Genomic DNA, 70,842 nt, shown 5'->3' with positions numbered 1-70,842 from the left:
TATCCCAACTTCTGCCTTCCACAAAACATTGATGAATCTGACTACCTCAAAATGAAGCATCTCTGTCCAAAGAAAGACATCATAAACAAAATAGATGAAAGATTGGGAGAAGTTATCTGTAATCTCTAAAACTGACAGAGGGCAATATCTGGAATATAAAAGGAACTCCTGAAAATCAAACCCAGATTTTTCTAAATTAAGACAGGAAATCCAATTTAAAAATAGGAAAAGAGGGCTTCCCTGGTGGTGCAGTGGTTGAGAGTCCGCCTGCCGATGCAGGGGACGCGGGTTCATGCCCCGGTCCGGGAGGATCCCACATGCCACGGAGCGTCTGGGCCCGTGAGCCATGGCCGCTGAGCCTGCGCGTCTGGAGCCTGTGCTCCGCAACAGGAGAGGCCACAACAGTGAGAGGCCCGCGTACCGCAAAAAAACAAGGAAAACAATATGACTAGGCAATTCACAAAAAGAGAAGCTCAAATAGCTAACAAGCATATAAGAGATATTCAAACTTACTAGTCATCAGAGAAATGCAAAATAAAACAAAACAACGAGATGGCGCTTTAAACTTATCAGAATGGAAAAAAATTAGAAAGGTGGACAATGTTAGTATTGGTAACGACATGGGGAGACAGAAACTCTAGTGCACTCTTGGTGGAAATGAGCCCTAGCTCAGCTGCTCTGGAAAATATTATGGCATATCATAGAAAATCAACATGTTAACTCAGGGATCCCAATCGTCCACCCTGTATAGCCCAGAGTTATTCTTACACGGGGTCCCAAGAGAGAATGTACAAGGATGTTCTCCAGAGCTTCATGTGTAGTCAGGAGGAGTTACAGACAAGCCAGGGGTTTATTCCCAGGGGGAGTGGATATATACAATGTGATGGATGCACAACTCATAATGCAGTGAAGGACTAGACACATACAAGGAGCAGGGCTAGATGTATAAAATATAGTGCTAAGTCAATAAAGCAATTCACTTGATTAAATTTATAGTTCACTATCATTTATGTAAATTTACATATGCACACAAAACAACCTTACATATTTTATAAGGATCCATGCATATTTCAAGACATATATAAAATATATTAGAGTGGGTACTGATGGGAGAAGGCAACAATTGCCTTGGGATTGGGGATAAAGGAAGGAAATTTTTTTAAATAAAACAAGAAAGGAGCCTTTCATAGATAGATGATCATAAAGTGTCATGATCTGAGGGTAGGTTAATTCCATGTCATGCTCAATGAAAAAAGCAGAAAGCAAAAAACACCCAGCAGTGCCTTCCACATGACCAGGAAAACTATCCTTGTTACATTTTCCTCTTTCCGTGTTTCTTGGAACAAAATGTCACAAGAGATGTGAGTCCCAGTGGTCCTCAAACACAGGGAATTTCCATCTTGCTAGAGTTAAAAGGCCTCGGGGCAAATCTTGTCCCCTGGATGGATGTCTTAGTGAATATGAAGCCCTAGCAATCACCTCGCCCAGCCTGAGTTCAGTGATGCTGCCCCGGGGTAGGTGGGTGGGTGGGAAGGGAGGAGGCTGCAGCAGATACCTGATGGGCGGTGGATGGGAACTGTTCGTGTCCTCCCTTTCAACTTCTCAGGATCTGCCACTTGGAGGGTAAGAATGGATAAGGGCCAGGAAGCTGAGTGAGTTCACCCTCCTTCATCCACTACCCCTGCGTCCTGAAGCATAGCCAAGCACGCTGTCTGCAAAGGTAGTGAGATTCACATCCCTGGCATGCCAAGCCAGCCTGGCCACTGGGCAGGATCTCCCATTGGATGGGGCTTACACTGGTGACCTACTCTAAAATCTCTGGATCCTTTTTGTTTTGTTGATTAAATAAGGCCAAGTTCAGCATTACATAGACAAGGTGGGTATTATTATCTCCACTTTACAGGCAAGGAAGTCAGGCCCAGCAAGAAGGAATGAGATGTAGAGGCAGGACCAAGGCTGGAAGACTAGTTTCCTGACTCTCAGGCCAAAGTTCAAGAAACATATCAAACGTATCAGGACGTGTTCCTTTCAGCTATGAATCTGCCATGGCTCAGCCCTTCTAGGACTGCACAAATGACAAAGGCCAGGAGAGCAGGGCAACACAGGTCCCCGGGGGGAGGGATGCCATCCTTGAAGGGGCAGTTTTCACGCTAGGAACATTTTATTTTATTTTTTCATTTTTATTTTATATTGGAGTAAAGTTGATTAACAATGTTGTGTTAGTTTCAGGTGTACAGCAAAGTGATTCAGTTATACATGTATCTATTCTTTTTCAAGTTCTTTTCCCATTTAGGTTATTATAGAATATTGAGCACAGCTCCTTGTGCTATACAGTAGGTCCTTGTTGGTCATAGATTGAAAATAAATCATTAAACTTTCACCTCCTTTTTGTTGCCAAGTACTGTGCCGGAAATCCCATGCACCATCACCAAGCCTCACCCAGTCTCTGAGCCTCTCTCCACCTTTGACTCCTACCCCTGACATGGTGATGGAGGAGTGATGAGGGCAGGAGGTGGTAAGACTCAGGCTGGGGTGGGGAGTTAGGCAGCAACCCGCAGACAAACCTCCCGGGGCCTGAGTCGACTCTACCACACTTGCTCATCTCAGAAAGGGTTATCAATCACTCTGCACAAAATGCCTAGGCAATCTCTGATAATTCGCTTGTATCTCAAATGGTCTATTTCAAAGTTTCTGCTTTCTCCCAAGTTGCAACTGTCACACCTGCTTACTTTCAATCAATAAATAGATGTAGCTACTTAATAATGGACCTTATTCTATTGCCTATTTGAAAACCAAGAAGATGGACACATAATTTTTTGGGTTTCTGGATTATAATTGCACTTGAGTATAAATGAGACATGGGCAGGGAGGAAGGCTATTTGTGCCACAATATGAGCCCTTATTTTCTGCTCCAGACCACGTGGGAGATTCTCAAATAAGTTTCTAAGAGTTATCTTGGTGCTGTCAGTGATTTAACTACACAGACATTATTTTTAGCATCACAAGAGTGTCTTATAACGATGATTTTTCAAGGGCAGAATTGACATCTCCTTAGAGCTCAATTCAGTTTAAAATTTTCCAACAATAAGAAACAAATAGGTAGAAAGTGAAAGGCAGTTTCCAGTGGGGAAACTCCTCAAGAGAGGGGACCACAGAGGTGAACCCCTACACTACCCAGAACTTTGCTTTCTGTGGGTACAGCCACCCCGCTAGCTCCAGGGTGGGCACAGTGCCCTTCTCTGATGTTGGGCTTGACAAGGGCTGCACTGGGGCTCCTGCCTTGTGCCTGGCATACTTCTCTGCTAGGGTTCATGGTGGTGGCCACACAGGACTTCCAATTTCTCCCTGAAGACCCCTAGTAGCAGAGAGTGGAGCCATCAGCATTTTAGAATCGACACCAGTGTGGAACCAAGGGCTGATGGGGACTTTCTATCTGCTAGAAATTTCACAGTTCAGGCAAATGAGGAACTGAGGAGTTCTGGGGAGGAAGATGAAGATGCTACAATAAGGTGAAGCAGGTTAGGTTGTTTCTGGTACCCTCCTTAATTTCCCATTTCCTCACAGTGCCCACTCAATTGGTTATATAATCCCACTACATCTCCCGTATCCCCTCCCAATTAACCCAACCTAAGCCACCCCAATACATCCTAACTCATCCCCATCTCACCCCATCCCACCACAACTCATTCACTCCACTCTACCATATCCCGATCGTCCCACTCTACCCCAACTCAACTCCACCCATCCCATCTTATCCCACCCCATCCCATCCCATCCCAATCCATTCTGACCCAATCCTATCCCACTTCACTCCGTCCTATCCCAGTCAATCCCCCGAACACTCTATATCTCCCAATTCCACCTCAAACCATCATATTTTACTCAATCCTATTCCATTTCATTCCACCACCCATCTCAGTCTGTCCCAATTCATTCTATCTGTTCCATCCCAATATACATCCCAACCCATGCTTGACCCTACCCCAACTCACTCCTTCCTACTTCACCTCAGTCCATCTCAAATTATCCTGTTTCTCCAATCCCACCCCATCATATTCCATTCCATCCACTCCCATCCCATCTCCTGCCTGCTCCCCTCCCGTCTCCTGCTTGGCCAAAGTTCTTTTTTAATGTATACAGGGCATGACCATTCTTCATGTCATGCGAAACTATATGAGAAAGCCAAAGGACCCCAGAGATCTAAGAGTTAAGTGTGTGTTGGGGTGGAAGAGGAAGGAAAAAAAGATACAGAATCTCATCTTTATTTTTTTTCAAACAACTTCCAAAATGCTTAATCTATTGATAGGGAATCAAAAGCATGCTCTAAAAAGAGTATGTAATTCTTATTATGTCTTGAATTTGTACAGGCCCCCCCAAAAAAGAATCTCATCTTTAAAGGTGGGGTATGAAAAGATAGCCCAGGGGGTTGAGCTCCCACATCCAGAAAGAAAATAAATATGAGTTTCATGTTTCTCTTAACTTACAAGAACCAGGAAAGAGCTCTAAGAACCACACCACTATTTTCAAGTTGAGAAACCCACATTGCATAGCCTACCCTTTGCTTTCTGTGGGCCCAACGGGAAGCCGAATTCTATTCAAAGCCGCTGAATCCTGAGACAGTGTCTCTGTGAGGTGGAAAACTCTGAGGTAACCCTCCATTTTCAGGTTCACCCAGATGTTCCCCTGTTGTCGTGGAAAATCTCTGTAGCAGATGGAGAGGAGGGATTGGGAGGCCATATCCCACTCAGAATGAAACCCAAGGAAGGCAGTGTCAGTGACATTCTCCAACCTCTAGGGGGAGCTAGAGGGTCTGCCCTCTTCACCCCTCCAGGAAGAGGTGTACTAACCAGGCCTGACAGGTGGGTGAGTGCGCCAGGTTCTGAGCGTGCTTTCCGTGGGAGGAGCAGAGGAAAGCCTTGCTGACGCATCTGGTGGCATCTTAGAGCGGTACAGGATGAGAACTGTTTCTCTTATAATTCCAAGAGGCTGGTGCAGAACGCATGTGGACAACAGTAGCAGCAGTAGAGGTAGTGGCAGCATTTAACATACACTGAATGCTAACAACAGGTCCGGCACTGTGTCAGATGCTTTCCATGAATTAAAAGGATGGGCCCTAGAGTCAGGAAGCCCTGAGGTTCAATCCTGACTCCTCTCCTATCTGCTCTATAATCTTGGCCAAATTGTTGAATTTCTGAGTCTCAGTCTCTTCAAATGTGATATTATAGTACCTGAATTGTTGTGAGAATTGAATAGGAATGTCTGTAAAGCACTAAGCCAGTACTCAGTAAAGGAGAGCTATTGTTGGTAATATGTAGAAGGACATAGGGCCGCCTCCCACCTGGGGATGCCCCTTCATCACATCCCACTCCTCCAAGCCCCTTGCCTTGGGAATGTCCAAAAGGACAGTCATAGAGAAAGGGAACCCTGGGCTCCAGAGAACCTGCCTCTGATCCTTTCACCAGGTGTTTATTGAGTGTCTGCTATGTGCTGTGATCTGGGCTACACTGCTCGCCTGAGTTCATGGAACCTTAGGGAAAGGCAGACGTTGTCTCATTAAACAAGAAATCCCGATATGTCCTGATGAGTTTTACAATACGAGGAGTTTTACAACCTCGGTTGTGAGAGTTCACAGCAGAGTTCAGTCGAGACTAGTGCCTGGGACTAGAAGCAAATCAAGGACGGCTTTGTAGTCACCCTCCAGGAGCTGTGGTGGAGATGGATGGACCACGGCTGCTTGAGGAGTTGGAAGGTTGAGATCCAGGCTCAAGTGCTAAAAGCATCACAGCATAACTGATGGGCACAGCCCAGCGGGAAAAGCAGGACAGAGATAGGCAGCCTGTGTGGAAGGATTCCAGGGGTAGCACCAGCTGGGTCTCCTTAGAAATCAGATAACAGGGTGGGTACCAGTAAAGGATTTGGAGTCAGGCAGGCCTGGGTTCAATCTCTGGCTGACTAGTGGTGTGGTTAAGTTATGTGTCCTCTCTGAACCTATTTCTTTGTGGATAAAATGGGGAGAATAATATTACTGGTCTCACTGGGTTGCTGTGAGGGTCGAATTAATACATGCAAGTGCTTGGGTTGCCATCAGCACATGGTGAGGACTCAACAGACCTCAGCTGTTAGTGTCACTCCCCTGGGTACAGCTTTCTGCGCAGTGGAGGAGGATATTGGGAGGGTGCACAGACTTCCTGGCCGAGTCCTCTGTCCTCAGTGTTCCTGTTCCAACCCCATCTTGCATTCAATGGGCACAATCAATATGTATGTGCTGGGCCTGTTGCATCTCTGATTTCTAATCCCTTCCAAAACACAGAGATGCCTTGTCCCTTTTGCAGGCAGGCAGCCTGAGCCTTGGGGAGGTCTGAAGATCAGCTAGTTCTCCAACAACGAACATCTGGCTCTGCTGAGCCATCAGAGTCCCTAAATCCTGCTGGCATGACAATGATGATGAAACAGAGGCAGATGAGACACATGAGGCAAGTTGGTGTCGCTGAAGCCACCTGCTGGACTCTTCTGGACACACCCAAACCTCGCAGTGTCCGAGCCCTGGCAATCTGGTTCTCCAGTGCCTTTCCACATCATTCTAGCCTCACCTTCAACAGAGCTACACTGTCACCAGTCCAGGATATGGTCAACACTCTCTGCTGTGGTCAGTTTCTTTTTTAAAACCATAAACGCACAGCTCAATTGCAAATGGAAGTTCAAATCCATACATTGATGCCTTTCCTGGGGGGGTGGGGGGGTGGGTAATGCTTAGGGCTTGTTCTTGCATTGGTTCTAGAACTTAAGGAGCTATCTTACCAATCTGTGACATTTGGTTCTGGAGGGAAAGCAACTGGGGATCAGGTGGCTTTGTTGTCGCATTACCTCTGCAAACCAACTGGCTTCTTTGATCCCTAAAACTCTTATTTTAGGCTTATCAGCCCCTAGTAAACTGTCCAAGAAAAAGATATTTTAAAAAATCTTCTGCTGATTTAACAACCATCTATCAGCCACCAATTCTATGCCAGGTCCTGAGCTGGGTGCTGGGGATGCCAAGAGAAATAAAGCACTGTCCCTGCCCTCAGGAAGCTCACAGTTCAATACGTGAGGCAGATAAATAACTACTTTGAATACAATTCAGTTAGTAGTGTCATCAAACACTGGGTATGGTCAGTGCTCCAGTTTTTTAGAGGCCTCTGAAAACAAGCAAAGCAGGGAGAATTTTTTTTAAAATAATTTGATATTTGATTTCTTTTAAAGCAATGAAGTGGTTAGCATGGGAAAAATCAGAACTTTAAACTGTAAGTATAAAAACCCTTACACTTACAGTTTAATATTGCCTTTATTTTAAATTACTTATTAAGGAAATGGGAAGCATAACAGTCTTTTCAATGCTCAGAGCTGCTTAATTCGGAGAAAAGTGGCCAGGTTTGAGAACATTTGAGAGCATGAAACTGACAGAACTTGATGGCCACCTGATAAGGAAGGAGTTGAGGATGATCCTAAGGTTCCCGGCTAGGTAACTGGGAAGCTGCCAGTACCACCAGCCTGCATGGAGGATACTGGAGGTTAGGTGCAGAGCTAATGAGTTTGCTTTGGAAGGGAAACATCTATGTGAAGATGTCCAAGAGTCAGCCGGTTCTACGGGCTGTCTAGATCCAGAGCTTCCGTGGGCTAGGAAGCCAATAGACATATATCGGGAGAAGCATCTTGGCAGGAGAGATCTGTCTGGAAGCGTCAGAGTGTGGTAGTGGAAGAAATGGGCCTGGATGAGCTCGCCCAGGGAGGAGTGAAAGGAAATGAGGAAAAGCATAAGGAATGGAACACTGCAGGAAGCCAGACTTTCAAGAGGGGAATAAGTGCTACTATTAGAAACTGGGAAGGAACAGCCAAGAGGTAGGAGAAAAAATCAGCCGAGCACAGTGTGCCGGAAGCCCAAGGAAGAGAAATTTTAAAAGAAGTAATCCAAAGTGTTCACAGTTTCAGAGAGGTAAAGAAAGAGAAAGCAGATGGGTTTGGCGATTAAGGGGGTCACCAGTGATCTTTCCTAGAGAGTTCCAGTCCTGGGGACAGAAGCCAGTCAGCAGGGATTGAATGGTCGCAGAGAAAGTGAGTTCAGGACTCGTCTGAAGAGAGTAAGCTTGTAAACGAGAAGGAAAGATGGGATGGGAGCTACAAGGTCAATGGGGCCAAGAAGTCTGGTTGGCTTGTTTTATGTTAGACATTAAGTTGTTTAGGGAAAACAAAAGACAGGAGAGTGATTGATCTATCATCCAGGGGGAGGAGGTAACTGCTGGAAGGTCTCTAGGGAGGCTGGGGGTAAGGGAAGTGTGAGGGCACAGATGGAAGGGGTGAGTGTCCAAGTTGAAGGCAGGTTCAAATCCTACATTCATTTTATCCAGTCATCACCAGGCCAAGGAAGGGAGACGGCGCAGTCCTGAGCATCTTTTAAAGTCAACGGCATGAAGAGAACACAAAATAAATGTGCTTCCCCCTCTAATGTGCCAAATCCTGCCATCATCTGTCACCAAGTCCACTTCCAAATCTCTGCTGCTGGCAAGGTCAAACACCACATGTAAATGCGGGATGGGAAGGCAGAGCGCGCCCACCAGAGAGCAAGCACTCCCTCCCCCAAGCCGTTCAGCGCTCCCACCCCCAACTTCTCTGCCAACCAAAGAGCTGCAAGCCAACCGATCTCTCCAAGGCAGGATTCCAACACAGCCCAGCAGTGTGCAAGCTCCGGTAGTCGGCCTTCTTCTTTCCCTGGGGGCATTACATGCCCAAGGGGCAGGGACAAATCGAGCCAGAAACCCAGCTGGATCATATTAGGGGTAATCTCAGGTCCGCTAAGCCAGAGCAGGGGCCGCTCCTGGACACACGTCTGAGAGGCCTGACAGCCGGTACCAGCGGTACCCCCACCTCTCATGTGGCAAGTCTGGTGACCAGCGGCGTCGTTGTGAACTGTGCAGCCACCCAGTGGGTGTGGGTGTGCGCGAGGCCTGAGCTCCTAGGCGCGCGCACCGCGGGCGCCCCTCTCTGGGTGTCGGCCGCTATGACTCTTAGGGGAACCTGAGAAAGTCCGGTCAAGTAGGGATGGGAGAGCTAGGGCTGGCTCGGGGCGCCCTTCCCCGACCAGCAGCCCTAACATTCCCGGCTAAGGAGCTGGCGACACGGTCTGCGGGCACTGGCTCACAAGATGCTGGAGCCCAGAGTGGACAGAAGAGCTCGCCAGGTAAGTGTCGCAGTTTCCAAAAAGGGACCACCTAGAGGCTTGGATGGCTGAGGCCAAGCCTTCAAAGGTTCAATCGGTGGTTTAAAAAAAACAAAATAAATAAGTAAATAAAAAACCCAACACAGCTCCAGGCCGGAGGTGCTCTCAGTCAAAGCCTGGGCAGCAGGTGTTACGGGTTTTCTCCCCCCGTGGGTGTCAGCTTCCAGGCTAAATAAAAATGCGGCCCCAGGCATCGCCCGTCGGACCCGTCCCCACCCGGGGACACAGAACTTTCTAGGCTGTGGCTAGAGCTGAGCCTCGGAGGGGTGCAGGGGGTAAAGCGGAAGGGCAGCAGTCGAGGCCAGTGGTTCCCAGTGGGGACTGGGTTCTCTCCAAGGTCCGAGTGCCTTCCCGGTCCGCAAGCTGCGGCCACACATCGGCGAAGTTCCGGGACTCGCCACACCCGCCAGGTCTTTCCGCCTCCCCGACTCGGTCGCCGGGAGCAGGTCCCGCCGCCCGCGCCGCCGCTGCCGCAGACCCGGCGCTCGGCTGCAGCAGGGCGCGGGAAAGGGCACTTTGGCGCGGAGTGGAAACCGAAGGCAATGTGGCGACGCGGAGCCTGGCGGCGACACTCCCTCCCCTGCCCCCGGGCGCAACCCCCGCCCCCGCCTGCCCGTCGCTCAGCACCCTCCAGCCCCCACCTGAGTCCTCCAGCTCGGCGTGCTCTGGACCCCCGCCCAGCTGACCCCCCTCCCAGCCCAGAGCGCCCAGGCAGGGGGACACTTGGGGAGGCGGGTGGCGGCCGCAGTCTCCGGGCGGCTCCGGCGGGGGCGCGGGCTTCAGTTGCGAGAGAAATGGGCGGGGGCAGGGAAGGGCAGACCCTGCAGACAAGCAAATGGGGAGGGGGCGCGCCGTTCCGCTCCAGCCCCCAGGACGGGCGTGCCAACGAGGATCTGGAGGCGGGGAGGGCTCCCGGAAAGTTTATCTGGGAAAAGCCTAGCACCTTGGGGGCTGGGAGGCTGAAGAAACTGAAGCCACGGTCCGGGAGCCCCGCAACCCCGGGCGGGGATGGTCTGTCTCCCAGGCCCCCTGGCCGGATCCGGCCAAGTTGCGGCTGGGGGTGTGGGTAGCAGTGAGGGTGAGGGTGGCGGGGAGGACGGGTGAGGGTGGGGGAAAAGAGGGGGGGGCAGAGGCGAGGCCGAGCAGGAGGGTCGGCGTTTGAGAGGGCGGGAGGTTAAGGCGGAGGGCGGGGGGAAGGGACAGGGACCGGGTCGTGGATGGGTGGGCTCGGGGCTCGGGTGGGGCGCGCGGCGGCCGCCGGCTCCCCGGCGCGGCCGGACTTACCCGCGGCGGCCGAGGCGCTGAGCAGCCCCCAGCCCAGCAGCAGCAGCAGCGGCGGCGGCGGCGGCGGCGGTGTCGGCGGACGGCCCCAGCGGCTCCCGGCGCCCGGCACAAGCGCCGAAATCCCGGCTTCGGCGCGAGCCCTCCCCGCGGGGCAGACGCAGCGCCCCTGCTTCCGTCCCCGCGAGCGCGGCATGGCGCGACCGGCAGCGCCGAGGGAGAGGCTCCCCTCGCAGTGGAGGAGAAAGGAGGTCAGGAGAGCTCTGGAGCTTTTTTCTGCTCGGAAAAAATCCCGGTACGCGGGAGCTCTGAGCTTCTGCGGCTGGAATGAACCAAGTGTCCGCCCGGCCGGGGAGAGGCGCGCTGCGCTCTCGGAAATGACTCGCTCCAATCCCGCTTCGGGGGGTTCGCGCCGGGGGGCGGGGGGGTGAATTATCCCCGGATTAATCACTCCGGAGCCGCTTCTCCGCCGCTCCAAATGCTGGGGGTGGAGGCGCAGCAAAGGAGAAAATATTGGGAGGGGGCGGGTGTTCCTCTTCAGCGCCACCTCCACCTCCAGAGAAACCACAGATTACATCTAAAGGGTTGTTTATTCCTGTTTGTTTTACAATTGACCAGTTTCTTTTAAGTTCAGTTCTCTCGTTTCCATTTATAAGATCACCCATAATACACCCCCCATACACACACACGAGCACACACACAGTGATATTGACACAGAGGCGCGCGCGCACACACACACACACACGTACACACACGCCTCTTCCACGTTTAGAAATTAGAATACTGTCTGGGAAAAGGTAACCAAAGAAAGACGCGGTTCCCCAAGTCACGGCTCTTCCGAGCTGATCTTGGGTGGTGACTTTGAACTTGCAATCTGCGGCGTGGGGCGATGCTTACCAGCCCCAGTGGCAGCAGCCTCCTACCCCATCCCAGGAGAAGGGCGTGTGTGCGTAGACCCAGGATTAAGAACTGGAGGGAAGGAGGGGCGGGGGTGGGGGAACCCGCGGGTTTGGCTCCGTTCCGTCCTTCCCTAACCTAAGGCAAAATCTCGGGATGGAGGGAGGCGTGCTTGTGTCCGTTGCGGTGGGGGAGGGGAAGTGAGGTTGGGAGAGGAACGGTGCAAGAGTTACTTGTGCAATTTATCCTCAAAATTAAATAACCCGGCTTCTTCTCATCCTTACCCTCCTCCTCCCAGCCCTGGCCCCAAACCACACGAGTTTCCCCCAATGGCGTGAGCCCCTCCCCACTTCTTTCCCGCCGCCGCTGCCGCCAGGCCCCAAGGGCTCAGCGCCGGTCCCCACCCCCACTCGGTCGCCGTCTCTGTCTCGTCTCTCGTAGGCTCCTCCGTCAGTCACGATGGCTCCTTAGCTGTCTACGCCAAACTCTCCGCGAGAGGGAACAGACGCTACGGGGGGAAGCAGGAGGGGCAGGGCCTGGGGAGGAGGTCCCCCCGGCGCGCGGGGTGGAAAGGCACTAGCGGGGAAACACCCTCCGCCTTTGCCCGAGGCACCCGGGAGAGGCTGCGCTAGGGGCTTTGGGGGGTTGGCAAGACGGAGCTCTAGTATCTGCGAGCCCAGGGGGCAATGGCCCGCGGTCGGTGGGAGTTTCCGGGAAAGAGAGTGGAAAGGGCTATGGGGCTGACGACCGGAGTGGGGAAGGCGGCGGACAGGGCTGGAGGAGTGGATGCTTGTCCTTGCCCCCCAAGAAAAACTTGCTGTGCGGAGCCGCGATCTCCCGATCTCGCAGCTCCCTTGATGCCCGGCTCCCTCCTCCACCTCAAGTTGTTCCGGTTTCCCAGTATGAGCTCATCCCGCAGCTGGGGAGCCATCCCGGTAGCCCCGGGCCGGTGAGCGGCCTCAGAATCGCCGGGCCCCTTCCCCACCGCCAACAGGCTGGCTTTCTCGCCCCTCCCGACGCCGCCTCGCTGGGTGCCAAGAACCGACCGAAACGGCCAGAACTCCACAGTGAAAGGCCTGCTTTATGTCCCCGGAGCAGCGAGGAGGGGGCTTGTCGCTTCCCATTGTCCAAGCCCAGCCCCCAAAAGAGAGGGCTCAGCCAGCCAAGCCTTGGCCTTCCCGCCAGCGCTGGAGAGAAGGGAGGGACTGGCTGGGCCGTAGGTGGGTGGCACCCTTGGGGGTGCTCTTGGTGGGATCTTCCCTGGGGGGGAAAGCCCTGGCTCCTAAGCTTGGGCCTCTCCCCTCTCCTGCCAGAGGGGTCCTCGAGCTCCAGCGGGCAGAGCCCTCCATTGCAGCCCACAGCTGGGCAGGAGAGAGTCTGGGCTGCTCTATAATTCTGGGGCTCCAGGCCAGTGGGCTTCCCCCACTCCCTCCTCAGCCCCAGAACTTTGCTCTGTGGCTGCAACCCACAGCTGATGTTTACCCCAGAACCCTCCCTGGCAATGGGACATTTGTCATCCTTCTCCCTGGGGGCCGTGGAGGGCAAGGACACCCTTTTAATTCCTGACACTGGCCCAGCTACTCACTTCGCCACCATTCCTCCCTCTCTCTGATCTATCTGTGCCCACATATACTTACTGAGGCCTCCTGAGCTCTGGGCCCTGTGCCAGGCTGTGCTGTGGGCAATGCAGAGATGCACAGTGTGTGGTCCTGCATGGGAGGACGCGGGGCACAGATGGAAACCCCCCCACAACCAAGGCAGTGCTAATCGCCAGGACAGAAAAAGGCATGTTACAGACAGTAACAAAGGCATGTCAAGACCGTAAGCTTTTCGTGGACTTGGGGGATTATAAGGCCAATTTAAGGAGGGAAGCAGAATTGGGGCTGGACCCTGAAGCCTGGATACGTTGACGAGGTGAAGATTGATTTACTCAACAAATAGTAATTGAGCATCATTACATGCCAGACACTGCGCTAGATATATACACCTGACTGAACTGTCCCTGGCTTGATGAAGGCAGGTGATAAATAAACAATTATATATAAAGTTACTAATTAAAGATGCTATAAAGAAAAAGTTCATAGTGGCTGTGAGAAGGACTACACGGGGCATACCTTACATAGGTGGTCTGGGAAGGCCTCTCTGAGGTGGTGACCTGGAAGGTGGGATTGAAAATTAGGATAAACAGCCATGCAAAGAGTTGGGAAAAGGAAGGGCAAGGCCCTGAAAAGGGAGGGGGACTGGCAAAGGCAGCTGGGTCTGGGTCAAGGTGAATAAGAGGGGACACCTAAGAGATGAGGGAGGGGATGGGACCAGAGCCAGATCTTGCAGGGTCTCTTAGGGGATGATGAGGAGATTGGATTTTAGTCTTAAAAAGGGGGAAGTACAAGGTGTATTCATTTGCTAGGGCTGCCGCCATAACAAATAACAAAGTACCACATACTGTGTGGCTGAAACAACAGAAATGTATTGTCTCAAGGTTCTGGAGGCTAGAAGTCCGAGATCAAGGTGTCTACAAGGTTGGCTTCTTCTGAGTTTGCTCTCCTTGACTTGTAGATGGCATGTCTTTTCCCTACATCTTTACATTGTCTTCCCTCTGTACGTGTCTGTGCCCAAATTTCCTCTTCTTATAAGGACACCAGTCATACTGGGTTAGGCCTCACCTCACAGATTTAGTTTTAACTTAATTACCTCTTTAAAGCCCTGTCTCCAAATATAGTCACATTCTGAGGTCCTAGAGGTTAGGACTTCAACATAGGGAGGGACAGAATTCAGCACATAACAGGAGGAGAGGTCTTTACAGATGGAGGGGAGAGAGAGAAGAAATGCATGACAGTCAGAAAATAGATTTAAAGAGATGCCCATCAGGCTGCGTGGAGTGTGACTGCTTTATCAAGAAGTAGTCTGAGGGCTTCCCTGGTGGCGCAGTGGTTGAGGGTCCGCCTGCCGATGCAGGGGACACAGGTTCGTGCCCCGGTCCAGGAAGATCCCACATGCCGTGGAGCGTCTGGGCCTGTGAGCCATGGCCGCTGAGCCTGCGCATCCGGAGCCTGTGCTCCGCAATGGGAGAGGCCACAACAGTGAGAGGCCCGCGTACCGCAAAAAAAAAAAAAGTAGTCTGAAAAGGTTCACAGCTCTGAAGACCAAAGATGAGGACCCTGAACACTTGCAGGCCAAGAGAGAGGCAGGAGTCCAAGAGATAATAATAGCCCTCCCCTCTCTAGCCTAGGAGAATGTGACTCTCAGCCCAGCCCCCAGGGCTGGCTCCCTGCCTACCCACTCCTGTCTCCCCAGGAGCAAGAGGCAGCCATGGGTCAAGGTCTCTCCACAATATCACATTGCAAAAAGCCCAATGTGGTGTGGTGACTCACCGAGATAAGCCTAATATCCAGATAAGATCAGAGTTGGTTTTAGAAGGAAAACAGGGCCTGGTGCTCTGGAGAACTTGGCCTGATTCAAGTAGGGGCTGCACTCTTGATGCCCTGAAAGTTTCATTCTGACCTAAGAAGAAAATAAAAGAACCTGCCGAAGCCGAGAGAGAGAAAATGAGCCAGCAAATGGATGCTCTAGTAACGAGGGCAGAAATGGAGGCTGAGGGCTGAGTAGGACGGCAGCGAAGGGCTACAGAGCAAAGGCGAGGGCTCAGAGGAAAAGCCTGGGGTCTGAGTGGAGGGTGGGGATTTTAAAATGTTGAACGTGATGGGACAGAAGCTAGTATTTCCCAAGAGCAAGGCTGTCACCGTAGAGATGACAGTGATCTGCTTCCCAAGGAAAGGTGACAGACGGTTGAGGAAGAAAAAGCCCAGGACAAACTTGGGAGAGGCTGTGGGAGCCCCACAACCAGGAGGGGGATGTGAGAAGGGCCCACAGTCTGGACCATTCCTCCAGTGCTACCAAATGCTGGGACCATCGAATTCTAGCATTTCCTGCAGAAAATCCTGTTTGTGAAACAAAGAAAGGGACAGAATGCGAGTCAGTGGCAAAAGAGGTCAAATGTTTCCTCTGCTTGTCAGAGGACATAATCCACAGGAGAGGGGCTATTCTAGGCTCTCATCTCTACTTGAAGTTCCTCCAATCAGCTATGCTACTGTAGCCCCTACGCCTTCACTCTCGCTGCTTCCTCTGAGTGCAATACCATTCCTTCTCTCACTGTGCAGAGGAGATGATTCCTAATCACTCAGCTCAAGTGTCACCTCCTTCAGGTAGCTTCTCCTAACCAGCACCCGCAACACACACCCTCTGCTTAGTTAGATGCCCTTTGCAGCATGGCCAGCTAGCTGGACATCAGAGCGGTACGCCTCCCCTTCCATTGTATCGAGCAATGGTTCTCCACCAGGGGTGATTTGGCCCCCAGGGGCCATTGGGCAGTGTCCACAGACATTTTTGGTTGTCACCACTGGAGGGTGCTACTGGCATCTAGGGGGTAGAGATGGTGCTAAACACCCTACATGCCCAGGGAAGCCCCCCTCCACCCCAAAGGTTTATTTAGCCAAAAATGTCAATAGTGCCGATTTATCACTGAGAAGTGGCTGCCTAGCCAGGACTACACTTTCCAGCCCCCTTTGCAGTTGGGTGCGATCATAAGACAAGGGTTCCAGCCCAAGGAACGTAAGCAGAAGCGGTGTGTGTGTCACTTCAAGGCTTACCCCATAAAATCCTCCCACCCTTATTCCTCCATTTGCTGGCTGGATACAGAGCATTTGGGGTCCCTAGGGGATGGCAGAGCCATGAGATGGAAGAAGCCTGGATCCCAAATCACCCTGTAGAGAAAAGTCACCCACCCGTTTGGGACACCTGAACTGGACTGTTAGGTGAGAAATGATCTTTAACAGCAAAAAGACACCAAAATATTGAGGTGTGTTACAGCAGCTAGCAACACCCTCGTACACCCTTCCATGTTTTTTCTTCAGTATCATTTGCTTACTCCTCACTCATTCTTCTATTTGTGCAGCCACAAACATTAATCTGCACACCAGGCTCTGTGCTAGGTGCTGAGGAAACAGATATAAAGAAGAAGAAGACATGACCATCGGTCCTCACCTTCAGGCTATGGATAGTTTATTGGGAAAAGAGTTAAACAGCAAAGCATAATGACTCTGGGAGAATTACAGGATGTTATGGAAATGAGAAGGGCTTCTAGCTCAGCCTGGGGAGAGGGGCAGGTAAGAAGTGGTACCTTCCAGGAAGAAAGCAGAGTGGACAAATGCAGGGAGGTAGACCCAGCAAGAAGAGCCTGCAGTGCTCACAGCGGTCCAGGGTGCTGGAGGGCAGGCAGGAGGGGCACCGTCCCTCTGCTCTGCAACTCCCCAGTCTCTCTGTAACTGACAGCTTTCTCTTTTGCTGCCCCCGCAGTAGACTGGGAGTTCCCTATGGCAGAACCTTCTGGAGGTCGCCTGAGCCCCTGGTGCCTGTGTGGGGTCTGGCATCCTCTGCTCTTAGATGTCCTGCATGATGCTCTGCCCCAGCCTGCTCACAACTGAACTCACCTACTTCTGATCTTGCACCACAACCTGCCCCTCTGCTCGGTCCCCCATCTCAGGAACCAGGTTCCACGTCCACCCAGTTGCTGAGCCAGAAACCTGGGGGATCATTCTGGCCTCCCCTCTCACTCAGCGCCCACATCTAGGCAGCTCCCAAGTCCTCTAAATCTGCCTCCTTCGCATCTCCCAGGTCCTAGCCAGGTCTCCACATCTCTCTTCTGGGTTTCTGACAGCAGCCGTATAACAGGGGCCCCCAACTCCGCTCCTGTCCCATCCAACATGTCTTCCTTTGTGCCGCTTTTCTTTTAAAACACTAACCTGATTTCACAGCTTCCCTGCCTTCCCCGGATGTTTCTCCATGGCCTACAGGGTGAAATCCAAGTTCTCTGCTAGACCCTCCCTTCCTGCCCCTGGCTGCCCCTCTCTCCTGTTCCTCCTGTCTCCCTACTGTCCACCCACCACGCTCGCTCCAGCCATTCTGAGGCCCCTGCACTCCTGAAATGAGCCGTGCTCTCTCTCTTCCTTCCCTCTGGGCCTTTGTGCACGCTGCTCCCTCAGCCTGGAACGCTCTCCCCTCCTTCTGTGTCTGGCGTTCTCCTACTTGTCCTTCAAAACTCAGTCCAGGCATCAGCTCTTACAAGCAATCTTCACCAGTGCCATTCAGAGTGCCTGGTCATGGTGGGCCTTCAGTAGATGTTTGCTGGATGGATGGATGGATGGATGGTTGAGTAGGTGCTCGGTAATGTTTGTGGAATGGACCCAAAGGTGTCTCTCCTAGACTCCGTTATCTGAATTCCTTAAAGAAATGCCTTCTCTGGGTTATGATTTAATGTTATGCTCTCTGTCTTCAGAGAACCCTGATGTGAGAAACTGATCAACTTAATGGCATTTCTGTCTTTATGAAAACAGAATTGAATATATTGCCCACTATGTCACTCAGTGTCCTTTATACAAGGACTCATGATAAATTCACACTTGGGGTTATTTCCAGGAAACATTTTGTCTCTGAAGATGAAGATGTGTATTTTCTGCTGTCAGAAAATAAAAACTCTGCCTTCCGACGTGTTTCTGTTTTTGCTTTAGCTGACAAATAGGGATACCCAGTTTTGTTACCTTATTACCTCATTGCATCCTGACCAATTCAGGGACCTGAAAGCAGCAACTCTTTCTGCTTTCTTTAGATGGAGTCAGTTCTTTTTTTTTTTTTTAGATGTTGGGGGTAGGAGTTTATTAATTAATTAATTTATTTTTGCTGTGTTGGATCTTCGTTTCTGTGCGAGGGCTTTCTCTAGTTGTGGCAAGTGGGGGCCACTCTTCATCGCGGTGCGCGGGCCTCTCACTATCACGGCCTCTCTTGTTGCGGAGCACAGGCTCCAGACGCGCAGGCTCAGTAGTTGTGGCTCACGGGCCTAGTTGCTCCGCGGCATGTGGGATCCTCCCAGACCAGGGCTCGAACCCCTGTCCCCTGCATTAGCAGGCAGATTCTCAACCACTGCGCCACCAGGGAAGCCCCAGGAGTCAGTTCTTGCTTTATCCTTCGATGCTGTAATTTTTACTTTTTAATCTGAAAGCTGCCTCAAATCATCTCTAGTATAAATCTTAAATAAGTGCATACTGGTGACCAACGTCCAGACCTGGAAGTTAGGGAAGGAAGGGCAGAACACCAAGCTTCTAGTAGAGATGGACCCCGTACAGAGCCTCTCCAGGGATTCTCGGGGCTCCTATCATGACAGGGGTCTGGCAGGAAGGCCAAAGCAGAAGCGGAAGACCAATTGCATTCCAACTCTGGTGCCACCTTACTGGGCCACGGCTGACAAGTCATATTCTTTTCCTCCGCCAACTATGGCTTTCCTTTCCCCTAACTTTAAATGGAGATCTCATCAGCCCCCATTTTTACATTAATAGCTAACAGCAACAACAATAATCGGTATCGTTTATGGAGGGCACACGGTGCACCAGGCACTGTGCTGAGAACGTTCATAGACGTCCCTCTTTGAAGCTCTCCCCCTCCATACCTGTCTAGTGTTTCCATCCCTTTGGAGATGATGAAATGCCAGAGAAGTTGAGCATGTGCAAAGCCACCCTTCAGTAAGTAGCAGAGCAGGAATTCAAATTCAAGTGTGTCTGCTGCCACCGCCCAAGCTCTTAACAATCTCCTCACAAATGGGCAAGGATTGGAGGCAATAATAAGGGATGAAATGCCCTGTGGAAATGGTAGGGATTTTGCCGATGGTGCTGCCAGGAAAGAGGAATCCCAGAGCCACAGCTTTGCTTCTAGAATCCTCTGGTGTCCTTTCCAAAGTCCTGGAAAGGGCTGGCTACTCTAGTTTTTGTCTTGTTTTTTCTTTTTTGGCCTCGATGCTTGGCTTCCAGGATCTTAGTTCCCCAACCAGGTATCGAACCCAGGCCCCCGGCACTGAAAGCGCAGAATCCTAACCACTGGACCACCAGGGAATTCCCAGGGCTGGCCGCTCTGAAGTCAGGTTCAGTTCCTGGGACAACGTCCAGGGGAGGCCCATTCACGTGACAGATGGCTGCACCCTCCTCTCTTCCTCCTGTTCTGGGGTTTGTCCCTTAAGAAGCCTGCCTGCAGTCTCCCTATGCATGAGGCCCCCTCTGGGCGGTTTGACCCTTTAGGCATAATCCACTCTAGGCAACATGTCGCTTTAGGCATCATGTCACTGTACTTTTCAGGGTCCTACAAAAAGTCTGAGGCCTGAAAATGTTATTATTATTAGTTCCACAATACAAAGAAGAAAACTGCAACATTGAAATCAGTAAATATTTAATTAAATGCTAAATGTACCATTATGTCAACTTCATTAACTGTTGAATTTAGTAGTCATAAAAATTTCATTACATCTGATAAAAATTGGCAGGTTGGAGCTTTCTTACTGCACAAGATCTCCCAGGTAGGCACCAAGATTGGTGAGAAATCATAGCTGACCATAAATTAAATAAATTATTCATGGCCAAAAATTTGCAAAAGCAAAATGGCAAAAAAAAACTTTCAATTTTCCTTTACATTTAAAAAGAGATATTTATGGTGAGAGCTGGGTGTTGAAACTATGTTAGCGGATGGACAGGGCCTCCGCGAGTAAGCTGTGAATCACCAAAGAACGTAGGCCGTGCCCACCTTTCTGAGTCCTCCGTCCTAGCCGTGTTTGTGTCTGTGATGGAAGCCACGTGAGGAGAGGCTTCGGCTGGAGAATAGGTAAGGAGAGTTGTCTCCTCCTGAGTCTTTCCTGGTTTCAAATAGAAAAGCAAGAATCCCAGAATCGTAAATAATGAGAGCTAACATTCATTGGGTACGATGCATGTGCCAGACTCACGATTCTAAGCACAGCTCGTGTATTATCTCAGTTGCCGCAAAACAACTCTATGAGGTCAGTGTTTTATTATCCCTATTTCACAGATGAGCAAACTGAGGCATAAAGAGGTGAAACAACCTGCTCAGGGTAATAGGGGTTCACAAATTGAACCCACTGTTCAAGGTGCTGAAGGTAGAATAGTGAAACCTGGTGCCTGCCTAGTTTAGAGCTTGAAGCGAAGGAGTCGATGGTCCTGGACACCGTTTCACATGCTGGGCACAGAGTATATCAGTTTTCCCCACACCTGCTGTGTAGCAGGCACTTCTGGAATGCTTTGCTCCCTTCCTGTGACAATGTGTAGGCTAGAGGTGTTATTCATCTCCTAGCCCTGTGCCTGGCACAATTTTGGCCATGGTTGGTGCTAAAAAACGGACAAAGCCTAGAAAGGCTTAGTTGATGATTCGAGTCCATTCCTCCATCACAAAGCAAATTTCCCCGGTACAGCTAAAGTTCTCCCTCCCTACGCATAGCACAGAAGCTGTTATTGAGAAACTCCAGTGGCATGCACTTCAATGTAATCAACAAGGAAACTAATATACAGCACTTTTAGGCGCCTCTTGTGTGCCGGGTGTTGTTTTAGGGGTTTTCCGTTTGTTAAATAATTAAGTAGTAATAGGGCATTTACAATAATTCTACAAAATAGATATTCTTTATTGTCATCCCATTTTACAGATGAGGAGACCAAGTGTTATGAGCTGCATGGTGTCCCTCCAAATTCAGATGCTGAAGTCTTAATCCCTAGTGCCTCAGAATGTGAGGTACTATTTGGAGACAGGACATTTAAAGAGTGGTTAAGGTAAAAATCGGGTCTTTAGGGTGAGTCCTAACCCAACATGACTGGTGTTCTTATAAAAAGAGGAGATCAGGACATAGACATGCACAGAGCAAAGACCATATGAAGACACAGGGAGAAGATAGCCGTATACAAGCCGACGAGAGAACCTCAGGAGGAACCAACACTGCCAACACCTTGATCTTGGACTTCTAGCCTCCAGAACTGTGAGGAAATAAATTTCTGTTGAGTAAGCCACCCAGTCTGTGGTACTTGGTTGTGGCAGCTCTAGAAAGCGAATACACCAAGGCATAGAGTAACTTGCCTAAGGATACGTTGCCAGGAAACATGAACTCAGAATTTGAACCCAGGTAGTCTGGTTCTAGAGTCTATGTGTTTTTCAATAATGAAAGTGTTCTCTGTGCTGTCCATAATGGTAGCCGCAAGCCGCACATGGTTCTTGAAATGTGGCTAATGTAACTAAGGAACTGAAATTTTAATATTACTTACGTTAAAATTAAAACAGCCACATGTGGCCAGTGGCTACCAGATTAGATGTGGTTTGCTTATACTGGCTCTAAGTACTCCACTTAAGTATTTTTTCGTTAAAGCATAGTTGATGTATAATATTATATAAGTTACAGGTGTACAATATAGTGATTCACAATTTTTAAAAGTTATACTCCATTTATAGTTATTATGAAGTATTTGCTATATTCACTGTGTTGTATAATAGACCATTATAGCTTATTTTATACCTAATAGTTGGTATCTCTTAATCCTTTACCTCTATAATGCCCCTCCCCCCTTCCATCTCCCCACTGGTAACCACTAGTTTGTTCTCTATATCTTTGAGTTTGCTTCTTTTTTTGTTATATTCACTAGTTCATTGTATTTGTGCTTTTTAGATTCCACATATAAGAGATATCATACAGTATTTTTCTTTCTCTGTCTGACTTATTTCACTTAGCAAAATGCCTTCCAAGTCCATCCATGTTACTACAAATGGCAAAAATTCATTCTTTTTTATGGCTGAGTAGTATTCCACTGTATGTGTGTGTGTGTGTGTGTGTGTGTGTGTGTGTGTGTGTATATATATATATATATATCTTCTTTATCCATTCATCTGTTGATGGACACCTAGGATGCTTCCATATCTTGGCAACTGTAAATAATACTGCTATGAACATTAGGGTGCATGTATCTTTTTGAATTAGTGCTTTTGTGTTTTTGGATATATATCCAGGAGTGGAATTGCTGGGTCATATGGTAGTTCTACTTTTAGTTTTCTGAAACACCTCTATACTGTTTGCCACTTAAGTTTTTTGCAGACTCTTCTAGATACCTCAGCTCTGTGTTCCAAGAAACACACCCCTGTCTTTGTTCTCTATCCCTGGTGTATTTCGTGTTTTGATTTGTTTTGTTTTATTTTGCAATCCTTGGCCCCTGTTGCCTAGTCTCCTGCCGAAGGGGAGAAAGAACAGAAGGAATGAGCGAGCTGGCTAACTTTCCAGAATCCTGTGGCCTGGGTAGCACAGAGTCATGGTGTTCTGCTCTAAGCATAGGTGTTAGCCAACCAAATGCCAAGCAGCACAAACACTGAGTGACATTTTCAGAACTATTAATATTTCATCAGAAGTGATCACTTTGCCTTTAAATGCACTATCTTAAAAGGTTTTCTACATTCTTAACTATAATTTTATTCAGTCTAGGTCCTCAGAATTTTCCCCAAAGGAACACATCTTCAATTTTATAATGAAAATCAAAGGGGAATCAAGCTCGGATTTCAAAATTTAGAGTCAACATTTCCAGGAACTCAGGCCCTCTGTAAAGAGCAAGGTTGTGTATGGGGCACCTATGGTATGCCAGGCACTCCGTACAGTATGCCATGAATTCATCCAACAGATTTATGAAGTGCCTACTATGTACCGGAAATGTGATCTTCCTAATAATTTTTAACACCATTTTACTAAAAAGGACCCCTCTCGTCCTTCTGCTTCATCTCCAATGTTACCGTACCTACCCTAAGCGGCCTGCCTGCATGGCCATCTGATGCTGCCTCCTCTTCTCTCCCCATTGCCTCACTTTGTTGGTTAGTTTCCATCAGAGCCCTTATTTCATCTGTAATTATTACTTACTTACTTGCTCTGCTAGTTGGCAATCTATCTCCCTCCACGAGAGAATATAGGGTCCATGAGAACAGGGACCATGCCAGTTTCTTTCACCTTCATGCTTTCTCACTGTCCCGCAACTCACCAGCACAGATACTCATCAGTATCTGGGGAATGAATGAAGGATGGGAGAAGCGAAGACAGTTGTTAGGGTCACACAGCTAGTAAGGGGCAGTGTCAGGATTCAACCCTACATGTACAGGCTGCCATCTCGTCTTTTCGCGTCCAGGCTTCTTTCTTCTTTCCCGTCCGTCCTCTTGCTCATCCTTTACTGGGGAAACATTGGAGGAACAACCATTGACTCCTGGGGCTAGAGAGCCCCGGGCAGACGGAGGTCCCATGTTGGTTCCGAGTTTAAGGAAGCCCCTCCTGTGTGGGGCGGAGCCCACTGAGCAGCAAACAGCTAGCTTAGTCCTTCTCTCTGCACCTCCGCCCACCCTGGGGACCGCTGAGCCCAGCGCTGGAGAAACCAGTCTGTATCAGTAGCCTGGGGTGCCTGGGTTTGAACCCCAGCTCCCCGCTTCCTAGTGGGCCTTGGACACACCCCTCTAGGACCTTGAGACTCGGTTTCCTCAAATGTGGAACAGTAATACATAACGGTACTAAATTCAAGGCCGAGCGCTTGGCACATGGTAAGCGCCTGGTCAAAGGGCAGTTAGGGGTGAAATCAGTGATCCCCGGGCAGGGACCGGCAGGCGTCCAGGTGGGTACTGAGGAGCCCGCGGCGGGGCGAGCCGGGGCAAGGTGCCCTTGACCTCTAATGGGGGAAAACGCTCTGGGGTCCTCTGGCCCCCGCCCCCACCCCACCGGAGGGCCTGGGGCACAGAACGAACGCAGGGCGCCCCGCGCACCGAGCCGTTGAGTTTCAAACCCAGCGAGGAATTCCAGCGCTGGATGGGAAGCGGGTGGGAGCCACCGGCACTGCAAATCAGCCCCAGCCCCCCGCGGAGACAGCGCCCTTTTAAGGCTTTGGGACCCTTCCCCGGTCCACCCCGCAGCCCAGGGAAGGGACCGTGGCAGGTGTCTGCTGGGGGCGCCGGGACGGGCGCTGGGCACTCGGGACTGTTCCCGTGGGCAGTGGAACGGCCAGGAGAGGGGGACTGGAGGGGGCGTTGGGGCGAGCAAGGCGGGGCTCGGCCGGGCGGGGGCCGTTGGCCCTCAGTGGGCGCAGGGTCCCTGGGAAGGCCCAGTGAGAAACCGATGGCGGGATCCCGGATCCCGGTGCCTAGCAGTGTGCCAGGCCCTCACCAGATCATCCCCCAGGCTTATCCAGTGATGATGAGCTGAGCCCCGGGCGCTGCCAGGAGTCAGGGGCCGGTGGCAACGGGAGAGTGCCAGGGACTGTGGGGAGAGCCAGCCCTCCCCTTCCAGCTATTCCCAGATGTCATTCTGCCTGCCCAGGGACCTGGCTCCTGAGCTCAGGGGGATTCCACGGTTACTAAGCTACTGTATTTTATTGACTTTTAAATATTTTCTTCTAAGGGAGAAGGGGATGGGGGGCAAAAGTCAAGAAAGAGCAAATAAAAACAAATCAAAATAAGTACCCCCTCCCCAAAAGAAAGCTGTCCTCCATCCATCACTTACACACAAATCGAAGGCCTCTGAGCATAGTCACCTTGCTGGACCAGCAGCTACACAGAACTGACCTCCTGCTGCCCCATCCTCATCTCCCTTTCTGGTGAATGAGGGGTGGTGGTAGACGGTCCCCCGTCTTCGAGCCCTGGGTGGACAAAGGGGCTTCCGAAAAGAGAGGAAGAGGATGGCCAGCGGGAATGGTCTGGCTTCGTCCTCAGCCCTGGTGGCCAAGCGCCCCTCCGCCCTGGGCCCGTTCCCCAGGTACATCTGGATCCACCAGGACACACCCCAAGACAGCTTAGACAAGACTTGCCATGAAATCTGGAAGAGAGTTCAGGGCCTGCCCGAGGCCTTGCAGCCCAGGACCTCCAAGGAGCAGCTCTCTGCCCCCATGGCTGGCACCCCAAGAGACAATGGCCTCAGCTTCCAAGAAGAGTGAGTGTCCCCTTACGTGACCCAAGGGAGGGGGGAGGAGATGAGGTCTAACCCTCTGGGGGAGTGTTTTGACCTGTTGTTCAGTCTGGTTAAACCCTAAAGGCTGTGTACTTTTCCTCCACCCACCATGGTCCTCTGTCCAATAGAGCGTTGACTGGGATGCTGAAGTTACCTGAGTGAAGGGCCAGACCAGGGCTGTATTTCTGCTGCCTCTGTACCAGCCCACTCAGGGGACATTTCTTGTCTAAAGGCATTGGCAACTCCAAGGTAGATCTGAGGACCTTGAAAAACCACCCTAGCCAGGGCTGAAGGCTAGAAGTCCGTGGCTTTCCCCAGAGGCAACTAGAAGATCCTTCTCCCCTGCCGCCCTCAAAGGCTAGGCATTGGCACAGATGAGTCTGATGGTTTTAAACCACATCTGGGATTCCCTAATACAGGGAGCAGCTGTCCCATTCAGCCTGCATAGAAGCCGCTGCGAGAGCGCACATCAAAATATTTACTGGGAAGGCACTGACATATTCAGAGGACATAACAGAAAATTAAAGTGCAGGAAGATGGCTGTAAATAGCCCATTTCCTGGATGGGAAATCCTGTGTCTGGGAAACACAGAGCTAAAAGTTTCTCCACCAGGGCAAAGTTGGGTAGATGTTGTTGGGGACGGATATTAGAAAGGAGACGGAGGAACAGAGAAGACGAAAGGACCTCGTTAGGAAAAGCGAGTAAATCCGGCGAGTTATTAATGCCACCCTTGAGCACTTGTTTACTGCTTTGCATCTTCAAAGTGGGCTGCAAACATTAATTAATCCTCCCAGAGTCCCTATGAGGCAGGTATTCACGTCCCCATTTTACAGATGGATTAAGTGTTAATAATTAAGTGCTAATTAAAGACTAAGTGATAATTAAGTGTTGCCTCTTCCAACACATGCTCCAGCTCAGCTCAGAGATGATCTGGAGTGGGGCAACCCTGCAGGCAATTATGAGCTGAGTCTGGTTTCAGGGATTTCTATGCAAGAGCTAAGAAAGGCAAAGCGTAACTGCTCCCCAGTTCTGCACTCCATGCTGACCCTTTTTGGGCTTATTTACTTGCTACACATGAAGGCGAAAGGCACTTTGGCTGTTATTGCCTCCCCTGCCCCCTGCTCAGCAGTGCACGGCTGAGACGGGAATGGCCTGTCTACAGCCAAAATCCTGCTGTCCTGCCCTCCGGTGGCACGTGGCACTGAGACCCTCTCCACTGCCCACTGCCATCTGCTCTGGAACAGGGCCTTGGAGGGGGCCTGTGGGGCTCTGCTCAGCTCTCAATGGCCAAGGAGCTGATTGGCCACTTTGTGGACCAAGGGTCAGTGGCAATTTCCAGTAGATTGCACCCTCTCTGCCAGGTCACACGGAGTTAATGGAAACAGACTCTACTTCCAGTCTGCACTTGGCCGAAAACTGAACTGGCACACCTTTGGCCAGTCGCTTAACTCCATTTGGCCTTAATTTTCTCATCTGCAAATGGAGGATGATATGCCCTGCCTTGTCCATCTCAGAGTTGATAATGAGGATCGAATATAATGGGGACAGGAAACTGAAAGCTACATTATTCCAGTGAGGCTGTCCCTAAATGCAATTCTCAGGATTCAGGGGTTTTGGTTGCTGTTTTTGTTGCCTTCAATCTGGGGTTTTCACATGATGCTCATAGACCTTAGGGTGCTTCAGGGGCAACCTGGAGTCAAGTGTCCTGGTTGCTGGGTCCCGATCCCCACATCAGCCAGAGCTGTTCCGCTTTTATGGGTTTTTACTTACTGAAGTTCTGAGTAAAGGCTGCATTTGAAAAAAGGGTTCTGCCATGAGAAAAGAGCTAGGAAACCATTGCCTTAGATGAATAAACGATATCATAATCGTGCAGATATCAACCAAGTAGAGCACAGTGAGCTGTTCTTGAAATAAAGGCAGCTGCAATGGTGGAATCAGATAACTCTGGTTGTAGATCGCATTTCAGCCCTGTGCCAGCTGTGGGATTTGTTTAATTAATGTGAGCTTCAGTTTCCTCATCTGCCAAGTGGAGATGATTACTATGCATTTCGTCGGGTTGTTGGGACAATTAAATGGGATATTTAAACATTCCCGGTAATAACTAGGATTTGTAAAAATTCCGTGTAATAATGGTGATGAGGATTTCCTTAAGCCCTACAATTATTGCATGAAGTGGGTGCTATCTTAAACTCCCCCTCTTTTCACTGTTCGTTATGCAAATGTGCAAACACATAAAATAGTATAATGAACGTCTGTCAATCAGCTTCATTAATTATTGACTTTGGGCCATTCTTATTTCAATTCCTCCCTCCCCTATTTTTCAATCAGATCCTTTTTACAGGTGAGGTAACAGGTTTGGTGGGGTTCATTTCTTTGTCCGAGGTCCTACAGTTAGGAAGTGGTGGAGTTTCAGGAAACAAACCCAGGACCATCTTAACCACTACGTGATAGGGTTAGCTGCCTTCTCCTAGAAATTAAAGCATCTTTTTGGAGACTCAAAATATTCAGCAGTCCCATGTTCTGAGTGATCACACATAGATAACAGATTTCAAATCCGGGGAGCTGTCCAGCATATATGTGGATGGCTTCAGGCCCACAAGATAACCTCTCAGCTAATCTGCCTACTGTTTAATTTTGTAAACCCAGTTTGGGTTTTGGAGATGCTAACTGCTGTCAGGGCAGGTAGATAAGTAAGCTCTAGAACACTTGTTAGCCAGATTTTTTTTGCTTTTTTTTTTTTTACTTTGTCCCCGTATATCATAGAAACCCAGACATTTCAAGTTTGAAAGGGATCTTGAAGGCTATCTTCTGCTGCTTGAATCCCTTCCTCGACATCCTTGCCAAGTGGTTATCCACTTGTACACTTTCTTAGACGCAGAGCTCACTACTTCCTAAGGTAGCTCCTTCCTTGGCTATGAACCCTGACTGTCAAAAAACCATTTTCTTCCTGTGCTGAAATCTGTCTCTATCAAACTAAGAGCCATTGATCTGGAGTCTGCCCTTAGGGCTCCAAACCAAATCTATCCCCGCCTTCCTCTCAATAACCCTTTAGATATTAAAAGATGGCAACAACACTCCTCCTAGGATTTCTTGTTTTCACAAGCTAAGTATCTCTGTTTTTCTAAGTTTCCCTTCGTGTACCAACTTGGTCAGTTTCTTGCCCACACTGCTGGTCCCTGGGGCAGTGCAGCAACCAGAACCAAGTACAGTAATCCAGGTGTGATCCAATCCAAGCAGGTTGGATACTCCCCATCTATACTCTGTATTCCTGTTAATGGCAGTTAACACCACATTCACTTTTCGCCACAAGCCAACTTCAGCCTATGGACACATTTTGAGTTCATTCATTCATTCATTCATTCACTTATTCATTCAACAAGTATTTACTAAGCATCTACTATGTGCCTGGCTCTGTGCTAAGAGCTAGTGGGATAGAGCTGTAAACCAGATGAGATCCTGCCTTCCTAGAGCTTACATTCAAGTAGGGGAGAGAAACAGAAAATAAGTAAATAAAAGAGTATGATCACTGTAGAATGGGAAAAGAACTGGTATTCTAGTTGGAAGAAACCAATAATAAACACATAAAAATAAACCAAATAATTTCAGCTAGCAGAGAGTGCTCTGATGGAAATAAAACTGACTAAAGTACTAGGGGGACCTCCTTTAGACAGGGTGGTCAGGGAAGGACTCTCTGAGTAGAGGCGGTCATTTGAGCTGAGACCTGGATGCCAAGAAAGAGCCAGTCAGGTGAAGATCTAAGGAAAGATGTCCAGGCGGAAAGGAGAAAAACCACAGAGACTCTGAGATGCGAATGGGCTTGGAGAGGGACAACGCGGCTGGGGTGTGGTGAGTGATGCGACGTGGCACAGGGTGACACCAGAGACAGTCAGGCAAGGTCTCAGAAGGCCTGGAGGACCACAGTAGGCAGTTCACATTTGATTCTCCATGCTATGGGAGACCTTTGGAGGTTTTTAGGTAGGGGGTGTAACACGATCACATTCACTAGGTTTTAAAGATGTCTCCAGCTGCTGTGTGGAGATGGTTTGTTAGACAGGTGAGAGAGCAAGTTGGGAGACCTCTGGGAAGATGCTACAATAGTCCAGATGAGCACGATGGTGATGATGGCCAGACCAGAGTGATTGCAGTGAAAATGGAAAAAGTGGGGGATTCAGCGTGTATTTTTTTTTTAAGTCAGGAGATGTCACATTAAAGTCTCATTTTTTTAAAAAACATTATTACTTATTTATTTTATTTATTTATTTTTGGTTGCGTCGGGTCTTAGTTGCAGCACGCGGACTCTCTAGTTGAGGCGCGCGAGCTCAGTAGTTGTGGTGCATGGGCTTAGTTGCCCTGCAGCATGTGGAATCCTAGTTCCCTCACCAGGGATCGAACCCACGTCCCCTGCATTGGAAGGCGGATTCTTTACCACTGGACCACCAGGGAGGTTCCTCGGCGTGTATTTTGAGAGGAGTCAAAAGAGCCTGCAGATGGTTTGGGGCACACAGATAGCGACATCACAGCTGAATTGAGGTTTTTGGCTTGAGCACTAATTGGACGGTGGTGCATTTGTTGAGGTGGGGAAGAAATGGGGAGAAATGGGCTATGGGAGAGAAATCAGTAGTTCTGTCTAGTGTCAATTAAACTCCAGACCCTTGTTCAGTTATCTTTTAATTAGTCTAAATTTGGGCTGAGAGAATTGTCGAAAGCCACTTACTGACTCACATTCTAGGATTACCTATTCATTCAATCCCCCTGTTGCTAAAACTTCACAGCCTTAGAATGGGGGTTTTGGATTTGCTGTTGACTCCATTGCCCTGACTGTGAAATGGCATTTGTTCATTCCCTCATTTATGGATTCATTCAACAAGCATTCACAGTTGCCTTCTGGGTGGCAGGCCCTGTGCTGGGTCCCAGGGATACAGAGATAAGTAGGACAGAAGCCCATCTCTCTGAGAGCTCCCAGTCTAGTGGGTGGGACAGACACAGGTCCATGTGACAGCAATGATGTTCAACAAATATTTATTGTGCATGCCTGACAAAGTGTGAAAGCAATACAGTGGTGAAAAAGATGGGGACAGTCTCTGAGCTCCTACCTGGACCTTCAGTGTCTTGAGGAGGGCAGATCACGCATATTAGGATAAAAGTCGGGAAGAAGTGCCAGTGCTGTGGGAGCACAACGAGGGGACACGTGACCTGGGCTTGGAGCTCAGGGAAGGCTTTCTGGAGGAGGCTGGGGGAGGCGAGCTGGAAGGTCATCCTGAGCCAGACCCAAGTAGGAGGATAAGTCTACAGAAAGAAAGGAAATCTATTTAAGCATTTAAAAAACAGAAATGATTTCCCGACTGGCAGCCTTCTGAGGCATTATCGGTAGCATGAAGGGAGAAGGCTGTTTTGCACTTGCTCCAGTAAATTTTCACTGTTTGCACCCATCGGCCAGCCCTCCAGGCAGGAGACACTGGGACTTGAACCCAACGTGCTGCCTTGTTTGAACTGTTCTCCCAACAAACCAGTCCTTTGTTGCTACAGTTATTAAAACAGTAAGAGAGCCACCTTTCCGCTCTCATCCACCCCCACGCGGTTTCCTATCATCCCAGGGAGCTTCCCGTCCTTCCCTGCGCTTACAGGACTCTTTCTGCAGGCTTTCTTCTCAAGACCCAGCTCAGGAAAAAGGGGACGAATCCTGCTTTTTTGGAAAAGTTGCTTGGACTACATCCCCACTTTTATTTATTAAAAAATTTAGTTTTTAAAAAACTTGAAACCTAGTGATGGGAGTGATGAAGACAAGACCCACACGTGGAAACTCGGACTGATGCCCTAGAGCAGAAGCCAGTTCTGGAGACCCTTGGAGTCTAATGCTCACTCCAGGCTAGCATTTGCTCCCCTGGGAGGGGTCAAACCCCTCTTTGAGAATCTGAGGGAAGCTACCATACACCCTTTTGCCTGAAACACATCCTCACATCCCTTGACATTTTAGAATGTCAGAAAACCCCAGGCCCCGGGTTGGAATGCTTTTCTCATGGACACTTAAGTGTCCCCTTCCCTTAAGCTTCCCAGAGCTGGGTCTCAGCAACTACTATGACCCCAATCACATTGACATCAATGTGTCCTCCATCCCGGTTGTCAAGTGAATTAGTGCACAAATAGTGCTGCAGACAGAGGTTCAAGGCCCTTGACCCTTCTCTCCTCCAGTCTCCTCACACATCTGTCAGTCGCCTTCATGATGGTTTTTGATTCCCTGCTTCCTTGCAGGTCTCTCTTCTGCCATTTTCAGATCGTCTCCTCTTACTGTGCCTGGTTCCTTTCCCTCTTGGGTGTCCTTCGCCCTTTACCAGCTTCATCTCCCTGAAACACAACAACAGCACTGCCCAGGCATCTTCCACGGCTTCCTCATTGTCTTCTGAACCCCCTGACCTGGTCTTGAAAGAGTCTCTGCAGTTGGCCCTACCTACATCTCTAGGTGCACACCTGGCTGCTTTTCTCCAGACCCTCTGTAAACCAAGATGCGCCACAAGCAGGTGCACATTTCCTTACCTTTGCTCAGGTTATTTCACTACCAGGAATGCCTTTCTTCCACCTCTCTCTGTCTACTGAAATCTTCCCCATCCTTAAAGACCTGGAATTAGTGTATCATTCTGTAAATTTTTCACTGCTCACCCCATTTAACATTTCTCCTTCCTCCCTCTTCCACGTTCCTTTTTTAAAATTTAAATAAACAATTATATCCCCTCTCTTTCCTAAGAGTTTAAAGGTGGCTCAGATAACAATAAAATAAGGAGTATCCCAGTATACTTCCTAGCTGTCACCAAGTTGCTCAAACTTTCTGTGCCCCATTCTCCTCACCTGAAATATGGAAAAAGTCATAGTGACCAGCCTGAAGGACTATTGTGGAGGTTAATGAAAGAATGTGTGCAAAGTTCATACAGCAGCTGGCAGAAAATAAGGACTTCAAGTTCATCATCTTCGCCATCACCCTATTATCATTACTATCGAGGACAAAATGACAAGGGTTAAGTAATCAAGAATGGTATGGGGAGAGGAGACTTATATACCAGAAAAGCTAAGCTAAGGAAAAGTATTCAGTGGAGGCCAGCATGTTGCTTTGAGACTCTAGGCAGCTGGGGCAAAAAGTGGGAATATACTAGTTAGTTTCTGTAACTCATATCATCTAAGAAGAGAAAGCAGAAGAGGTCATCAGGAGAGATAAATCCTTCCTTAGCTCTGAGGACCCAATGGTAGGGGTCTTTATAGGTGGGTAATAGAAGGGAAGAGTCAGTCTATAACCAGCTCTTGTGTTGACCGTTGGCCAGAGGGGAGGACACAAAGTCCCAGTGGGATGTGTCAACGCCGCTCTGGCATAGGGTTTCTGATGAGGTGGTCATCTGGCGTGTATTGTACACTGCCGGTGGCGACAGTCTTTCTTCCCCCACCTGACCACGGCTTCTTAAGGGCAAGGGCTATGTCTTACTCACCATTGTCTCCCCAGCGCCCAGCCGAGTTCCTGGCACTCAGTGGCAATGCAGTGTGTATGAATGAATGAGTAAGTGAATGATGGATGAACCATAAAAATGCCACTGCAAGGAGAGTGAGGTCCAGAGGTTGCCAGGATCCAAACCAGACGTCACAATCATCAGAGGAAGCATCAAGTGACGTAGGGACGGGATATCAGGAAGCCAAGACATTGCAAGGTCTTTTCCTCCTTCTGCCTTAAGCTTAAGAAGGCAACTAACATTTTCTTGAGCACCTAATATGTGCCAGGCTCTGTATTTCAATTTTCTGTTTATCACATTGTCTTAGCAACCCTTCCCAATTGATGGTCAATATTATTCCCATTTTACAGATGAGGAAGCTGGGGCTCAGAGAAGTTAGGCAACTTGCCCAGAGTCATCCAGCTTGGAGGGGGCAGAACAAGGATAGGGACCTGGTGAAGCTTTAAGACCAGAGCTCTTTCCCTACCCCAGGAGCCATTCAGAATAGCCCTTCCTCCTTTTGCTTAATACCGGGAGCCATGAGCAGTGAAGGGAAGATGAATCATGATTAACATCCTACGTCCCGTGTCCCCCTTTTTAATTTAATTTTATGGTTTTGGGAGCCGTGTCACAGGTTGTAGGAGCCTGCAGAGATGGGCCACCGGTGGTTTGGTTTAATCCCTTTTTTAATATCTTTGTTGCAATGTTCTTTCCAATTCAGCTCCCAAGTCACATTTAAAAAATACCTCTTCCTTAGGGTAAGCCTCCTCTTATTAAACAGATTCAAATGAAAAGTTTTCAAGATAATTTGAACAATAAAAATCACTCTGTAGCTCCCAACCGAAGCTCCTTTATTGCTGTATTTATTCCTCAGTATTTCTTGTCTCATTCCCCAGCTCACTGAATCCTTCATCCCCCCAGACCTTCCAGTCCGAGGCTCAACCCCTGCCTGCCTCTGTGTACTCCTTTCTCTCCCCTCCAGACAGTTGGAGGGTCAGGGAGGGGTCAGAGTGGGAGGTCTCACTTCCACCTGCCAATCTGTCTTAGAAGACTGTCCCCGCTGCCCTGAGGGACAGGCGGGGGTGGGGAGGGGAGCTGAAGTGTCTGAAGGGAAATTCACACCTGGATGTGTGTCCTCAAGTGCATCATTTGTACCAGAACTGCAGGCCTTGGGGCAGAGGGTGGAGGAGGGATCCTGGCTTAGAATGCAGATGTCTGGGCCCCATTTTTGACCAACTGAACTGCCATTTCCCCAGGAGTGCCCAGGGAATCGGCATTTGAAACAAGCACCACAGGGGATTCCTGTGCATATTTGTAGGAAGTTCTCTGATACTTTGGGGGTCAAAGATGATGGAACCTTAGGCTTCAAAGGGATACCGCTTTGAGAAAGAGGTGTTCCAAAAAAAGCATGAAGGAAGGAGATCGACCGTTTTTGTGCTCTAAGAGGATGCCAGGGACATTGTAAAAATGGACTCTACTCTGTGTGAAGGCCTTCGCTAAGAAATGAGATGAACTTCTAGCCCAGGCGTGGCATTCGGGCAGCTGAGGGATTTCAGTGTCCTCTCCCTTAACCCCGGGCGATGTCAGCATCCCCACGGTGCAGGTGACCGCAGTTTCAGCCACTTCCCGGCTTCCCACCCCCAGCCGGCCAGGCCCTGGGCTGCGAAGGGTCAGCGGGCCTCTGGGCACCGCACATCTCTCCGTCAGAGCCGCTAACATTTGCATAGCGCCCGTTACAGTTTACCAAGCGCTTTCACATTCATCATCTCACTTAATCCTCACGCAGCCTGGAAAGCGGAGGAGGGAGGGGGTGGGAATCAGAGTTTTCTGAAGGCCCGCTGCCCACCACACCCCCACCAGAGAAGGGCCAGCAGGTGGAACTCAGTGGCTTTCCAGGTACCTTTGGGACACAGGTGCACAGTCGCCTGGGATGGCGACTGAACCTGCAGTTTCTCTCAAATGCCCCTCCCCCCTCCCCCCCCAGACTGAAAACAGTTGGCCCAGTCCCCTCAGGCTGTGAGATAGGGGAAGCCGCCCTCCTTCCCCCTTTCTTTCTTCCCGCTGGGTTTCTACAAAGCTATGGCGGTGGTGTGTGCCTGGGTGTATGTGCACGGTTGTGAGGTGTGTGGGCATGGCTGTGGTGTGTTTGCGTGTGTGGGTGTGTGCACGTCTGTGGTATGTGTGTGGGCATGGTTGTAGCATGTGTGTGTGTGTGCATGGCTGTGGTGTGTACGTGGTTGTGTGTGTGTGCACACAGGTGTGTGTGGTTGTAGCACAGCTGTGTGCCTGGGTGTGTGTATGTGCATTGGTGTGTGTGTGTACATGGCTGTGCTTTATGTGTGTATGCATATGCGTAAGTGTGTATGTGTGCACAGCTGTGGTATGGGGGTGTGTGTGCACATATGGATTGGGATATGTGCATGTGCATGTACGTGACTGCTGTGTGTGCACACATATGTTGGCGTGTATGTGTGTGCATGGTATGGTGTGTATACCCAGGGCAGTTCAGTGAATCCTAGCTCTGGAGGAGAGGAAAGATGAAGACACCAGGTAGCTTTGACAGAGGTGGCTGTATCCCTTCCCTCCACATTGGGCAGGGACCATCCTGGGTGCTGTGACATAAGCTCCAGGGGCATTGAAGATGGGTCCCTGTTCCCCAAGCAGACAGGAAGACCCAGAAATGTCCACCAGCCTTGGTCAAGTGAGGATGGGGGTCAATCGGGGGATGATGACTTTAGCTTCTTCATTTAAAAACTGTAATCACTGTATCTCTCTGTGCCCGTTAGCTTTTGATAAACAATAGTCCTTTGGTATCTACAGGGGATTGGTTTCAGAATGCCCATGGATATCAAAATCTGCGGATGCTCAAGTCCCTTACACAAAATGGCGTCGTATTTGCATATAACCTACACACATCCTCCCGTATACTTTAAATCATCTCCTGATCACTTATAATACCTCATACAATGTAAATGCCATGTAAAGAGTTGTACAACACAATGTAAATGCTATGTAAGTAGTTACCAGTGTGCAGCAAATTCAAGTTTTGCTTTCTGGAACTTTCTGGAATTTTTTTCCCAGTATTTTCCATCCACAGTCGGTTGAAGCCACCAGTGTTGAAGCTTTGAATACGAAGGGCCGACTGTGTAACAAACCACATCAAAGTTTAGCAGCTCAGCACCACAGCTTCCTACTTAGCTCCCACTTCCGTAGTTGAGCAGTCTGGGCTGGGTTCCGCTGGGTGGTTCTTCTGGGAGAGGCTTGGGTGGGCTTAGCGGGACGTGCCTCGTGCCCACCCACACATCTGCAGTGTCTGTCGTCACCCAGGTCTGGCTAGTCAGCTGAGGACCTTGAGGTTTTTCTCCACGGGATGTGTCATCCTCCAGCAGACTTTCCTGGGTTCGTCTATGTGGAGGTTGCTGAGTCCCAAGAGAAACAAGAGGTTAAGCCCTAATGCCCAAGCACTTTCCAAATCTCTGCTTTGTTACTGAACCAAGGTGCGTGGGAACTACCATAGGGTCAAAACTGTAATTGGTCCTCACACCACCCCACTGGGGCTGTTGTGGGAATTAAAATGAGAGTTTTGCATGGGGAGCATTTTGCACAGTGCCTAGCTGGTTAGTTCATTCTCCGTAGATGCTCATCCTTCTGACTTTGTGAACTAGAACCTGAGGTTTAGACATATTAGACAGCTTGCTTGAGGGCTGGCCTCCATTAAGCAGTGGGAATCCAGTTTCTGCCTCCTTGCAGGCGCTGATCTTTTTAGCCGCTCTGCTCTGCTGCCCCACCCACGCAGACACGTGAAGTCGGCCTCACCCCCAGCCAGGAGGTCAGTCTCCCGATGGAGCCAGAGCCCTTCCCTTGCTTCGGTCTTCAACTACCCATGTTGCCTGGGCACCAGGCCTGGGTACCGTGTTTGTCATCAATCTGAAATGCCATAGTGGGAAGAAAATAGTTGTTTTGGTGTCCTCTTCCAGCACTAACAATTTTCTGCTTGCATTTTTCTGTTGTTTGGCTCAGATGAATAGCAGTTTTCATCTTTGCTCTGTGTTATCATGAACACAGAACTGCTGTCGGGGAGTTAACAGCATGCTTGCTTAGTCATTATTCTGGGAAGGGGTGCCAGCTAGTCAATAGCCTTTATTTTTATACGACTCTATACACTGCAAATGCAGAAATGATGTGTGGTGCCCGTGTACAGAGTCGTCATCAGACACCTATCATTTCTGGAGGTGGGCAAAGCAGAGGTAGTGGCAGCAGCTGGAGCCCCAGCACCAATTCTGACTAGCTTCCTTTGTCAGCGCCCGGGAGTTGGGTTAACGGCCCTGAATGATTCACTGTGATAGAGTCTGTGGCAGATTTTATGCTTTTTACCAACTCAAAGCAGAAAGCAAATAGCACGGGAGAGGTGCCAGCATCGGCAAAACTTCTTAAGAAGAGAGGAAAAAAGATAGATACCAGGAAATGCAGGCGGGCAGGCTCGATGTGGAACCCAGCAAAGTTGTTGGGAGAGGGAAAAATCTGTGAGCCCCAAAGTGGTCGCTAAGAGTTGGGCGGGGTCTGTGTGGGTTCTGCTGTGGGACTGACTTAAAGGGGTTGAGAGTTCTTAGGACCTTGCCAAGAAGGCTGGTCAGTGCCATCCGGTCAGCTCACAGGGGTGCCAGGCCCAAGGTGGGACATGAGATGGAAGGCCAGAAATAGAATCAAATCCAGGCAGGTTGCAACCATTGAAGGAGTTGGGCAGTCTTTGGCCATACAACTCTTGATTTCAAGAGTTTCAAGAAATGGACAAGGGTAAAGACAAGTTCGTGGGCCAGTTTATTCATTTATTCAACAAATCCTTACTGAGCTGGAGGTATGTGCCCAACACTGCTCGAGGTCCTGAGGCCTCCATGGTGAACAAGATGCAGTCCCTGCCCTCAGGGAGGATGAGTTGTTGTAGGGAGTAAAGACATAAAAAAGTACTATATGATGGTGATAAACACTAGGAAGAAAATAAACAGATTGATGGAGCATAGAGTGCCTAGTAAGAGTCAGTCAAGGGATGACCTAGCATCCAAAGGAGGTGCAAAGGCCCTGGGGTTGGAATGAACTTGACATGCCAAGGCATATTTATAAGACCAGAGTGGCCGGAAGAAGAGGAGTCAAAGCAGAAGGGGGTAACAGGGCCACTTTGTGGGGTGCCCTGGGGGGTCAGAAAGGAGTTTGGATTTTTAGTCTATGTGTAGTGAGAATTCACATAAGGGTTTAAGTGGGGCAATGGTTTGATCTAAGTTCTAAGAATGTCTTAGCTCTGCAGGCATGCAGTTTTCTAGAACAGAAAAGAGCAAACGAATCTTGTTTTCTTGGGGGTGGAGAGGGCAGTTAGGGGAGACCCTTGCTCAGAGACTTGTAATTGTGTGCTGAATCTTGATTGCAGCAAGGTATTTGATAAAGGCTGTTTTGGAGAAGTGGAGATGGGATGATAGTAACTGGATTGATTTATTCCCCCAAAGTGTTGATCCAGGATTACTGTCAGACTGCGGGGGGAGGGTTTCCAGCAATGTGCCTAAGGCTCAGCCCTGGACTCCCTCCCCTTCAACATTTCTATCCATAAATTGGTGGGGGACCCAGAAGGCGTGCTCATGAGACATGCAGCTGACACAGAGCTGTCAGGGACAGCTAATGCCATGGATGACAGGCTCAGGATTCACCGTGATGATCCTCCACAAGCTGGAGTGATGGGATGATCCTAGCAATATCCCTGATTGCATTCAGATTGGGGAACAAAGCCCAGCCACGGAACAGGGGCCGGTGGACCTCACTGGAGAACCATCCCTGGAGAAGAAGCCGGGTTGGGGTAGGAGGAGGTCAGGAAGTCAGCAGGACCTGGCAGCATCCTCACACCAGTCTCTTCACTTTCTCAGCGACAAGGTCCTTCGCCTCTTTCAGGCTCACTTTTCCCATCTGTAAAGTGAGAATGATATTGTCTATTGCCCAGGGACGTGGAGAGGATTAAATGCAAGCATATATATGGATGCCTAGCTTCCAGTCTGGCCTGTAGTGGATTCATGGCAGATGCAAAGGAACTAGGAGTTTGTAGAGGCTGTCTCGGGGAGGGCCGGGTGCTCCTGGCCAGCCTTTCAGGGACACATGGGGGACCCACAGCCAGGGTGGGCCCCTCTGTTCTTAGCACTGCCCTGCCCCTTCTGGGAATGCCAGCTTCCTAAGAGGCCCATTGACCCCCATGATGTGTCCAGAGGAGAATGACCGGGGAATATGAACAGGGGTTCACACTCAGCCCCTGCTGGGTCCTCTCTGCCAGCCTGGCTCCCGGGTGGGGGAGGAGTAGGAGTATCCTCTCAGGTGCAGAGAAGGGACTGCCTGTGGGATGGCTTTTGGTACAGGGACCTCGGGCCCTGTGGGTCTTTTAAAAGCTGCTTTGACTTCTCCTTGGAGCTGATACTTTAAAGGATTCAGTGGTGAGACTTTTGTGTGTACGTCTATTATAGAACATTTTTATTTTAGAAAAAAACAACAACGAGAAACCAAACACAGACAAAAATAGAACAACTAGTATGTGATGAACCCATGTACCCCTCACCCAGCCTTAGCCATGATCAACATAGGGCCAATCTTATTTTATCTATTCCCCCCGCCCCCATCTTTTCCCTCCCCTTGCTAGATTAAGTTTAAAGCCAATCCCAGACATAATGTTACCTGTAAATACTTTAGTATGTATCCATAAGAGATAAGGACCCTTTTTGTTGTTGTTTAAATATAACCACAATACCATTATCCCAATTTTTAAAAATTAACCTAGTTGAGGAATTCCCTGGCTGTCAGCGGTTAGGACTGTGCGCTTTCACTGCCGAGCACCCGGGTTCGATCCCTGGTCAGGGAACTAAGATCCCGCAAGCCTGGCGCAGCATGGCCAAAAACAAAAAACGAAAAAATAACATAATTGTGGTGAGTCTTTCCAATTCAGAAGATCTGTTGGTACATAACTTGCTTTGCAAGTTTTGGGGCAGGCACAGGAGAGACAAAAACTGGTCCCTCAAGTATCTGGTTTCTGTGACTCGAGACTCCCCTGTTCCCTTTGAGGGTGATGATGAAGAGGGAGACAGGGGATCAATAACTTGGGGCCATGGATTGGCAGTCTCTTTATTCCAGGTGTTCCCAGGGACACGGCAGGAGAGGGGGGCCAATTTATAGACCGAGTCTAGAGTGAGAAGGAGGAAAGGATAGGAATAGGAGAGAGGCCAGGGAAAGAGGGGGAGAACAGAGTGGACCGCCTTGCCTCATACACGGCTTTGATGGCCTCCGGGATCTTCCAGGGCCAGCCTGCTCCCACTCTGCCGCTCACAGCCACCGTGTACCCAGGGCTTCCTTGGTGCGTGTCCATGCTGAGCCTGCACAGGGGTTACTGCACCAAGCTCTCATCCCACCCAGCGTCTGGGCACTTGTAGTGTCATACCCATGTCACAGGTGTCATACCCTCATCACAGGGGAGTCCCTGAGTTTCCAGGATTTGACGTGAAATATGCAGAGGTGCCCGATGCCCGATTCTGACCTCGGTCTGTTTGGCTGGAGTCTGCTTTTCCTGGCAACTCTCTCAGCTGCCAGGCCTGGGGAGTCCACATGGGGGGCTGGTGGTCAGGAGGCATTGGTTGCCTCGGTTGTTAGAATAGTGACAAACTCCGAAGTTTTAAACTCTTCCGTGTGCTTCCCAAGTGCCCTGGCTACCCAAAACCTTTTCCAGGACCCTCTGGGCTTCATCAGGACCCAGCAACTAAGGGGTTAATATTCAGCACAGTAGGCAGTGGCTGGTCGTCAGATGTGGAGACTGTCCCCGGTTCTGTGTGTGATAACTGAGTCATTTTGTGCCTGCACTGCACGTGTGTGTGTGCGTGTGTGTGTGTGTGTCCACGTGCGTGTGCCCATACACAGAGCATTACCAGGAAGGACCGTCCCTGCTGGGCGCATTCCCTAGTCATTATTTTCGGGGCTGACTCCACCCACAGAATGGGTTGTCAGAGCCGGAATGTGCACAGGGCCTCCCCAAAGCTCCACTCACAGGGAGCTTTAGTTTTTCCCTCTGCCTCTTTTTTGCCATTTTCACCACCTTCTACCAGCGGTAGAGCATTGAGCAGTTTCCAGAATGCTCTGTGTAGGCCACCTTATCCACCCTTCATGGGAACCCATCCAGGAGGGATAGCAGATGGTTCTAAGCTGGGTGACCATGGTCCTCCTGGGAGTGCCAGGGAGGAAGTTTCCCCCTTGCCAAGGAGGCTGGCGTGGCAGGCTGGGCCACAGGCCAAGCCAGCAGGATTGCTACCTTCTCCCATACCTGGAGAGAGCCAGCAACCAGGAGCCTAGAGTCCACGGGACCATCAGGCCCCATCAGGCTGGTGCTGGCCGTCAAGGGTCCAGGCTGGAGCTCCCGGGGTCTGAGGTGCGGGTAGAGGCCTGTGTTTAGATACAGGGAGATGCTTGTGAATCTGTTCAGGGATCAAGAAATTGTCAGTGCTCCCAGGAAGTGGGCCCCAGTCTGTGGTCTGGTCAGAGGGCCATGCCAGCCAAGGTGGACATGGGCATCCACGGAGCCACTGTGCAGATTTCAGGACCAGAGGCCCAGCCAGGCTGACAGAAGTGTCGACATACTAGCTGACACTTGTATTGCCCTTACTGTGCCAGACATGGTCTGAAGTGTCTCTATGATATTCCTGTTCACCAAGAGAGGAGACCAAGGTGCTGAGCAAGGGGGCCAGGATCACATAGCTGGGAAGTGACAGAGCCGGGCTGTGAGGCCCTGAGGTCCCCTGCTCTCACTCAGCCATCCTGCGGTGCATCTGGGGGCTTCCTTAGTCTCAGCCCCAGCACTCTGGACGCCAGGCTCAGAGCTGTCGGCTCAGTCCTGTCCCCTTTGCTGCTGGCCTTTTATTGCTTCCGGTCCTGAGCATGACTGAACAGGGAGAGATGGACAGGAATTAAGGCTCAGCTCACTCAGCAAGATGTAGTATTGGGAGAGGACCCAGGCATCCCGATTCCCAGAACCAAGCTCTCGGTACCATGCCCACTGGTGTGGTGTAGAAACCCCCTGGAGTCCACTGATGGTCCATTTTCTCTCTTCAAAAGCAATAGGCTTCTCACACCTGGAGACGTGTTTCCTCCATCCCCTTTCCTTGGGGCCTGTGCCCTGCTGCACAGCCACCCTCAGGGAGCTGGCACTAAAGCCATCTGTCTTTCTGACCTGTTTGCAGGCCTCTGGAACTCACCAGTGGCAGAGATGAGATCTCCTTGCTGGTGGAACAGGAGTTCTTAAGCCTCACCAAAGAGCACCTCATCCCGGTCACAGAGAGTTCCGGGGAGCTGAAGGCACCCGGCAGCTCCCTCGAGGGGCCCAGGCAGCCGGCTCCCTGCCTTCTTGTGCCTTCGCTGGTGGCGGGCAGCAGTGAACGCCCAGGAGCCTCCATCACTGCCGGTTACAAGCTCCTGGAGCCAAAGGTGGCAGTGCCCATTATTGGCAGCCGGCAGGACTGCAGTTCTACCATGTCTACAGTCACGGGCACCCTGCGTACTGCCAAGGTCAAGAGTGCCAAGGAGACAGAGGACAGGGGCAACAGCCTGGGGGCCTCCAACTCGGAGATCGGCAAGCTCCTGGCTCAGTTCCCACTGAAGTCCACGGAAACATCCAAGGCCCCCGACAACAAGACGGTGTTGGAGGAGAGCACGGCCGTCAAGGACTTCCTGCAGAGCAGCATGTTCAGTGGCCCTGGACCCGGGGAGCCCGCGGAGCTGGGCCCATTCCTGCTGCCAACTCCCCCGCCTCCTCCAGCGCCTCCCGACAAGCTTGAAAAGCCCCCCAGACTCCCTGCTCAGAGGAAGCAGCTGCCAGTGTTTGCCAAGATCTGCTCCCAGCCCGAGGCTGACCCTGCCATGGAGGGGCACAAATTGATGGGTGAGTGGGGCTGGGGGCAGGGCTAGGGAATGGGCCCGCAGGGGAAGAAACAACTTACCGGGCTGCGTCAGGCACATGCAACATCTTTGCGCAAAGTAGGACGACGTGGTCTCGCTGGCGAGCACAGTCCCCCGGTACAGGCTGTTTTCAGTCCCCACAGGCCTCCTCTGCTGGATGTCCGTATACAGGGCACAGCTCTTGCAAGCAGATACAGTGGCTCTGAATCCAATGTGGTTTGGGAAGAGGGAGAGGCCCATTTGGTAACTGACTGGGTTTTTAAATCCACAGGCACCCAGAGTACACTGAAGGAAACATTTATCCTCGCTGGGTCCAGGGTGAAAGTGCAGTGTGAGGACTTTAAGCTGGATAGGAGGGAAATTTGATTGGCTTCTCATGGAGGCTCCTGTTCCAACCATGAGGCTTGGTCCCCTCTCTGTGGGGCAGGAGGGTGAATATGTAAACTCTCCGGGTGCAGTGCAGACTGCTGGCCCTGGGATGTGTTCCCAGGTACTGCAGGGCTTTAGAAAAGTGCATTCCCACTCCTGAATTGAGGAGTTCGCAGCCTCCGCAGGAAATCCAGCCGCCTCCCAAGTTTCCCCCACCCCACTCCCAGGATTCTGCCTTTTGTGCCTGTTCCTATCCAGCCACTCAGACTGGATGGTTCCAAAAAGGCAGACTGTTGGCAGGGGCATTTGCCTGCTGTCAACAGTCACCAGGAGAAAACCAAAAGAAAAATTCCCCCCAAGCTGTGAGCGTGGAAGGGTAATGGAGAGATGCCTGTGTTGGGAGGGCCCAGATCCATCTTCCTAAGAAAACGGGAACACGGTCACCCTAAAGAACATTCTGTGCTCTGGAGCATTGGCGGAAGGCCAAGAACTCTGAGCTGTGGACAGCACGCTGGACTCTGGGTCTTGGGCAGGCCTCTAGAAGCCCGAGGACTCTGGGGACGATGGGCTGTACATGCGAGAGGATGGAGGCCTACCTGGGGGAGGGGACGTTCCTTCCACCTTCTTCTGCAGGAGAGAGGCGTGGATGTCTCTCTGTCGGACGAGGCTGCTGGGCTGGAGGCCGTCCTGTCCCCTCCACCCTCCCACCATTTGTGTGTGTATGTGTGTACAAGTGTGTGGGCAAAGGTGTGCCAAGGGGAGCTTTGCAGGTGTGAGCGTATTTGTTAGAGAAAATGCAGGGTGGGTGCATCTGATTGTGACCGTGTGTATGTGTTTGTGTGTGTCCATTCTCTGTGTGTAATTGTGTGCACGTGTGAGTGAGCCAAAGGAACGACAGGCAGGAATGTGTGTGGGTCTGTGTACACAGACTTTGGAAGAGGGAGCTTTGGAGATGAGTGAGGAGCATGTTTCAGGCAGCTGGGTATGTATGTGTGTGATGGCGGGTGTGGGGCCTCTGGGGAGGGGACTGGGGGCTACACTCACAACCAGACAAACTCTTGGAAGAGACTCTAGGGACATGTTTTGATAAAAGTGGCATTTTCTCCTAAATTGGCTCAGGCTAGAGCAGCTCTTTCCTTTGCTGGGATGGCACTAGGAGGTCAGGCCCTGTCCTGTCCAGACTCAGCCCCAAGGCCAGTGGGCTAACGGGGCCAAGAGTGGGTGGGATGACATCCACTCCCAACAGGTAGTACTGGGCACAGGTCCTCTGGTCCTGCCGCTACCAGAAAGATCCGAGGAGCCTGCTGTGTGTCCAGCGCCATTTCCCAGCCAAGCTCCATGGAGACCAGGACCTCCTGGCTGGGGAAGGTGTGATGATGTTGAGGACAAGGCCCTCTTCCCTGCTTCAACCAAGCAATGCCTTAAAAAATTTATATATGTATATAGATTATATATGTGCAGTTATATATATACACAAACACACACACACACACACATATATATATGTATTTTCCCCCCATCATACTTAATTTTGTTGGAAGAAAGAGTTCCATTGCTCAAAAGGAAATATGGGTGAAAACCACTGCTGTAGAGGATCCCATGATGGTCCAGACAGTGTCCTAGCACTAGGGGGACACTCGGTCTGTTTGGAGAAAGATCTGAGCCTGGCACTGACCACATCCATTGCCTCACTGTGTCTCTCCGATGCTTCTGTGCCTTTGCCCACAGTCACCCACAACCCCTGGTGTAAGGCCTTGCTGAAGACCCTCTTCCTTCTGGAAGCCCTCTGGTCCTCTCAGACAGAAGCTGTCTTAGCCACCTTCTTCTCCCACGGTGTCCCTCTGTCACCTCATGGTTCCCATCTGCCTTGTCCCAGAGCTATTTCTGGGTCTGTCTTTCTCTTCCTCCTTGTTTTGAGCTCCTGCAGGGCCAAGTCTGGCTCTGACTCACCGCAGTGTCCCCAGGACTCAGGTCAGAGGCTGGCGCTGACGAGAGTGCTAAATTGCCATGACGATTTATCAAGAGGAGAGTCCGTGATGAGGGACCAGACGTGTGTTCTGTAGGAGTATGTGTCCCCCCACTAAGCCAGGTGCTCCTTGAAGGCAGGAACTGTGTCCAAGTCAGCTTTGTATCTGGGACCTTTGTATTCCAACCTATGGAGGGTTGGAAGGAAGGGAGGGAAAAAAGAGGGAGAAAGGAAAGAAAAACAGTAGAAATGAAGGAAAGGAAGGAAGAAGGGAGGGAGTCAGGGAAGGAGGGAGGAAGGAAGGAAAGAAAGAAAAGATAAGAAAAGAGAGGTAACTGGAAGGAAGGAGGTTTGAAAGGAAGGAAGGAAGAAAGGAATTATGGAAGGAAGGAAGAACGGGTAGATGGAAGGGAGGATGAGTGGGTAGATGGAAGGCAAGAAGATAAGAATGGATGAATGCATGCATGTGTGCATGGGATGGGGAGACCATAATGGGCATTGGTCAGTGAAGCCTTCAGGGATTGAACTTGGGTTGAACTTGGCTGGGAGATAGAGCCCAGAGTGGTTGGGGCCTCAGATGTGCTCTGGAGGACCCATCACTTAGTCCACAAGACAGTGCTCCCCGCATCCAGCACTTGGCCTTCCAGAGTCATTGACTCAGTTTCCCTTCTGCTGTAGAACGGAACCCTGGCGCCAAGGAGCTGACCAAGGGTCAAGAGAGCCTCTTTCTCAGTCAGTGGTCCCAGAGACGGAAGGACACCTGTGGTAAGGAGGGTGGCAGTGACCCCATGGGCTCTACGTCCATGGTCCTGCCAGCCAAGAAGCCTGCCTGGCCGGCCAAGAAGAACCTGCTCTGTGAGTTCCTTGGGGCCACCAAGAACCCAAGCAGGCATCTGAAGCTTCGCAGCAAGGTGGAGGTGGACGGGCTGGAGCTGAAACGTAAGCTGACCCTGCCCAGAGGAAATCTGTAGAGGAAGGGATTTCAGAAACCCTCAGATGTCCCTGGAGTGGCTCTGCCATCAAAGGGCTGTCTCATCCATGGGCAAGTTACTGTCTTTCCCTAGTCCCATAAAATGGGGGAAATGACTTCCTGTGTCCCCTACAGGGAATACTATTGCTAGAGAAGTGCAGTTGACTTTCAGGGGTCACATGGGCATTATCGGTGGTCAGTTTGAATATAGCCTTGACTCAGCATGTCTTATATCCCCTCAAGTGGCCCAAACCAAAGAAAAATCCGTTCTTTGAGATTATTTCTACATTGAGATTATTCATGTGCCAGCTTTCTCTCCCTTGTGCTTCTCCAACTGTTTTAGTGTAACTGCCTTTCCCCCCGAAAATGTGCTAATAAGGGGAAACTGACACCCCAGCTCAGACTGTATAAGCCCACAGAGTATATTGTACAAGGAAAGAATCCAGGATCCATACCCTAAAACAACTCAATCACATCTCATTCATTCAGACTAATTTTGGGTCCCATCATACTGAATTATGTAATATTTTAAAGTATTTTTAAAAAAATGATTCCAACATACATACAACAACCTGCACCAGGTCCTCACTGTTGCCAAGTACATGTCCTCAAGGGGTTGCTTTAATAATTTGATAAGAAAGACTTCCAATGGCATAGCAATTGTTTATACCAAACCGGATATTTCTAAAGCACTTGAAAGAACGTAGTTTTGTAAGTCGGTGAGATACAGCCCCAGCAATCTGGTTTGTTGCGTCCTCTTGCTAAACTGCCTCTTTACTAGTGAATGACGGAGAGATGCTCCCTGCCAGACCATGCTGGGATTTTCACCCCTTCCGAATTGGCAAGGTGTGAACTAACGATGTTTTCCTAGAGTTGGAAATTCATCCAAAAGTTGAAGAACCCTCTGGGAGCTTTTAAAAGACCTAACCTCTGAGAACATTAACCCCTCAGGCAGTCATGGGGCGGAGGGCGTCCTGGCCCCTCCCTTCCTCAATCACAGAAACGCTCTACCTCTCCTGTGACTCACAGTTAACCCGCCTGTGACGGGGGCCGACAAGAACAACCTCGAGTACACAGGGAATGTGTTCACCCCATGCTTTGCCACCACCTTGACCTCAGCGACCCTGAACCAGCCGCTCTGGCTCAACCTGAACTATCCACTTCTGCCCGTGTTCACGAATCCCTCCACCTTCCCCCAGTACCAGGTGAGTGAGCGGATCCTGGGCCTGGCTCTCCGGTGGCCGTCCACGGAGGAGCCTTGGTTCAGGAAGCCTAATTCACAAAGAGCCATAGACTCATTAGTTAATTTTTTCATCGGGGCCACATCAGACCGACCACCCGGTACACGTGTGCGCACATGCTCGTGCATGTGCGTGTATATGTCTCATTTTCCTTTGTCTGAATTTCAGTTCACTCTGTACCGTGTCTTCCAGAGCTTGGCTGAGTTTGGGCCTGTGAAGTACTTGGGCTCCCAGGAGAGGATGATAGCATAGTCCTTGTTTCCCACCACCTCCTTTACAGTTGGATGACATGTGTCCTAGGTTACTTGGGACAGTCCCAGTTTAGGTCTTTAGTCCCAGCATAATTATTAATTGCACCCCCTTTCACTCTCAAGTGTTCTGGTGCAGATGACAAATTATGTGGCCACTTTATTTCAACTACAACCCAGCAATCTTAGCTTCTACCGGCTAAGATGGCTTGACACACATTCTTGGTCTTGGGCTCATAGCTAAGAGGGGCCAGACACAATGGGATGGAGAAACGCTTGCAGGGTGGGAAATTTTACTCACAGACTTTTTTATTCAGGGAAAGTGTAGTTTCTTTAGTTTGTCTATTTAACTTAATCTCCCTCAAGAGCTGCCACCCACTGGGTAGATAGAAGAAAAAATCAAATAAATGTTCACTCTGGTTTAAACCATAGTCTAAACCAAGAGCTTAAACAGTCCCTTTAGGTAGGCTCATTTCCTCCAGGAAAGGTGCTCAGTGTCTAAGATTTCTCAGTGTTCTGTCTCCTCCGTGGCTCCTTTCCAGAATGGTGTGCAGGTGTATGAAAGGGCCAGGTTCCTGGGAACCTGCTACCCCAGCCTGGCCTGGCCAAGCCCGGAGAGGGCAGAGAGAAGGAAATCCACCTGAAAATCGACTCATCCTGTCTCTGTGCCCCTCCCCCTCCCCCGATCCTCCGGTCCCACGTGTCACCTCCTCCTTTACAACAGAGTGGCAAGCCTCACAGCTTAGACATCCTGCACAGAAGGTGGATCTTCTCTGTTCCACGTAAAGCCCCTCTAAGCTGGCCCACCAGGCTTAGCCCCTGATTCTTAAACAGGAACTAAAGTAAAGGAGTTTAGCACGGTCTCTCTTTTCTTCTGCCAAGTTTTGTTTTCAAGCCTTTTCTTGTTTGCTAAACAGAGCAAGTGGCCACACTCTCCTCACACCCCACCACTGAGGTGAGACGTCATAAGGAAGCATGATCCACGGGATAATCCGAGTGCGTCCCTCCCATGTCTATGATATGTTGTCCTGGCAGAGGTCTCGAGAGAAATATCCTGTCCACGTCCTCATTGATTCACCAACTCTTTCACTGATGTTCCTCCACCCTTGCTCACTCACTGTGCAGTCATTTATCACCTAGTCCCTGATGCATTCATTTGTATTTATTTATTTCCTCATTCATTTAAGCAATTAAAAAAACACAAAAAACCCTTGCTTCACACTGAGTATAGGCCTTGACTCAGGTGAGGTGATTCCAAGATGACTAGGAAGCTCGGCGTCCAGTGCGAGTCAGGGACAAATCCAAAGCCAGCATGGTGTGCCCCCCACCCCTGAGAGAGAAACAATTGCATAATTTTATTTGGTGTAAACCGATTCACTCTCAAACGCACCCACAGGGCTCACCATGTAAAGCTAATTTGCAATGGTCTGTTTTGTAAAGAGGGGCTAGTTTCTCTCTGCTACGTGAACTTCTTCTGACTTGACTTCTGGAGTGGGTGAGATTTGGACGTATTTTTCCAGCATGAAGTCCTTTGTCTTTAGAGATGCTGATGTGTGCATCACAGGGCTGACTCTGAGCTTCCTGGGCCTCTGGGCAGAAGGGCCCTGGCTGGTAGGGCCCCTGGGTCCTATACAGCAGTTTAGACACTGAATAGGCCCAGGTGAAGTTGGCTGTACACATGGACACTCCCAGGTGGTCTCAAGGGACAGGGTAATTTACCTTCTCCCAGGTCCTCATGGTCTCATAATGCCATCAGGCTTCAAGTCGGCTGATCAAGAGGCCTGATATGATAAAAAGAAAGCAGGTTTTAGAATCGTCAGACTTGGGTTTAAGGGAATTGCATTGCTTCCAAGCTGTGTGGTCTTGGGCAAGTTGCTCAAATGCTCTGAGCCCTGGTCTCCTCACCTATGAAATGGCCTCATAATAATTACAGCAGCAGCAGCAAACCCTTGAGTCAGTTGTCAGGTTAATGGAGTCCATGCATGGGAAAGGGCTTTGTAAAATCTCAGGTATGATATAGATATTGGTTATGATTAATTTTCAGCCCCGATCTTCCTAGGAAACAGTGTCAGGGAGCTCAGCAGACCTTGAGAAGGCACAGAGGAGAAATGGGGAACAGTCTATCCTAGCCTCTTTTCCTGCTCGGTGTTAAGAATGAAAATGAGGTCCCAAATCCAATTTACTCAGAGCTGCACTGTGGACGGATGCAGAGCCATAGAAGACTCAGTCCCCAGCACATGGGAGCTCCGGGGGCTCCTGGGCTGCTTGACACAAAGGAACTCTGCTCCCAATTAGGGAGGGAGGGCACAAAGGAAGAGGCCGTGGCCTCAAGCAAAGAGGAATGAATGTGTGTTTACCCTTGCTTGTGATTTTACAGAATTGCGGCGCCCTGGGGGAGTTGGCTGTGGAAAGCAGAGCTGAGCGCTGATGGGGAGGGAGTGAAGCACAGGAGGGACACTTAGAACCCGGCCTTGGAGCCCACTGGGGGCTGGGAACAGGCAGGGCAGCTCCATCCGGCTGACACCTCTGTCCCAGTTCAGGCCACGCCTGGGGTCACAAGCTGGTCGTGGTGGTGGGTGGGACTGCCTTGGCAGCAGGGCTTGGAGAAAAGGCGAGCAGGTGCACTGGTTTCAGGTGAAGGGGTTGGTGGATGTGGGAAAGGCCTGGCCACAGTCAAGTGCAGGTGCACAGGAGGAGAGAGCAAGGAGGGCCCTGAAAGGATGTACTCTCTCGGGGACGTGGGGGGTGGGCGCTGAGAGAGCTGGGGGGCTTCCCCAGGACCCCACATCAGGGATTCAGAGCCTTTTAGGAGGAGCCCATGGGCTCTGAGGAAGTCGTCAAGGGCAGCATCAGCCATCAACACTTAGACGATTGGCACAAGCCGAGCCCAGGATGGAGGCAGCATCTTGGGGCATGGAATCTTCTGGAAAGACATGCGGTCTGAGCGGGGGTTGGGGTTTTGAACTGCATCTTAGGGGGTTCTTAGGGGGTAACTCTGGATTGGCAGATAGAAGCAGCCTGGGACTGGAGGGGTCATGGGCTGACCCCATCCACAGTGGCAGTTCTGCTGTGTGTGTGTGTGTGTGTGTGTACACATGGACACTTAAGGCCACCCCGGACAGAGTTGTGAATAAAGTTTCTACTTCCCGTCGGGCTGAGCTGCCAGGCAGCCTGTTCAAGTGGCGGGAGTAGCAGGGGCAGGGGTGACGGTGAGAGGTGGTGGCAGAATCCTTACCACGTGCTGCACTGTTCTGAGCCCTTTAGATGGATTAACTCACTTATCTTCACGTCAGTCTTCATCATCAGGTACAGACACAGGTGTACGTGTGGGCAGATAGAGGCACAGTAGCAGAGACCAAAACGAATACACCTAGGTTCATAGTTGCACATTTGTACACAGAAACACACAGCTGCAGACACAAATGGAAGCACACGTGCAGATGTGCTTAAATAAGCATGGAGGCAAGCTAGCACACACACGCACACAGACGTACACGGGTACTTCACGTCTTGGGGCAGGAATGGGGTTTGGGGAAAGGCACTTAGGAAAGGGGTATAGACAGCAACAAAGATAATCTGGCTACCTTCACAGGCTTTGCAGGCTTGAACACACATAATTTTAGAGACAAGGGAAAAGGGGCTCCGAGAGGTGAAGTGACTTGCCCAAGGTCACACAGACACTAAGGGGCAGATCTGGAATTCAAGAGGCAGGCGGGTTCCTAAAGCTCTTGCCTTAAATATTCACCAAAAAGGCTGTGAATCCTGCTAACCAGGGGCTTCCTGTGTGGTGTGAGGCGTGCTGCTGGCTCGACCTGACTCCAGCTGGACTAGGCACCTGGTGGGTCTGGCCAGTAGTGTGGTGGGATGGACTTGAACGTGTCTGGAGGTCCAGGCAAGGGAGCTGGAAGCTGAGTTGAGTGGCTGCTGTTCTCTGGCTGGGAGCCCACCGCCCCACAGCACTGAGCCTCCCCCTTCTCTCCCCAGGGCCTGTACCCACAGCAGGCAGCCAGGATGCCCTACCAGCAGACCCTGCAACCCCAGCTGGGGTGTTACTCCCGACAGGTGAGTAGCTGACCTCCTCGCCTCTGTCTCAGCTCCGCAAAGGCCTTCAGGTCAGAAGGATGTCTGTTCCCTTGTCTTTGTCTAGCTGGTCACCAGCCACACTTTCCGGCCCGTGCTTGACCCCACAGTACAGACAGAAACACCAGCATGCATGTGGACACAAACCAGTGTGATAATACTAGCTGGCACTTACAGAGCCCTTACTGTGTGCCAGGCCCTTCTCTAAGGGCCTTACCCGCATTAATTTAACCTTCAGAACGACCCTATAATCTACCTTATAGATTAGAGATGAGGAAACTGAGAGAGATTAAATAATTTGTCCAAAGTTATCAAGTTAACACATAAGTTAGCTTTTACTGTGGCAACAAATGGCCTCAATGTCTCAGAGGCTTTCAGCAATAAAATATTTATTTTTTTACCCACGGGTCTACAGGCTGGCTGAGCAGTACTGGGATTGGGTTCAGGCCTGTTTCACGTGTCCCCCTTTTGGGCCTGTGCCGAAGATACAGTCACTTTTGCTCCTGCCATGCTGGATGGCGGAAGGGCTGAGCAGAAACACCCAATGTCTCTGAGGGGCTCAGCTCAGAGCTGGGACATGGTAATGTACACCTGCCTTCCACGGGCCAAAGCAAATCATATGGCCTGCCCAGCATCAGTGGGGCTGGGAGTCATATCCCTTCCATGTCAGTTTGTCAGTTAAAATACCAGACACCTAGCTAAATTTAAATTTCAGATAAATGGTGAATAATGTTTTAGCAGAGCTATGTCCCAAATACTACATGGACCATACTTATACTAAAAAAAAGAAAAACTTGCTGTTTATCTGAAATTCAAATTTAACTGGGTGTTATATATTTTTGTTGGCTGAATCTGCACCCTCTACTCCCATGGATAGGTCGGGGGTCAATATCTACTTGACAATAGCACAATGGCAGATTGGGGGTTGACCTTGAGCCGCCTGGCTTCAGGGTCCATGTTCCCAATAACTGTGCCTTACTGCCTCTTGTATACAGACACACAAAAATACGGTATCAAAATAAAGCAGCAGAGACAAAAATACAAACACACACCCAGACACAAATAAAGATGCAGTTATAGACATGCATGCCAAGCTGCATGCGTGTGGGCCCACACACACACACACACACACACAAAACACAAAACAACACTTCCAGAGGTTTTGAGGATCTAGGGGCAGGGATGGGGGCGTGAGGAAAGGTGCTGAGGACTGGCTACATTCTCAGGCTGGCCTTGCAACCCCACAATCAGGTGGACAGATCAAACCCACACTCAAACCCACGGACTCCTCCACCTCTCCTCCCTCCCCGGGGAGCCCTACCCTTTCTCTGCAAACTGCACCTCTGACCTCTGAAGGATGTTAGAATGTTCCAGAAGGTAGAGAAGGGCCCATAAGTGTAGGTTACTTTCTTACGTGGGCCAGGACTGCTCTTTCAGCAGTAGGAGTTTTTGCGTCCTGCGATGAGGTTGAGATGAGGCAGTCAGGCTCACAGAATCTCAGTCTCATCCCCTCCACCCCACGAGCAGTGATTCCATCCACCTAGCTCCAAAGTGAATGCTTTTAGACAAAGTTATGTAAATGCATATATTTGAAACAGTAATATAAAAACCTGGTACACAATTTTTAAAATCTTAGAGGCAATCACTGTGATTAGTTTCTTAGGTATCCTTCCAGTGATATCTATTTATACAAGCATTTTTATACAGATGTGGCATTCTGGGCACACCGCTCTATCATTGCTTTTGTCAGCAAAGAGGATTTCTTGGAGATGGTTCCAGAGCCCTATACCCAGCTCTGTTTTATGTGTTTTATCAGTGACATGTACTTAGGATACAGTTTTGCATAAAGCTTGCATAAGCTCTAGGACCCGTATCTTCTCTTTCATGTCAGTTTCCTCCCAGGTCCAGGACTGTCCCCTCACTGTGAAAACCAGGGTTTTTTTTTTTTCTGCCACGCTGACCCTCTGGTGTCTGTCTTGGGAGGTGCCTTCCTGGGGTCTCTCTGTGAGCCCTTGGCACTTTCTGACCTTCACCTCACCCTCTTGGGGATTTGGTGCCCATGTCCAGTGTCACCAGATCCTACCTGTCCACTGGGGGAAAGATGGGGAGGGCCAGGAGGGAGGGGCTCAGGCTTCCAGAGGGAGCAGGCATAGCGGTGCAGTCCAGGGCCGTGGGCTCTGGGCTTGCCACACTGGGGATTCCAACAAAACTCAGACGCTTGGAACACTTACTGAGCAAGTTGCTTAACTTCTCTGAACCTGTTTCCTCATCTCTAGAATGGGGATCCTAATGGTCCTACCTCACAGGGCTGTTTGGACTTTAAATGAGAGAATCCACATGAAGGGCCTGGCACACCCTTGTTATCACTTAATAAGCGCTAACCTTTGTCATCTTTTTAAATTAGATAAGGGTGTGCAGGGTGAGAAAGGGCAGTCAGTACGCCCAACCCCTGAGCAGCTTGGACTACAGACTTGCTATTAAAGTGGAAATCCAGAAATTTCCCGAGTTTTGACCAAAGCACACAGGAGGATGGATGTCAGCTCCACACAAGACATTTGGAGCTGTCAGTAGTGGAATACAGTGCTCGCGATGTAATGAGCTCCCTGTCATTTTAGATATTCAAGCAGACACTTAGCAGTCTCTTCTTTCCTCCCTCCTCCTCTCTGTCTCTCTTTCTTGCACTTATCCATTTAACATATATTTATCGAGCAGCTACTGTGTGACAGGCACCGTCTCAGGGCCAAGGATAAATCAGTAAATAAGACAAGTGGGCTTCCTGCCTCATCAGGGGCAACATAGTATGAGCCCTGCTTCTTGGTGGGGGTCTGATCCAGGTGGTCTCAAACCCAACGAGTTCCTACTTTTCTTAGGGTTTGAGCTCGATCCCAGTGCCCCCATTTGGCCTTTCTCCTCACTCACACCACCCAGTACCATAACCACCAGCCACGTTTGGCTATTTACATTGAAATCAAAGCTAAGTAAAATTTGAAATTCAGTCCCACTAGCCACCTTTCAAATGCTCAATAGCCACACTTGTGTCTGGTGGCTACCATATTGGGTGGTACGGACCCAGAAGACTTCCATCACCCGTCACAGGAATTTCCACTGGGCAGAGCTGTCTTGGACTTGGGGTCTGTTGAGATCCTGAGCTAGAAGCCAGGGATGTATACATCCCAACAACCTTTACTGAGATGGTAAAAGACTTAAAAATGAACCAGGGGCTTTTGAGATGGTTATTGGCTGAGGGTAAGGCAGGGGACAGAGAAGAGAATGGAAATAATATTCCTTTGCTATTTATTATGTGCCAGTCTCTCTACTTATTTCAGCGGACTCAGTCCCCATACAATGGAGATAGCATTTGCCCATTTTATGGATAAGGAAACTGAGACACAGATAAATTAAATAACTTACCAGTCTCACATATAGAAGCTGAGCCCTGTGCTTCTTCCCTGTCCAACACATTGCCTTCTATGCACCCCACAGTGACTGAGGGGCACAGGGGCTGAGGTGTGGGGCCTCAGGTTAGGGTCAGGGCTGGGGGACTGGGATGTTCAGTGGCAGCGGGCTCTGCTGGACCTCTGTCCTCTCCTCCAGCCCCTGTCTCCTCTCTGCCATGCAGGTGATGCCATACAACAACCCACAGCAGATGGGACAGCAGATTGTCCACTCTTCCTACAACCCCCTGCTGAGCTACATCCCCTTCGTCCAGTCCAACTATCCATACCCTCAGAGGACACCTCAGAAGCTGGCCAGAAATCCCCGAGACCCTTCCCCCATGGCAGGAGATGGGCTGCAGTACCCCTTCCCCCAGGCGTATGGGTGAGTCCTCAGCCCACACTGGAAATTCACCTCATATCCCGAAAGCTGCTGGAGAGGAGAGGTGGGCGCGCTGGGCCTCACTGCTGCTCTCTTGGTACATATATTCCTTGGCTGTGGGGAGGGCAGACCCTGTGCCTTGTGGGTCCCGGGTGGAGCTGATGTGGAGGTGAGCCTGATCTGGGCCTGGGGGAGGGCCCTTTGGCAGGCCCAGTCGGGGCTGGGGTCCTCGGCTTGGTGCGGAAATACAGCTGCATGGCCAGTAGTGGATGGGCGCACCACCCATAGCAGGTGACAGGTAGTGGAGCGGGATGCATATGCCTTTCCCCATCTGCCTGGTTTCCAGCAGGCCACGGTCAGGTAATCTTACAGCTCTTTCCCCCACTTACTGCCTCCTGAGCTCCTTGCCAGGCTAATCCCTCCAACAGCCCAGTGAGTTCGCAACCGGCCCTGCTGAAGGGCCTCTCACTGCGTATCAGGCTGCTTACACTTTTCTCCCAAAATACCCCAAACAGCAGAGGAGAGGAGCTTAGCAGGCAACAGCCAACACAGACTCAACATTTTAGCTGACCGTTCCATACAAACTTTTCATGCCGGTCAGTAAGGAATTGGTATTTGTTGTTTTAATGTAACAACGCGCAGGTGCTCATTCCCACCCACCAAACCTTCACTGCTGATGCTCTGCAAGGCGGGTGGTGCCGGGTCAGTCCTGAGAATCCAGGTGTCCCAGGCACATCCCGGGGAACGTGTGCTCCAGCTTGAGAACCTCCCTTTACAGGATTAGGACCAAACTCCCCAACCTGACATAGATTCCCTTCCTCCCCATCACAGCCCCTCACTGTAGTGTCAGCCGGGTGTCCTGGACTCGGACGCTTTCAATCAGTGTTTCCCATGAATGTCCTGATAGAGGGATAAATGCTGGAAAGAGGTTTCCATAGTCAGATCTGTTTGGGAAAAGAAAGGTAGAAACAAAGATAAACAGATTTCTTAACTGCTGGAATTTGCAGATTATTTCATTTACTAGGGTTCATGGAGAACATTCAAGAAGCTGGTCGATAGTGTTATCTGAATATAAAACCATGACCCCTTATTTCTTTTTTTCTCTTCTTCTTTCCCTTCCTCCATCCCTCCCTCCCTCTCTTCTTTCCTTCCTTCCTTCCCTCCCTCCCTCCCTTCCTCCCTCCCTCCCTCCTTCCTCTCCTTTTTCCCCTTTTCTTGTAGAGCATATCATGGTGTGTTCCGCCAATGCAGCCTGGAAAGTGCTGTGTCAGTTCACATAGTTACGGTGAATTTAGCCTGTGGGGCACCGTCCATGAATAGGACATGGTTCATCCCTTCAGAGATGAGAGTGGATGAGAGGGGACACAATGATGTTAATGCCATGACAAAGTGAAGGCCATCCAAGTGTCCCGAGGACAGAGGGAGGATCCCTGCTGGGTGCACAATGAGAGCTGCAGGATGGGGAGGGTCCAGTGAGCAGCGACTGGGGGAATAAGGCCCTCAGGTGGGAAGGTGCGTGGTGGGCTTGAGGCCTGCATATAAGGGCATCTGGTTGAGGTATTAGATTTATCCCTGAACAAGGTGGAAAATAGGAAAAGGGAGGCTGGACTTGGATTATTAAAGGCTCTGACTGGTAGGCCTGGGGATTCAATGCGGATTTGTGAACGTTGCAGTGAATTGATGGGCCGGAGGGGAGAGAAACAGGAGGGAAGAGAGGGCGTAGTCTGGAGGTGACTGCAGGGTCTGTAAGAGAGGTTCTCACCTCCCCGGAGGTGAGAGTAGATGAGACTGCAGAGGGAAGACAGCCTACCTGCAGGCCAGCAGACGTGCCCCTTGCACGCTGCGACTCTGGGCTCGAGGGAAGAGAGAGTTGCTGCAGAAGCCAGAGCCTGCTGTCCTTGGGAGGCAGCGTGGTCCCAAGTTCTCAGCACTCAGCGGTCGGGTAAGCACTGATTGGGAACAGTGAGAGCCGAGGGTTGGGACCTGGTCTCTGGCTGTCTTCAGAGGGGCAGGAGAGGAAAGGAAGTGAGCAGGAGACTGAGGAAGGAGCAGCCTTAGAAGTGGGAGAGAGCCTGCAGCCAGCTGGGGACACCGTGGGCGAAGGAAGACAGTGACGGGGAGTAGCGGCAGTCAGCGCAGTGGAATGGTGGCCTGAGGGTGGAAAGACCGGGTAAGTGAGGTCGGAAAAGCGAGGCGAGGAGTGCAGGCCCGTGTCCCCCAAAGGGATGATTCGTTCATTCAAAAAACGTTTGTTGCATCTTCTGTGTGCCCGGCATTGCTCTAGGCACTGTTTACTGGAGTGAACAAGACAAAGTGTTTACTTCTGTCATTCCAGGAGGAGAACTAGACAATACAGAAGTAAAGAAGCATCATACATGTCAGGTGCAAGGGATAAGCGGGGAGGGAATAAGGGACCTCTCTGCAGCCGAGATCTGAATAAAACGAGAGGATGAGCCATGTGTATATATGGGTGATGAGCAGTCTGGGCAGAAAGAATAGGAAGTGCAGTGGCCCTGAGGTGGGAAATGTAGCTGGGGCACGATGAGTGGAGGAGACAGAGCGGGCAGAATTGAAATCGGAGAGGTGGCAGGGCCTGGGAGGCGAGGGAAGGAAGAGCAGCGGGAGGCCATGAATGTCCTAATTCTCTGTGTAAGGAAGATGGTGTTGATCGACATACGAAGAGTGGGCTGGCTGGTGAGAGCTGATGGAGGGGACCAGGATGGGAGCCTTTTTAGCCAGCCAAGCAAGAGGTGCTGGTGGCGTAGACTAGGGCAGTGACCATGGGAAAGAGGTAAGAGAAAAGATGTGGAGCATTTATTTGCTTGGTAGAACTGATGGGAATTGATGATGGTTGGACGTGGAATGAGGAAAAGAGGGGAGTCAAGCGTGATTCCTAGGTTTTTGACTTGAGTGTCCAGATGATTGGCAGTGCCAAAATTCTAGGGTCCAGATGACGATAACAAGGCTCTGTTGATCAGGAGTTTGGTTTTGCTTATGTGAAATTTGAGACTCCCGTTAGACACTTGCGTGGAGCAGTTGATAGGCAGGTGGATGTCTGAGTCTGGGGCTCAGGGGAGAAGTGGTGGCTGATAATATAAATTTGGGAGTCATTAGCATATAAATGCTATTTAAAGGCATGGGATGGGATGAGATCGCCTGGGAGCACATGTACATAGATCTCCAACATGGGTCTCCAACATGTAGAGGGGTTGGGGAGATGGGGAGGCACCAGCAAAGGATCTAAAGGGTGGGAGGAAAAGCAGGAGAGTGTGGAGTCAGGGAGCCAGGAGAAGAGAGGGAGGGATGACAGTATGGCAAGAAAACCTGGGCACTGTAGGATGGAATGTAGGCAGCACTGGGCACAGGGGTGGAGTTGAGGTTTACCAGCTGTGCTGGATGGAACAAGGTCCAGGAGAGGCTGCCTGGGTCAGGGAGGGGTACAAGGGCGTAGGTGGAGAGTTTAGTCTGGGAGACCAGGGGCCTCAGTGCTTCCTCTGGGTCAGGAACCAAGAGACTAAACTGTATGAGGTGGGAGAGGAAGGAGTAGGTGGCCTCCGTGTTCTCAGGAAAGGAGGAGGGGGGCCCTTCCTGCCCTCTGCCAAGTCCGTTTGCATACATCCATCAGGGCAGGATAACAATACCATGTATCTTCCAAAGAACAATAAATCTGAGAGTTAAAAAGAACACAAATGATAATTACACTGGAATTATTACTGGACAGTGTAGAAACCGTCCCAGGCAAACCAGGACCGTTCACGATGCTCGCGAGGCATGTTAAGCCCCTCTTCTTCCTCCAGGAAGCCTTCCTGGATAACTATAGTCCACAGGGATTACCTCTCTTCCTGGCCCTCTAGTTTACATCCTGTCTAGACCATGCCCTTGGCAGTTGATCTGATCAGAATTTCTCCTCATGAAGGGCTCAGATGTGTGGGGTGTGGCAATCAGATACAAGGTGTGTCATGAGTAATTTGTTACCGGTAATTATTAAATACTCGAGTATGGGTTACAGCCTTTATTTTATAAATGAGTAGAATTCAGAGTGTCCTTATGATAACATCACTTTTAATCGTTTCTTTTCCAATATGATTTTTGAAAAAGAGCAAAAGAGGTGGGGTTACCACAGACATTAATTGCTTATCGGGCACCTACCTGGTGCCAGGTCCTGGCCTGAGTGCTGAGTGTCAAATGGTGAACAGTCCAGACAGTGTCCCTGCTCTCGTGAAATTTATTTTTGTGAGAAGGGACTCAAACAACCCAAAGCCTCGCTTGTCCATGGCTGCTCACAGCGAGCAACAGATACACATACCAGCTGAGGCATTACAAATTAATGCACTGGTTTGTTCCCATCGCTTCTTCCCCTTCCCCCCCTTTTTTTGTTTCATCAATTCATGGGAGGGCGCCACGAATGTGAGCATCTTCTGTAATATGCTTCCGCCCAGCTGAAAAGTGACTGAGAATCCCTGGATTAGACTATATCTAGCTATTTGCTCTGCCGCAATTTGTCTTGAGCTCTGTTCCATTCATTCAGAGTATCCTAGCAGATGGGGAAAGAAATTGCAGTAGGATCCCAAGTGTGAGTAAATGATTCCATCTGGAGAGGTTGGGGAAGGCTTCACAGAGGAGATGGCTTTTGAACTCTCTTTTGAAGTATGAATTAGCAGTGTGCCAGGGAGAAAAAGCAGATGGGTGTGTTTTCCTGCTCTCGGAGGGTGAGGCTCAAGTCTTCTCGGCACTTCCTTCCCTGAGGGTCTAGCAGAGTTCCAGGCAGTCAGGGATGCCTCAGTGCTTACTTGCCAGATTGGTGTGAAATGCAGGGTCTGATCTAGCTTGGTGCTGAGAAGGGGATCAGGAACCCTGGGATTTTCCGGACTCTGAGATCTCACCCTAGGACGTGGCCATGAGTTCTCTGATGTTGTGGAATTTCCTGAGGGACACACAGGGTCCTCTAAGGCAGGTAGAGGGGCTACAGGCCCACAGGTAAGGTGCTTAGATCCAGACAGGCTCCTTAGTCTTTGGTCTTGGATATGGAGAGAGCATAGGCTGGGTGGAAATAGCCCCTACAGGCTGCCAGGGCCTTCCTGACCTAAGGAAGTGGCAGAAGAAACTCTTTATTGTCCTCCAATTGTATCGTTTCAATATTTTATTTTCCCAGAGCCAAAACTTTTTACATTATTGCTAAAGCTTTCAGCTTCCAAGCCTGTCATGATCTTCCCAGTCTCTGACAGCCCCCAAATTAATATACTACTTTCCCTAATATCTCTGCCGACATCAGGAATTCTATCACAACGTCATTTTCTTTCTCCTCCAGGTTCGGCTCGACATCCGGTGGGCCCCTGATGAACAGCCCCTATTTTCCCTCTAGTGGGAATGGCATACATTTTTAGATCTCCTTCTCATCTCCCTCCTCCTACCTTAGCCCTTGGAGCAGGGCTAAGGGCTCTGGAATTCTGGATTCTGCAACAGCTTGGTATGAAGTTTGGAAAGCCAAGGTTCTGACCAGGTCACAGACAGAAAACAGCAAGGCCAGGCGCATCCATGGACCAACACTCACACACACACACACACACACACACACACACACACACACTCACACACACACACTCACACACACACACAGCCAGCCTTCACACACAGCACAGACTGCACACACACCCCTCGGATTCATACTCACTTGCTCATCCACATATGCGTCTGTATTTAGCTAACACGAGTGATTTTTGTTTTTGTTGTTGTTGGTAAAATAGACATAAGACACTTAATTTAGAAAGTTTGTATTTTCTGATAAAAGCATGAGCTGCTTGAAATGAAGTGTGCCTGTTACTTTCTGTAATGTTCTGCGTGATCTTCACTGCTCCTGTTTCCCCCATGAGGCTCAAAGTTTACTGAGGACATGAAGAGACACCACGGGCTACAGTCCTCCAAGTGCTGCTCTGTAAATAAGGGATCCCAGGGATTATACACTTGAGGGCTTCTCTCTTCTCTTCTGTGATCCACTCACTTCTCAATAGCCCAGTTTATGCATCTCTGGAATTGATGTAGAGGAAGTGCATCCTGCCCTGCCCTATCCAGGTGGCGGTTACAGAAAAATTCTCTCTTGGACATGAGATGGGAAAAAGTGGCCTGAAAATCAATTCTAAAAATAATCCTGAATGTGATAGACTATAGCCAGTCATTGTAGATCAATGCCAAGCTAGAGGTCAATCTCAGAACTGCCCCCAATGGCACTGTCCTTGGATCATTCTCAATCAGCTTTTATCAGTGACTTTAAGGAGGACATTGAGAGCATCTTGATCACATTAATGGAGGACACAAATCTGGGAAGAGGAGATGGCCTGAGTCAGTGATACACATATACCGTAATTCTCCTACACCCATGGCAGGCATCTTTAAGCAGCTGATCCCCTGAGCCTGGACAAAGTCACAGAATCATTCTCCCTAAGGTGGTCCCGGCAGCCATCACTGATCAGGGACAGTCTATGAAATGAAACCCACGTGCTATCCTCTAGCAAACCATCATAAGATGAAATTAAACAGAGGTTTAATGTAAGGACCTCCTCTTGGGTCTAAAAAATGAGCCATGCACATACAGATGGACCAACATTGTCAGTTCTAAGTTGCTGTATTACCAGTCCTGTTACTCACATGGAAGCTCAGGCCAACCCTGGCTGAGGCCAGTGAGGGCTAGGTCTGGGGAACGTTAGCAGCCCCGTCCTGATTGCAGTGAGAGGCTAGGGCTCTGTACGTCACCAGTGTCTTGGGATGAGCTCAAGTCCAGGATTCACAAGAGCATTTCTCTTGCCTTCACAGTGTGACACAATTGGCCTTTCTTCCTGGGTCCCTGGAAACCAGTTTCTCTCCCAAGTTCTCTTAGGACTTATGCCTTCTCCTTTCTCCATAGTCTAAGTCTAAGATTTCCCCCTGAGTTCTTCAGCCCCTTCCCCCAAGGCTCACCCCACTTCTAGCACATCGTGTTTCTTGTTGATATCCTTGGTTAACAGTCTAGACTCTCCACTGACTGAGAGACACTGGTTAGAAGTTCTCACCAATGCAGGAGCTCTTTTGTTCCCCAAAGGGCTTCCTCAGGTTGTACCTCTAGGTATTAACCCAGGCTGGGCCATAGTTTACCACCCTCTCTGGATCTCAGAGTGCTTGGGGGCAGGAGAGAATAAGGGAGTTGCCCTTGGCCAGACAAGGGATCTTAGCCACTTTCCAACTCTGATGTTGGGCAGAGAATTTAACCTCTCTGAACCTCAGTTCTACTAATGGTAATGTTAATAGTTCTGAGGATTAAAGGATAATGTAGTCTTAATAGAAGCTTAATGTGTACTTCATGTACACTTGTGGTTTCAAGATGGTGAAGATGTTTCTGTCCCTTTTCTCTTGAAATTTACCCCCAAGTAAGAAGGAGAGTAAAAACATCTATACGGGGCTTCCCTGGTGGCGCAGTGGTTGAGAGTCCGCCTGCCGATGCAGGGGACGCGGGTTCGTGCCCCGGTCCGGGAAGATCCCACTTGCCGCGGAGTGGCTGGGCCCGTGAGCCACGGCCGCTGAGCCTGCGCGTCCGGAGCCTGTGCTCCGCAACGGGAGAGGCCACAACAGTGAGAGGCCCGCGTACGGCAAAAAAAAACCAAAAACAAAACATCTATACGAACTCCATTCTCAATGAAATTAGGAGAAGCCAGCAACTTCATCTGCTACATAAAAGGGCAGAAGTGTGGTGGAGGAATGGTAATGCCTTAGCGGAGGAGGGGAAGAGCACGTTGAAATGTCTGCCAATCAACAAGAAGCAAACCATTTTCCCCTGCAGAGCCTGAAGTTCTCAGGGGGTGCTGGATGCTGAGGATGGAAGATGGGACTGAAGAGAGATGAAAGCAAGGGGCTGTTATGAGAAGTAGCTTCTATCCTGGCCCCACAAAGCCAGGGGCCACAGACAGTTCTATAGGAGCTAGGAGGTACTTTCTCTGGAGAAACATACAGACCATGCATAAGGATTGTGGAGATGAGGGCACTGATGGAAAATGGGCATTAAGTGAAATACACATCCACACCCAAGTCCAGCAGCTAGACTTTACACAAGAGGCAGGAATTTGGAGGGTTCTCTGAAGAAAATGAAACACCCCAAAGGCACTTGGAGGTACCAATGAAAATTACCCTACGATTATGCCCTTTCACAAAGAGCTTCCAATCAACTTTTAAAGACTTAATGTTTAATGGAAATGGACAATCTCCAACAAGAAAGACACGGATCAAAACAGAGGTAAGGGAGTTCGCTGGTGGCCTAATGGTTAGGATTCTGGGCTTTCACTGCTGTGGCCTGGGTTCAGTCCCTGGCCAGGGAACTGAGATCCTGCAAAGCCCCGCAGCGTGGCCAAAAAACAAAAACAGAAAACAAACATTAAAAAAGAACTAAAAAGAGCGTAACATTCTCAGGGAGCTAAGAGAAGCCACTTTATTTTAAAAATAAGACAATATGCCTTATGATTATTTTTAAAAATCAGAACAGAAAAGTGCTTTTGAAATTAAACAGTGATAGCTGATTTAATTTTTTTCAGTGGAAAGGGTTGGAAGCTAACATCAAAGAGATCTTCTAGAAAGGAGAATTTTAAAAAGACACAGGGATGGATTATAGGAGATAAAAGGTAAGAAAATGAGAAGCTCAGTCCAGGAGACCAAATATCTGGCTAATAGGAGTTCTAGGCAGAACAGTGAAAAGAGAGGGGAGGGAAGTATTGATAGAAAAACGTAAGAAAATTCCCCAGATTGAGTGGTCCAGACCCGTGCTCAGAGAAATGAATGAAAAAGGTCTCCATCAAGGCATATCATTATGAAATTACAGCGTATCAGGGATAAAGGCAAGATTCTAAGGTTTTCAGAAAATCCCACTCAGATACAAGTGTTCATGAATGAGAATGGCATTAGATTTCTCAACAGTAACATTGGAACCTAGAAGATCCTGGGACAAAGCTGTCACCGCTTTGAGTGGAAATGGCTTTTAATGGAAAATTCAAAAACTAAACTCTTATCTGTGAAGGTAGAATGAAGATGTTTTCAGATGTGCAGAGTCTCAAAAAATTTGCCTCCTTGCACCTTTGTCAGGAAGCTCTGTGCCCCACGAAGACAAGAGGGTAAACCAAGACAGAAGACGTGGAATATAGAAAATAGATATCATCAGTTGGGGGGAGGCCGAGGAAACTCTTGGGGTGATGAAAAAAGATCTTAGCTCAAGAACCATGAAGCAAAGCCTGAAAAGCCACTACCACCACCAGTCCAGAATAGAGCAGGAAGTTGGAGACCTCAGATAGGAGGTGTCTGGGGGCGGGGGGCGGGGAGTGGCTAAAGAAAAAGAAAATGATAGATTATTCTGACAGAGTTGACTGTGTGGAAAACTGTGTTGAGAACTGTTCTATAGTGGTTGGTGGGGGAGGGAAGATTTAGCTATAAATTCAAATAAGAAATGAAACAATTGTTATTAACTTGTCAGTGAACAATATTTATGTGATCATAATAGTAAAAAGCCCAAATATGGATTTAACCAAAATTAGTGTGATAAATATAGTGGGAGGATGGAGGTATGAAAGGGATATGAATAGAGCTAAAATCCTTTTATCATAATAGAAAATCAGTAGGTGAAATACCAAATGGATGATTTGAGAGATAGCAGAATTCCCATAATTATCTGGAATTCTGGAGGTTAATCCCGGAGTTAAAGGGCCAAGAAAGTTGAAAGAGTTATCTATGAAAAGCAAGATTGGTTTGTGAGGGATGGAGGTGTGGGGTTTGCTGCCTTGTTTATGACTCTTTTAGCACTATTTGGCTTTTTTTTTTTTTTTGAAGTATAGTTGATTTACATGTTGTGCCAATCTCTGCTGTGCAGCAAAGTGACTCAGTTATACACATACAGACATTCTTTTTTTAACATTCTTTTTCATTATGGTTTATCACAGGATATTGAATATAGTTCCCTGTGCTCTACAGTAGGACCTTGTCATTTATCCATCCTATATAAGTTTGCATCTGCTAATCCCAAACTCCCAGTCCTTCCCTCCCCCACCTGCCTCCCCCTTGGCAACCACAAGCCTGATCTCTATGTCTGTGAGTCTGTTTCTGTTTTGCAGACAGGTTCATTTGTGCTATACTTTAGATTCCACACGAGTGATACGGTGTTTGTCTTTCTCTTTCTGACTTACTGCACTTAGTATGATAATCTCTAGTTACATCCATTTTGCTGCAAATGGCTTAATTTCATTCTTTTTTATGGCTGAGTAATATTCCATTGTATATATGTACCACATCTTCTTTATCCATTCACCTGTGGATGGACATTTAGATTGTTTCCATGTTTTGGCTATTGTGAATAGCACTATTTGGCTTTGAAAATGTGTGTGTATTACTTTAATAAAAATAAGCATTCATTTTAAAAATGAGAAAGGGCATGCAGAACACCATGTAGTATGGTGCCTGGCACATAGCGGGTGTCAAAAATGTTTGTTGAACTGTACTGAGCTGTATTCGGACACAGCTGGAGCTCACTGCCCAAGCCCCTGTCCCGGGATGTCTAAGAATGAGACTCTCAGAAGCCTCTATGGATTTTTTTCCCTAAGAAATTCCTTAGGAGGAAACTTAAGGGAGGGCTGGAGCTAAAGCCCAAAATCTTTTCAACACGTTGCACTTCCTGACTCTGTTCACCTCTCAGAGAATTCCAGAAACAGATAGAGGGTGGTGGGCACTGGAACTCAGAACTGGGATCCTGAAGCCTGGGAAGGGATTGAAAATCCCCAACTCTTCTCCGTGTTCCTTCCAACCAATTCTCCCCTCCATTCAGCACACTCGCATTGGAACTTATTCTTAGAGATACAGTAATGAGCAAGACAGACATAGCGCCTGCATTTTATGCTGAGACATTAACTCGTAGTTACTACGAAAGGTGAGTTTATTAAGGGGATATGTGAGAGCAGGACACCCACCCCAGTTCAGACTGTCACATGAATGACATCTGCTCTTTTAACTTCCCTGGACTCTGAAGCTAATTCTCATCTGATATGTTATCAAGTCCCACCCCCCACCCCCAGTCTCTTTCCTCAGAACATACTTTATTTGCAAATCTTAAAACTAATGATAGTCTATGCGTGGTTTAAGTGACATAACTGAGAAGTAGCAAAATTTTGGGTCCCAGAAATACTTAATAAAATAAAAGCAGCTATACTAGTCATCGAGCACTTATGCTGGAACAGGCACCGTGCTGTAAACATCACCTTTATTATCTAATGTAGGGGCAGGACAGGAATAAAGATGCAAACGTAGAGAATGGACTTGAGGACACAGGGAGGGGGAAGGGTAAGCTGGGACGAAGTGAGGGGGTGGCATGGACTTTATATATATATATATATATACACTACCAAATGTAAAATAGATAGCTAGTGGGAAGCAGCCGCCTAGCACAGGGAGATCAGCTCAGGGCTTTGTGACCACCTAGAGAGGTGGGATAGGGAGACGCAAGAGGGAGGAGTTGTGAGGATATATGTATATGTATAGCTGATTCATTTTGTTATAAAGCAGAAACTAACACACCATTGTAAAGCAGTTATACTCCAATAAAGATGTTAAAAAAATAATAACATTCATAATAACCCTGTGAGATATATATATATATATATATATATATATATTTATTTATTTATTTATTTATTTATTTACTACACATGCAGAAACTAAGGTTCAGAGTGATTAAGTAACTTATTTAAGGTCAGGTGGTAAGTGACTCAAAATCAATATTCTTACCCCTTTTTCCTCCCACTTCCCTGTTTCTAGTAACACGGCCCAGAGTGAATGAACTTTGTTGAAACACACGTCACATGGTTAATGACTATTAAGTTTTCAGGCAACTAAGACCTCTAGGTCATTTTTCCAGCATTGAGCCATGGTGGAAGAAGTGGGAGGGGAAGTAGCCCTACAGAAAAGGGGTGTCATCTGGAGCAACTCCTCCCGGACTTCAAGTTCTCCTCCAAGGCTCCCTCCTTCAGTTCTGTGTTGTTCATTCCTCACTATGACAGGGATTTCCAGTTGGCATCAAATATACATTTCTCCCTTTCCCCCCTTGTAATAGAACTCCCCTTTTCAGATTGGCACGTGACCACCCAGAATAGGCTACCTAGTTCTGGCCAGATGGGATGTAGGCAGAAGTGTTATGTGTGATTTCTGGAGATCAGAGCTACATTATGAAGTTGGTGGAGCAAACAAGAGAGAAAGCTGAGCCTCTGGTGACCATGGTGGTGCCAGGCCAGCCCCGGAGTTCCTGTCCCTGGACTTTGTTGACATGAGAGGAAAGTAAACGCCTTTGAAAAGCTACTGTTATTTTGGGTTTCTTTCACACATAACCAAACCTAATCCTATGTGACATGCTCAGAAATGAAATAACACCATTCCTTCAAGAAGACCTTCTTCTTTCTACTACTAGACGCTCTCGAGATTCGCTAACATCATCCTTCCATCTACCAATCCATTTATCCGTCCATCCATTCATCATTCTTCATCCATCCACCCATCCATCTTTCCATTTATTCATCACTTAGTAGACACTTATTGAATGCCTCTCTTGCACCAGGCATTGGATTAAGTCCTGAGTTACATAGTTGGACAATCTTATTCTCTGCCCTCACAGAGCTGCCTATAAAGAAAAGCTTTCAACAAGGAAGGTTTTCCTTCCATAACAATAGTGCCCAGCTGCTACTGAAAGAAAAGGAAAAAATTGGCTTAGTGGAGTCAGTCTCATCCATGAAACATATTTACCACTCACTTTACTTTACTGGGAGAGAAATAGGCCTAGAGAATGCAAGAGTGGCCTATCTACTTTTGGGGGATTGCATCTTTCTGTCAAATGAAAGGGGCCAAGTTCCCATTCTCAGTCAGGAGGAGACAGAACCACATTACTTACTTTAACAGAAATAATTTAATATAAATAAATCATTGTTAAATCTATATTGAAAAACTGACAGGGGAAAAAAAAAAGTACTCCAAGGGTAACACAGAAGTAGCAACTGCAAAAAGCAGCTACCATCCAAAGAGAAGAGGGGGGAATTATTAAAATGTAGAGGCCTGGAGGAGGAGGCTTGAGGAGCTGAAGCTCAGACACGAGGATCTGGGGAACAGGAACTGTTTTATTGGTGTTGGTGTCTCTGGGCCCAGAAAAGGTGCTCCATGGGGGTAGGAGCCCAGACCTTTAAGAAGGAAGCATCAGACTCCTGGTGTTGATATCCTAAGACGGCACAGTTAGACTGGTTCTGCAAGTATTGGAAAAATAGTAAACTGACTGCAATCGCTGCTATTGAACAAAATTGTCATTGCTACAGTGATGCTGATCAGAATAGGAGCCAAACAGGAATGAACAAGTCCCTTCTTCCTCCTCCAGCCTTGGGTCTCCCTCCAGTGCCCCTTCTTGACAGAGCCAAACAGAGATCCAGCAGGCAAAGCAGAAATGTGGTTTGCAGAGTTTAAGGATTATTAGGAGTGGATCTGAAGCCAAGTAATGAAGGCCTAATAACTGGTACACACCTCCTGTTATGGACTGAATGTTTGTGTAACCACCCAATCCATACGTTGAATCCCTAGTCTTCAATGTGAAGGTATTTGGAGATGAGGCCTTTGGGAGGTAATTAGGGTTAGATGGGATCAAGAGGGTGGGGCTCTCATGACGGGATTAGTGCCCTTAAAAGAAGAGACATCAGAGAGCTGGCTCTTCCTCTCCACATGCACACAAAGAAGAGGTCACGTGGTCATATGGCCAGATGGTGGCCTCCTACAAGCCAGGAGAAGAGGCCTCAGAATGAAACCTACTTGGCCGGCACCTTGACCTTGGAGGTCCCTGACTCTAGAACCATGAGAAATAAATTTCCGTTGTTCAAGCCACCTAGTTTATGCTTATTTGTTATGGCAGCCCCAGCAGACTAAGACATTCTGCAGTGACCTTGACATGGAAACTTTTCAAGGTTGGTGAAATGCTCTGAAGTTGTCAAATATGGAAGTGAGCACATCAAGAGTTATCTTCTGAGACTCACCTCAATCAGTTCTCCAGCACCCCAAGTCTTAGAGAAGAATGTGAAGGTCATCCCAGAGATTAAGCTTCCTTGGACAAGACATTTTTGCACAATGTTTCTCCAAATCTTCATTCTTCAGAAATCACCCGTTGTCCTTCAGGAATCACCCCAGGAGGCAGGGGGGTTGGTTGGGGGTTGATCAGGAACTATTAATCAACAGTCAAGTCGTATTCTTTCAGCTTCATAAAGTCTCAAGGCTTAGCTTTAGCAGTTTATTAAATTACCAGAATGCCAAGAAAAATAGCTTTAATAACACATTTCTGTCTATGTATTATTTTTTTATAAGCCAGAGTGGAGAATAAAAAGGCTCCCTACCATTTAAAAGAGCATTTTTAAAATTAAAATGAACGTGTTAGAGGGATTATTTTTTAACTCAAAAAATAAGCCATTGATTCAGGATGTGATTACTCTTAGCTGAAATTTTATAGCTAAATCTTTGGTGTAAAGGAAGGAGGAGAAATGGTTTTCCTTGAGAGGTTTAAAAGTATATTCATTAGAACAGGTGGATGGGCAGTTCACTTTGTCCTCTAGTGTGGTTTAGTGTTACAAACACTGGTTTCAAGAATTATGATGTTAAAGAAGCTGAGATGGAATTGCCATCTAGGGGACCAGCTGGTCACCCAGATGGGGTCTCATGAGGGACACAGCTATGGTGAAGAGCCCACAGTTCAGACTCTGCTTCTGAGCTTTGCAAATTCAAGAACGTTATCAGGGCCCTTATATCTGACCAAATTCCTAGGTTGATGTATAAACCCAACTAAAACTTATTTCTAATGAGACACCCCTCAGTAATTTTTGACAATCACTTACTGAGCTCCAGATATGAGACAGGCACCATGCTATGAATCCTAGATAAAATGGTAAACTAATTACAGTCCCTGCCCAAGCAGAAAGAGCTTATGGTGTGGGTGACAGGGAGAGTGGAAGATATAAATAAATATAACACAAGATGTTTTTTATAAGAGTAGAACATAGTTGTGGAGATACAGATGATCAAAGTATTCATTTCCTATTGCTATGCAACAAATTACTCCAAAATGTAGTGGCTTAAAACAAAAACACTTATTATCTCAGTTTCTGTGGGCCAGGAACGTGGGCATGGTTTAGTTGAGTCCTCTGCTTTAGCGTCTCTTATAGGCTAAAATCCAAGTGTCTGCTGGGGCTGCAATCTCACCAGAAGGCTCAGCTGGGGAGGATCCACCCTCAAAGTGAGCATTCATGAATTTGTTGGCAAGATTCAATTCCTTGCAGGGGTTTCCTTGGTTTCTTGCCACAGGGACCTTTCCATAGAGCATATCACAAAGACAGAAAGCAAGCAAGAAGGCAAGAAAGAGTGCCAGCAAGTGTCCACTTACCTAATCATGGAAGTGGCAGCCTGTAATTTTGCCA

At 49.2% G+C, this 70,842-nt stretch overlaps 2 protein-coding genes across 3 annotated transcripts in view; one reads left to right on the top strand and one right to left on the bottom strand.

Annotated features, from left to right (window-relative positions):
- CSMD2 (CUB and Sushi multiple domains 2) overlaps window positions 1–10,727 on the bottom strand; it is a 665,093-nt gene extending 654,366 nt beyond the window's left edge. For both annotated transcript variants that reach the window (XM_029230811.1, XM_029230813.1), the window contains exon 1: window positions 10,535–10,727. In XM_029230811.1, the coding sequence (XP_029086644.1) occupies window positions 10,535–10,727 (193 nt within the window). The remainder of the gene's footprint in view (window positions 1–10,534) is intronic.
- A 13,389-nt stretch (window positions 10,728–24,116) lies between these two features.
- On the top strand, window positions 24,117–60,754 carry CUNH1orf94 (chromosome unknown C1orf94 homolog). Its single transcript, XM_029227024.1, has 8 exons — window positions 24,117–24,494; window positions 24,922–25,232; window positions 41,959–42,656; window positions 45,687–45,947; window positions 47,008–47,183; window positions 51,452–51,529; window positions 55,167–55,366; window positions 60,672–60,754. The coding sequence occupies exons 1-8, from the start codon at window positions 24,117–24,119 to the stop codon at window positions 60,745–60,747; spliced, it is 2,178 nt and encodes a 725-aa protein (XP_029082857.1). The 3' UTR covers window positions 60,748–60,754.
- The last annotated feature ends 10,088 nt before the right edge of the window (window positions 60,755–70,842 follow it).

This window comes from Monodon monoceros, unplaced genomic scaffold (genome assembly GCF_005190385.1).
Source record: "Monodon monoceros isolate NGI ecotype Baffin Bay Population unplaced genomic scaffold, NGI_Narwhal_1 Super_Scaffold_18, whole genome shotgun sequence".
Classification (NCBI taxonomy): Eukaryota; Metazoa; Chordata; class Mammalia; order Artiodactyla; family Monodontidae; genus Monodon; species Monodon monoceros.
This window is presented reverse-complemented; position numbering and strand designations above follow the sequence as displayed.

Coding starts and splice junctions, on each gene's coding strand:
- CUNH1orf94 (XM_029227024.1), top strand. CDS start 24,117: ATGGGAAGCGGGTGGGAGCCACCGGCACTGCAAATCAGCCCCAGCCCC. Junction 47,184..51,451: donor CCACCTTCCCCCAGTACCAG/GTGAGTGAGCGG, acceptor TTCTCTCCCCAG/GGCCTGTACCCACAGCAGGC. Junction 51,530..55,166: donor TGGGGTGTTACTCCCGACAG/GTGAGTAGCTGA, acceptor TCTGCCATGCAG/GTGATGCCATACAACAACCC.